This window comes from Danio rerio, chromosome 20 (assembly GCF_049306965.1).
Source record: "Danio rerio strain Tuebingen ecotype United States chromosome 20, GRCz12tu, whole genome shotgun sequence".
NCBI lineage: Eukaryota > Metazoa > Chordata > Actinopteri > Cypriniformes > Danionidae > Danio > Danio rerio.
Genome location: NC_133195.1, coordinates 41,423,233 through 41,495,321, shown reverse-complemented (window position 1 = coordinate 41,495,321; position 72,089 = coordinate 41,423,233). Strand labels below are relative to the sequence as shown.

The 72,089-nt window shown below is 36.4% G+C and overlaps 1 protein-coding gene and 1 long non-coding RNA gene across 4 annotated transcripts in view; both read right to left on the bottom strand.

Annotated features, from left to right (window-relative positions):
* Positions 1 to 14,042, bottom strand: part of ehd3 (EH-domain containing 3) — a 45,291-nt gene extending 31,249 nt beyond the window's left edge. For 2 of the 3 annotated variants that reach the window (XR_012395623.1, XM_068215509.2), the window contains exons 1-2: positions 13,383 to 14,042; positions 5,160 to 5,336 (exon numbers count right to left, since the gene is read on the bottom strand). Coding sequence is in view for 2 of the 3 variants with exons in the window: in XM_068215509.2 (XP_068071610.1) it covers positions 5,160 to 5,336; positions 13,383 to 13,609 (404 nt within the window). In the remaining variant the exon portion in view is untranslated. The remainder of the gene's footprint in view (positions 1 to 5,159; positions 5,337 to 13,382) is intronic. The other variant, NM_001045004.1, reaches the window with a different exon arrangement.
* Positions 14,043 to 25,750: 11,708 nt separating this feature from the next.
* LOC141379399 (uncharacterized) lies at positions 25,751 to 68,068 on the bottom strand. The gene is made up of 4 exons (XR_012395999.1): positions 67,927 to 68,068; positions 47,754 to 47,925; positions 36,274 to 38,486; positions 25,751 to 27,915 (listed from the first exon to the last, which is right to left on the bottom strand). It is a non-coding gene; the product is annotated as an uncharacterized lncRNA (long non-coding RNA).
* Positions 68,069 to 72,089: the final 4,021 nt, after the last annotated feature.

Sequence of the window (72,089 nt, the reverse complement as noted above, 5' to 3'; positions counted from 1 at the left end):
CTTATTCTAGCAGAAATAAAGACTTTCTCCAGTAGAAAAAATATTATCAGACTTACTGTAAAAAAATCCTCGATTGGTTAAATATCATTTGGGAAATATTTAAACAAAAGAAAAAAAAGAAAAAAATCAAAGGGGGGCTAATAATTCTGACTTCAACTGTACATTGTTATATTGTGATGGTCCCTATTATCTATTGTGTTGACTCCAAGTAAATTACACTTTAAATACTGCAAATTAAAGCATTATAGATTTCTACTGTAAGAGACAATAGGCTAATGTCAGTAGTCGAATAAAAGGTTCTTATAAACTTCAAACTAAATCAAGAATGAAGTGGAGAGGCATAATTTGAACAAATCAGGCCAAAACAAAGTTCATTTGGAGTTTGTTTTAGTAGTTCATAAAAGCTTTCCAAAGCAAACTTCCTGGAAAAGGTTGCTGCAGCTGGTAAAACTTGCTAGCAGTATAAAACTGCTCAGATATTTCAAATTTATTTTTACCTCTAGATAAAATAGAAAAAATATATCAATATGGTATATTAAGATATTGAATAGGTAGCCCCCCATGCCAATAAATAAATGAACACTTCTCGCTATTAACAAACCATGAACTATGACTTCTGCCTCAAACTCCTAATTTGTTGCTTATTAATAGTTAAGGTAGTAGTTAGGTTAAGATATTAGGTAAGGTTAGGGATCCAGATTAATGTCATCATGCAGAATATATACTTTAGAAGAAACAAATAAAACAGCTAATACCTTAAAAAAAATAGGCAGGTAAAAAAAAACTAATTAATTGTGAAAATTGATCCTTAACTTAAAGTCAAGCACTATTTTGGGGTTTCTGCCTGGATTTTGCCTACGCAAATTTAAAAGCTCCCAAATCCACATACAGAGGTGTAAATGCAAACGTTTGGTATTATTTTAAAGAAAACACAGTTAAAAGTGAATAAAATAATTGTATGTTTTTTGTTTTATAATAAACCCCTCCAAAAAAAGGAGCTTTTTTTCTTTTTTGTAAACTCAAATTTGGAAGTGTACCTTTGCCGTTCCGAGTGGTCTAGGTTGCTTAATTTTGTTGGTTCCTGCACATGTAAGTAATTATAGAAAAAAAAGTAAAATGTCGTTATCATAATCTATTCAAAAGTTATTTTATTCCAACTGATCAAAAAATGGAACCACTTATGGGGGTGTTGGGCCAGTACCAACCTTTAAAATTTAAAGAATGCGGAAGTAAATGATAAAAACAATATTTAAAAAGTCTTTTTTTCCTCTAAGTATGAAAGTCAATGGTTACTGATTTCCAACATTCTTCTAAATATCTTCTGCTGTGTTCTACAGAAAAATGAAACTCATAAATGTTTAAAAGAACTTGAGGGTGAGTAAATGAGTAATTTTAAATTGTTTGGATGAATTTTCCCTTAATGATTACTAGTCGACCTGCAGTGGCATAGTAACAGTCAAAAGAATCTCAGAATGGGCCATTACCTCAACACTGATCTAAGTGCAAAATACCCACATTGGTAGTTACTTTGCTTGCATTACCTATTTGATGTGTAATTCTCCGTAGTAGTTTACACCGTGCACACTGAGCTGTGCTATTTGTGCATTTATAAATGATATACATATCTAAAAATACACCTGGAAAACCAGGGCAGTAGTCTCAAGTATTTCCAATTACATAAACCCGCAGACGAAAAGGGTGCATGACAAATAATATCCCATGGGCATGTTTACTTTCTCCCTGTACATATATTTAGCTAAAAAGTGCAATCAGTCTTTGTTCTTCCAGTTTATAAAGAAATGTTCATTTCAGTCTGTAATTTAATTTCAGATCATTGTGTAAATTCCAGCGTGGAGATTGGCTGTCTGTACTGGCCGGTACAAAGTGACGTGTTTTCAGCATATCTGCTCATTAATTCATGAGAAAGACTTGGTTCAAACCAATCAGCGCGCTCTATTGTGAACTAGATGCAACTTAATTAATATTCATGATATGGCTTCAAAGACTCTTTTTACCTGTTACAATGTTCAGACGGCAGAGAGACGCCACGTTGTGATGCAAAACCGTGATTCAAACAAGCAATAGAAGAAGAATTGTATGGAGACATGGGTCGTCAGTGTTGCATTTATAAATGTGCCGCAACAAAGTGTTTGTTTTAATTTTTCTGCAATAAGAGCACAGCTCGCGATTGGACCCTAGCAGTTGGATTACAGTGGTCTGCTAACATGCAACAAAAAATATGTTTGTGAGGAGCATTTTTACGAGAGGTTTTCGAATCTGGAAATGGTGAAATCCAGATTTGCCACTCATCTTCTTTTTAAAAAAAAGACGTGATTCAAGTTGGTGTTGATTGTCCTGTCTCTACAGATTCGTTAAGTGTATGATCAGTGTTCGTTGTTTAGGTTTCTCCAGATGGCAAAAGTTAGTATCATAAGCAGTACTCTTTCAGTTTTTAGACATACTTTAGTCAAAATTACGTAGTTACTACGTTTACAGTAATATACTGTTACTAGCGCTGCTCGATTATGAGAAAAATCATTCACGATTATTTTGGTCATAATTGTAATCAAAAATATTCAAAACGATTACTGTTAAAGTCAAAAGCATTCGCCCTGCTGTGAATGTTTTAAAAATTCTGTTATAAAATGACTTGCCTAATTACCCTAATTACACCTTTTGAATCACACTTTAATCTAAATGCTTGTATTTAGAAAAATATCTAGTAAATAGTATGTACTGTCATCATAGCAAATATGAAAGAAATCAGTTATTAGAAATGAGTTATTAAAACTATGTTTACAAATGGGTTGAAAAAAAAAAACTTTCCATTAAACAGAAAATGGGGGGAAAAGGGTCGCTAAAAATTCAGGAGGGCTAAAAATTCTGACTTCAACTGTATTCATTTATTTTCCTCCCTGTAAATAAGGAAAGGGAAATAAATACAATAGAATAACAATATGAAACAAACTGTGCTTTAAGCATCTTCACTGTAAGACAAAACTTTAATTATAGCTACAAAAGTCCTTCAGTCGGTTGCAGGAATATTGCACGCGGTCACTTTAAGAGCAGCACCGTTTCGTTTATGGTTTCTTTTTCATGTCTTTTGATTCTCAACTTGTTTATTACACAAATGAGGGTTAATGTGAATAATTACTAAACAACATGTTTTGACACCTACAGTATTTGACCATTAAAGCGCTGACATTAAGGGCCTAATCACACTATGCCGTCCGTACCGTGCCCAGGCCCGTTTCCCGGATCGTTTGAGAAGTGTGAGTGCGCTGAATCGGGCTCAAGCACGGTTCACTTGGCCGGCCCTGGCCCGGTTGGAAGAGGTGGGCCTGAGCGCGGTTCACTTGGGCTTTGGCGCGGTACGCTTGTGAGTGCAAAATGCGCCAAAGCCCGAAACTGAAAGCGAGACATGACTTTTAAGGGGCTGTTTCATATGGATTTATTAATCATTCTTACCGTTCAGTGAACACAAACTGCCGTAGTTTATTAAAGACGAGAACTCCTCACAGCACGACAGCTGCGCAAACCTCCTCGTTCCTGCAGCACGAGGGCTTTATGATTGTTTATGAGCGGCAAAAGTGTCGGATCTGTTCGGCGAAATATCTGACTGTGTGTCACCGCATCCCTAAGGACTGTTTGGCGAAATATTTGACAGCATGTCACTGCATATCAAACGACTGAAACGATATAACTAGAGAAATCTCCACTGTGCTGCTGAGTGAGAGAGCGCTTCTCACTGAACAGCGCAGCAGCGATGACGTAAGCGTGCCGAGGCCCAAATTGTGGTGTGAGTCGGAGACGGGAGGGGGGACAAGCGTGCTTTGGCCTGGTTCGAGGCAACTGTACCTTGTGTGAGTATGGCCTAAGATGGCATTAAATGCATGTGCTTTGCTCGTCTTTGAGGCTAAGCGCACACACAACAGCATGCAATCTCATTCGCGCTTTTAAAAACATTAAAATGTACATCAATGAATAATGTGCATCCCGTGCTGCAAACGTTACATTACAGTACATGCTTTTAGTCATTTTACTGTGAAACTGAGCTTTGCAGAGCAACAAATATGTATAACTGGAAAGAGGCTGTATATGATGCAATAATCATTTTACCTCAATTATAGGTTTTTCATAATCGTTAGAAGCCAAAATCTAAATCAAAACCTGATCTTCGATTAATTGCACAGTATCATTGACTGAAAATCCCCCAGTTCCACACAGCTCACAGATCTGTAAATGTTGCTCTCCGAATCACAGTCTATCTCCCCTGCATCTGTGTTTGTGTTGCCGCTGTGAAAGTCAGCTGTAGTGCACGTAATGAAACTCCCCATTTTCAAGCAAACCCTTCCCTCTTTCACCACTCAACACTCCCACCTAAACAAAGCTGGACTCACCCACTTTTCTGAGGGTTGGGGTTGGGGGGGGGGTCATCTCCGAATGTCCTATTCAGCAACACTACAAACAATCTGCTGCCATCAGTTTAAAAATTAAAACCACTGCTCCAACCGCTGGGTCTGATTTCACAGATTTGACTCAGTTTGAACTTTAAAGTGTCGGTTGCTACTCCTCTGACAGAATTGCATAATAACTATTTAAAAGTGTGCAGACTTCTGTCATTGCAAAAGTCTAAAAAGACAATTTTCCCAACAGTTTCTGCTGACTTGCACAACAAGCACTACAGCCTGCCAAACCCTCAGACTTCGACGTGCAGCACAGACCACCTGCAAAAATAATCACATGCATGTGATCGCATCCTCAGGGACGCTTATTTTGTTGTTGCATTGAAGTTTACAGCCATATCAGCTTCACTGGCTCTTAAAAAAGGACCATTCATCATATAGCCACTTTGTTTGTGTAATTTTCAGACTGTGAATAACTGTTTAATACACTGGTGAGCTTGATGGGATGATAGTATCTTATCTGAAATGAGACAGGAGGTCAGTGGATCAGACAGCATGAGGAAACTCAATCAAGTGGAGGAATGTTGCCCCTGTGATGTCATCGTGACTCTGGAAGACCATGTTACATTTGGCAACCTCAGCTCTAAATGTGTTACTCCAAAGTGTGTTGACTTCAATGAACACAAGAACTAATGTAAAACAGTTTTTTTTATTATTTATGTAAAATGGTTTCTATTATTGTTTTAATCCTACCTGTTAAGGAAGGCATTGCCAAAGGCGTTGAGTTTCCGAAAGGGTTTTTTGGGATCTACGACCAGAGCGTTTCCTGGTATTAGTCCCTCCATGGTGCCATGCATCACTGCTATAAAGGAGTCCGTCGTGGGTTCTGGACCAATCCGCATACCAGGAAAATCTTGTTCCAGAAGATATCTATTAAAAAAAGAAGAAGATACATTTAGATTATATCACTTGAGATGTTTTTTGAAATCTGATCTGTCATGTTTACTCTTCTGCCTACAACTATGGGGACACCTATTCATTGTATAAATCGCTGTCAATTTTACATTATCGTTGTATTTTGCACTGTCGTTGTATTTGCATTGTCTGTATTTTGCACTGACGTTGTATTTGCCCTATCTGTATTTTGTACTGTCTGGAGGCAGCACCTAAGCTTTTCACTCATCATAGCAGACGTGCTGCTGATGATGTGACAATAAAAGTGATTTGATTTGAATATTTGTGAACGATTGGTTATTTGAGGCTGCACAGTGGCGCAGTGGGTAGCACGATCGTCTCACAGCAAGAAGATCACTGGTTCAAGCTTCGGCTGAGTCCGTTGGCGTTTCGGTGTGGAGTTTGCATGTCCTCTCTGTGTTGGCGTCCGGTGTCCCCCATAGTCCAAAGACATGTGGTATAGGTAAATTGGGTAAGCTAAATTGTCTGTAGTGTATGTTTGTGAATGAGTGTGTATGGACGTTTCCCAGAGATGGGTTGCAGCTAAAAGGGCATCGCTTCGAATAACATATGCTGGATAAACTGGCGGTTCATTCCACTGTGGCAACCCCAGATTAATAAAGGGACTAAGCCGAAAAGAAAATGAATGAATGATTATTTGAATTCCTTTTACTATGAATATATAATGACAAACAGTTAAAGTTGAGATGCCTTTTATATGATATCAGCATGACATTTAAAACTAATTTTATATACAGTACACAGAGAGCATGTTGAATACAAGTATACTTTCGAATAACTTCAGTTGTAATGTCAAATAATTGAAAAATGATTATCGATTTTTGCACAATATATTACTTCAGCATTGCTTATTTTCAATAGTCACTTCGCAAAATCTCCAATGACAAGTATGTATTATAATTTATCATGCATGTGTTTTTGATGCCAATGACCAATGAGTTTAACAGCATTCAGGCATGAGAAATTGTACCGTTTCTAACTTTACTAACAATTAATTGGACTAATTTATTTTTTAATACAATTACTTGATATTGTTGTACTCGAAAAACTCTAAATCTTTTATCTTTTTCTTTATTTTATTTATCTATGCTTGTATATTGCTTATTCGCATTATATATGTATATTCCTTATACTGCCTAAACCATGCAGATGCACTTCTCTAAAGAATCATCTGAGTCCGTCTAAAATTATAATTTTTGCAAACAGAGATATTAAGTAATTTTTACTTCATGCAGCCCTAAAATGTATGTAGCAAAGATACAGCATTACTCACTCTGACATGTACAGTTTGGTACGTAAAGCACTGTTATACCAAATAACATTTCAGTCATCTGTAAATCTGGTCAATCTTTTTTTCATATGATAAAAATTCATTTTGCTCCAAAAAAGGATTAAAATACAAAGTTTGATTGTTTTTCTATAGATAATGTGAAAGAAAGTGATAAATGTCTGTGAAACAACATGTTTTTTGACTTGTCTGACATTTCTTTTGCCCACGACATAAGCCTAAGAGTCATAATTGCATAACATGACATAGTGACAGTCATGACACAGACAAAACTATTCTGAACCCAGCATGCATTTAATTCCATGATGAAACAGACCAAATAAAAAAGGGCACTCAAACTTTTGCATGACAATAATGGTTGCCTCATTTAAGACCCCATACATTCTAATGATTCCGATTATTTCTGCTGCTCTGAACACTGCTAAGATCACACTCTGATGGGGAATGGGAGTTTGAAAGGTAATGTTTACTCTTCTCAGCATTTAGATCCTGCTCTGGACATGTGAGGCATGGAGACTGTTTGCAATATCAGAGCATGTTAAAATGACAGTCTGAGTAGCTACAGGACACTTGGCTTCAACTGAGAAGTAACTAGCTGCTGTTTACACCACTAACACAAGAGTGTAAATGAAACATTGGCATAGTTTATGGTAGGGATGTTTTCCCATGGTCAATAGATTTAATACTGGGGAAGTTCATAACTTCACTTTTACTGTTACACTATCATTCTGATGAAATCAATAAAATAGAAGCAAAACAAATTTGATCTGTCACCGACTCATGATAAACATTATGGGCCCTATCATACACCCGGCGCAATGCAAATGTTATTTGCTAGTTTCAGCTCGATGCAAGTGTAATTTTGACATTTTACACCACACCGTTGAAATAGCAAATGCATTTGCGCTCAGATGTGCGCCCATAGGAGTTCTGGTCTAATAAGGAGGTGTGTTAAAGCGCAATGCTATTACGAGGAACTAAAATAGACTGCGCAATAGACCCGCTGAGAGCAGGTCTAAAGTCCAGCACAGAGCGCGTTAGTTGTGCACCTCGTGTTGCTTAAAACATGTAGGATGTAGAGTAATACAGAAATCTCTCTACAAATGAAAAAGAATTAAAGGATTGAAATGTTACAAAAAATATTATTTTCTATAAATATAAAAACCAGTACCTCCATGCTTTCTTCACATCGGGGGCTTTTTTTTCAGTTTATTCATGACAAATTGCTTTTGTATAATGTTATTATTATCAATAGTATTATTTCTTATATGCATATTTATATTTGTTTTATTAAAAAACAAGCTTGGATTTGTCCACCTTTCACGCTTTAGCACTCTGCGCTTCAGACTTTGCGCCTAGACCATTAAAATAGATTCCTATTGCTCTAAAGTTTGAAATTGGTATTAATATCTTTACTTTAATGCAATATTTTAAGTGCTGTGAAATACTAAAGTGACTAAATTAAAGTCAAGTAAATAATACCAAAGAGCTTAGAATTACCAAGAGTCGACATTCAAGAGAACATTCCATTGCAACAGCAGTGCCCAGCAACAGCTCCGGATTCCACCATTTTGGGGTGAAAGCGGTTGGCTTTCCATTGGATCTTATTACTGTTGCGATGGCCAGCAACAGTTTTTTATTTATTCGTTTAAAAAGCGGATTGAAAGCTGAGATGCAACCTAAAAGATGGCAATATAACACTAACTATATTACAATCATCAGTACTTTTTATAGTTTATTTTACAGACTTATAATATGCTTTTGTTCTATTGGAATTTTCATTCCAAAATGGCTGCTGCGCCGTCTAGTGGCTGTTTCCCGAATCGCACTAGAGTGTCGCCTCTTGGTGATTCTAAGCTCTTTGATAACACTAAAGTTTGCAAATGTCAACCTCGCCAAGTTTCCACTAAAATAGCTAAATCGTTTCTGTGTTTTTTGCATAAGCATTTACAGTACTTTAAAAATAATCAAAAATGTCTCTGTCAATGTTTTTAAAGATTTATATTTAATGTAGCAAAGTCACACAAGTGCCAATTTCACATCTGTCACATGCATAACCAAGCGTTTTCCTCATGAATGCAAAAATGTTAAATAAAACAAATATTTTTCAGTTGTATAGTGAGCCAACTCTTATCCTTTTGATTCGCATAATTAATTTTGTGTTGTGCAGTTTAATTCACAGAATTACTACAAAATATGTTGTCTACTGCAAACTTGATAACATTTTTGGTCAAATCCATAACGCATGTTTATTTTCCTCATTTAAAATCTAAAAACTGTTTACAGGCTGCTATTTTTCTTATGCCGTAGCTCTGTGGTTAGTGGTGTTGTAAAATATAAACAGATGTTTCAATACAATGTTACACATTCGCTGTGAATTTATGTTTTAAGTTTTTACTCTAAATGTCACATCAATAAGGCTGGAATTGCTCATTTACAACGCATACAATTAAAATGGATTACCATTTTTAATAAATGGTGTTCTTCTCAACTTTGTAGGCATAAAATAACGTGTTGACAAAAATATTGAGCAGCACAAACGTTCCTCAGCATTTGATAATAAGAAATGTTTTCTAAGCAGCAAACAATTAGAATAATTTCTAAAGGATCATGTGAAGACTGAAAACTGGAGTAATAGTTATTTAGTAGTTTTTCCACAATAAGTTTAAATGCTGTTATTAAAGTTTAAAATTTAATTTGAAAAATGTGAAAATACTCAGCTAATCCAGGTCTACAGATCGAAATAGTATAATATGTTTGAGCACAACAACATAGCTAACACTGATTCAGCTGTTTTTTTTTTGACTGTTTTTTTTTTTAAAGAAAGTGATGCATGTGGAACAGAGCAGAGCTTATGTGTAATGTGAGCATGTTGAAAAGATTCAATGTTAAACTTCCCTACACATTATAATGAAGTGTTTCATGGGGTTACATTTAGAAAACATGTGGAGAAAGTTGAGCTTATTTTCATTCACAGTTATGTGTTCAGTCAGCAGAACAGGCAGCGTGTCCACTGAGGCTCTCATGACCCTTATGAATAATGCAAGGAGGAAAGAAAGCCAGAGCGAAAGATCAAGAGGCTCATTTGTTACCAGCGCTGGACAATATCACACTCGCACATATTTAAAACTCACCTTGAGTACACACGACTGAAAAATTATTTTAAAAAGTGAATTCAGAAGTTAATATACCGAAATATTTAAAAATATTCTTAATCAATAATTATTATTTTCTAATTTTTTTTTATTTGTGTACAATTATTTTTAATTTATGCTGATAATTTTTTCAAAACAAAATTCCAATTCGATTTGCAGCTTAATATTTTTGTGCAAAGCATGACATATTTTGGTGAGCAGGTTTAAAACATTGCAAATGATTTATTAAATTTAACAGCTTTGGTTAATAAAAGAATACATTTATTTTCTTTTTTTGTTAACTCCAAAGTTGACCAGTATGAGCATTATGTTAAAGGGCACCTATCATGAAAATCATCTTTTGTAAGCTGTTTGGACAGAACTGTGTGTAGGTATTGTGTGTCCACTGTCATATTGGGGTGATATAAAGACAATAAGTCTGTTTTTTGAATGTCCTGATGTTAAAACAGGACCCAAATCCCTCTCATTTTGAGATTAACCGCAACATGACGTAGAAGTGTGGTTTCCATGCCCACCGAACTGATTGACAGCCGGGTATAACATGTCTCTGTAGTAACGTGTATAATCATATCCACAAGACAGGATGTGTGCAAATCAACTGGGATTAAAAGTTCTGTTCAGCTCTCTGTGATCATCAGTCATCAAATGTGATCAAGAATGAGTTTTACAAGTTTAAAATGTTACATAGCGATTTTACATTTAGCGATTTTTACATTCTTTATCATCACAGCCAATGTCAGTACAATAGAAGACTCTTCAATCCCAGTTTGCGGACATTAAATCAGGTTTATTTTGTACATTAACATAACAGATATCCATACAGTAGCGGATATTAATGTGTATCCCGTCACATTTGCCGAGCAAACACTGTGCAAAGTTAAAAGTGCTGTGTGTGTGTGTGCGTGAACTTTGTAATGACATTTTGTGTGACTCATTGTTGCAAAAAGACTTGAATTAATTCCACAACAAATACATCAAATAATCATTGGTAAAGTTCTACTATACTGTAGTAATTCTCACAAACTTTACATGAGATCTGCCTCCTTCATGTATGTCACTGTGCTGTTTATCTGACGCAGCCAAGGTGGAGATTGAGGCACATTCTGACAGGTACATAGGAACAGTGAGCATGGCAAACTAGCATTAAAGGCACAGGCAACAAAAACATCTACAGAATATTTAGAGCAGAAAATCCCAACATTCTGAAATGTATAATAAATAATCCAATGGGTGTTGAGCTGAAACTTTAGACACATTCTGGAGAGACCAAAGACTTATCTTAAATCTTGAAAAATGGGTAAAATAGGTGCCTTTTAACGTAATGTTATGTTATTTTAAATAATATTATACAAAGTTGACCATTTATGAATATAAAAAGTGGGCTCTGGTCAAAATGTTGCATGATGAAAATAAAAGTTAAAAAGTTGCCAATTTGACTAATGATTTCACAATTCTTGAATAAAAAGTCTTACAAAAATAAATGTTTTAAACTAGACTTCAGGTTAGTCCTAAACGTTTTCTACATTAGAAGCCATTAATGACAAGTTACTATGGCAATGCTGGTGCAACTGGAAGTGTCTCTTGTTGCCTAGTGATTGTTAGTAGTTTGTTGCCTTTCCTTTTGGACCAAAGTAGCCCTAAATCCCCCAGCAGACGAGTCTCACACCACAGCAGCGACAGCGATTGTGTCATACAGACACATCTCAGAGGTGGAGCCAGCTCTGTTTACAAGGAAACCAGCTCTGTCTAAGCTGAAATTATAGTACCATGCTAAGAACTTTGTATAGCATGTAACATCAAGATCTGCATTCAGTGGACACAGAAATTAAGTTCTCGTGTAAACAGATGACGGATAAATCTGTATCGCCAGTCGTGGAGTTTTTTGTTTAAATGTTTTTTTTTTGTCTATTATGTGCTTCTTAAATTAACTAAAATGTGTCATTGACAATCCTATACGATTGTGGGGAATTTCACGACTTGTAAAACTGGTTGCTACAATTACAGTATAACTGATACCGTAATTCAAAAACATATACAAAAAATGAATGAGGTCACGTATTAAATCATAAAAGGGGGGTATTGTCAGATTTGACTGAAAGTTTGTTGCAAGCTTCTCCGTAATCCAATCTGATACAAAGCACTACATGTTTCCTGTTAAATGTCATCAATGTTAGAATTCATTCATTTTCTTTTCGGCTTAGTCCCTTTATTAATCTGGGGTCGCCACAGCGGAATGAACCGGCAACTTATCCAGCACATGTTTTACGCAGCAGATGCCATTCCTGCTGCAACGCATTACTGGGAAACATCCCCACACTCTCATTCACATACATACACTACGGACAAGTTAGCTAACCCAATTCACCTATAGCGCATGTCTTTGAACTGTGAAGAAAACCGGAGCATCTCGAGGAACCTCAAGCGAACACGGGAAAAACATGGAAACTCCGCACAGAAATGCCAACTGATCCAGTCGAGGCTCAAACCAGCGACCATATTCATAATGTGTATGCACATATCACTTCTTCATAACATTTATTTAAAGGTCCTTGATTATAAAGTTACCTGGCTTGCGAAAAGAAAACATATTAATATATTATATTTAAATGTAAAACTTAACGATAAATGACAAGAGATTTTATGATGTCCATGAATCAGTTAAGACATTATTTATTATTATTATTTATAAATCTTACTTAAAACACATATAATACCATTTGCTTTAAACTAATACAATTTAACTTATACATAAACTGTATATCCTATACATTCATACACATTTTTACTGCACTTTTATGTGTCCATTTCATAATGTTTAGGCGCCTATGAGTTCTTCATAGTATTTATTTAATGGTTCTTGATTAAAAAGTTACTTATATTTAAATTTAAAATTTAACTTAACAGTAAATGACAGGACATTTTATTATGGCCATAAATCAGTAAAAACAATATTATTACTACTACTACTACTATTATTAATACTATTTACAAATACTAATTAAAGCACAATATAATTTGCTTTAAACTAATACAATTAAACTTATACATAAACTGTATAACCTATGCATTCACACACATTGTTTACTGCACTTTTATGTCTTTATTTCATAATGTTTACGCACATATAACTTTTTTTATAATATTTATTTAAAGATGCGTGATTATAAAGTTACCTGGCTTGAGAAAAGAAAAAAAATCATATATTATATTTAAACTTAAAATTTATGTTAACAGTAAATGACAGGACATTTTATAACGGCCATGAATCAATAAAGACATGGAGACTATAAATACTACTTAAAACACCAAGTAATTTAATTAATACAATTAAATAATCCTATAACCAATACATTCATACACACGTCTACTGCTCGTTTATGTTCATTATTTTAATGCTTATGTATGTAAAACAATGTTACCTGGTTAACAGTGTCACTTACCAGTCAGCAAAGACAACAAATGTATAGGAAACAATATTCAAATACATCAACAAAATGCTAATACGTACTTCTCAGGACATTCGCACCTGTTATACAGGAGCAAAGACGTATATCTTACCTTATAAAGCTGGTTTTGCCGGTAGAATATTGACCCACAAGGAGAACCATGGGTTTATTGTCAAAATCTGCATCCTCCAGCGCGGGTGAGTGAAACTCGTGGAATTTGTAGTGTTCCTCAAGAGGAAGCAGTTTGGTTTTGTAGAGCTTCTTGAGTCCTTCACTGACAGTCTGGAAGACCTCTGGATCTTTCTTCCTCCTGTCATCGGTACCCAACCAGCTGAACATGATGCAACTCTAATATATACAGCCTTTCTACAATATTTCTTTATTTACTTGGACAATTTTTCCACAAATACGCACAAACTCGCCGACTGTAGTGTTTTCGAATGAATGGATCTTTTCTGACGTCGACGTATTTTAAATGTCCATTGAAAATGTTCCCCTGTCTGCAGGCCACTCACGACACAAAATGCACAAAAGACTAAATCATAATTACAAAATGAAACTTATTACATAATATAATGCTGATATTTCACGATCAAAACATGGCCAGAGCGGCAGCCTTTAATTGAGGCTATTGTTGGAATAAAAGCGCGCGCCGCAACACTCGACAATGCCTCATTCAGCGACCGCGACAAATGTTGCAGTTGTGAAAGAGAAAAGAAAACGAGCGGCAAATCCTCCAGCAGAGCAGATTCAGTCACGTTGACAGGCGTTCACAGGCTTCCCACTGCCGCAGATTTAAATGCCAGTGCGCTGGAGAAACCCGACACCAGAGGAAATGTCCCACTGGCAAAGCCCCACCCAGAACACAAGAGCTCCAGTCAGGGATGCAGCGCCGTTGTAGCGGACGGTGATGGCTGGTACTGCTGCTGCTTTTTCTCCAGGGAGGTTTTTGTTTACATCATCAACATAATGATAAATGCATAAAATACAGTCCAGGGATGTTCTTTTCTGTATAACATGATATAATAATATACTATGCTTTCCACAAGATTTTTTTTTACATTATTACAAAGATAACTGCATAAGAATATACAAGGATGTCATTCTTATAAACATAACATTATCAACATAACATAACATAACATAACATAACATAACATAACATATCCAAAGTGGAATCTGAGTTTACATCATTATAGTGACTGGACATAAATCATACTTTGAATGTTATTTTTATGCATGCATTACATTTTATGATGCATTGCATTTAAATATGTGTTTAAAAATAAGACGTTTTGATCAATAGCTCTATAAAGGTTGACAAAGGTTAATAAGTGTGGTTGGAAATGTCCACCTAGTGGTAAGCCATTGTAGAGCAACAAACTTATAAAATTAAATAAATAAATAAATAAATAAATAAAGCATCTACATTTTCATATACATTGACATTGGGTTCTAATAGGAAGGCCCTATCACTCTGAAGGGATTAGGCCAGAGGGATGACCCCTTCTGAATTTAAGACGGTGTGTGACACCAAAAAAACTTTTAAAAGGATCTCGGCTGTAATGTTGTATCCTTGAAAATCCTTCATAAAAAAAAGGCCTTTTAAAGAGGGTAGTTTGAGCACTGATATCACAGGCATGATTGTTTTCACTCTAAAGTGCCCTTCAAAAGGTGAAATTTCTACTTTGAAACAAGCTGAAAGTCAGAGCCACCCCCCCCCCCCCCAAAGGGCCTAACTATTGTTAAAACTAAATGAAAAACAGTAAAGTATACACTTTTCAGTAGTAAACTTCAAACATTTGCCGTTTCTAAAAAAAATGTTCAAGATTTTACAAAAGGTTAATTGGTTATGTGATATAGTACATTTATAAAATCAAGTTAATCTCAAATTGGTGTTGATTGTAATAGCCTATAGGTCAAGAAAAAAATATAAGCTGGGACAAAAGGCATGAAGCATAACACAATAAATTAAATATACTTAAGGGAAAAAAAAACCCTGCAGAAACATTCAACAAAGGGAGAGTAAGGTTACAGTCTGATAAACTGATTCAGTCAGGAGCTTTATGCTAAAATTATATTTCCATAATGAAGAAATCTTAAATAAATGTCATTTTTGGTTGCCAAGAAAACAACACAAGAAACAGAAAACAAGATACTTAACTGTCATGTTAACACCTAATCATGTTTTATTGCCAGTATGCAAATAACAGTGTAAACAGTATTAACAGAGTGTAAAGAAGGCAGAGACCACTAGATGGAGAAATAAGACAACAAAACACCAGACTAGGAAGCTCATTTAAAGGTAGCTTGTGTTAATGAATTGTTTTTTACATTTTTCTTTCTATTTTGCGTTTATTCTTTTTAGGTTTTTTTTTTTTTTTTTGTAAGAGTTGGGTGTGCCAAATTTTTATTTTGTTAAACAAAGACAAAACAGAAGTCACTGCATTTGAGAACAAAGATGAGATTCTCAACAAACAAAAAATTAAGTCAAGAATCTTGATGTGATTCTGGATTCAGATCTTTTAGTGGGCAGGTCAAAGCAGTAATTAAATCAGCATATTATCACCTCAAATACTTTGAGCATAAATATAAGAAATAAAATTTGAATTAGATGCTTGGAAAAATTAGAATGGGATGTAAAGAATTAGATGCTTTGTTTCCAGGAATTACTGTAGAGAAACGTATTAATGCTTTTATCACCAGCAGGGTGGATTACAGTAAAGGACTCCTCATTGGTCTTCCCAAAAAAGACAGTCAGACATTTGCAGCTCATTCAGAACAATGCTGAAAGGATTTTGACCAGAACCAGAAAATCAAAGTACACCACACATGTTCTCGGGTCTTTTCACTGGCTCCCAGTTACATTCAAAATAGATTTCAAAGTATTGTTACTTGTTTATAAAGCACTATTTAGCCTAGGACCTCAATGGATTAGGCAAGTTTTAAGGCACTGTGCTACGTCTGACAGACTGCACTATTTGTCTTTTCTTTTCTTTTTATATTATTAACCAGTATTTAAACAACTTTACTTATAAATAATATAACTGTTATTTCTTATACTTATTCTTTCTTTTATTGTTGTGTAAAGTACTTTAAAATACTATTGCAATTGAAATATGCTATATAAATAACCTTGCCTAAAAGACTTATACAAGAAATAAAAGGTATAGTTCACTAAAAACTGAAAAATCTGCCATCATTTACTTGACTTCAATACCAGTTTGACTTTATTTTTTCTGGTAAACACAAAAGAAGGTATTTTTAAAGAAAGCTTCAAACCCGTAACTACTGATTTCCATAGTATTTGTTTTTTCTATAATGGAGGTAAATGGTTACACGTTTGCAGCTTTCTTCAAAATACCTTTTTTCGTTTTCAACAGGAGAAATGAACTCAAATGTTTGGAATCACTTGAGTGTGAGTAAATAATTGATGCATTTTAATTTTTGTCTAAACTATCCCTTTCACACTGCTTAATATTAGACAATTTGACAACCATTGTCATTTCCAACTGGTTTTGCAGGTTGTATTCAGTAGTGTAAAGTAACAAACTGCAAATTCTCAAACCACCGAGAGTAGTTTTTCTCAGGAATTGTAATTTACTAAGTATTTAAGATAATTTAAGTAAATTTTTAGTGCAGTATACTTTCACTTTATTACTTTTCTTCAACCTGCTGTTAATATTTTTTCTTGTCTATGGGAATTAGAAAATGTCCAACCTAAATCCAACCAAATATCAACGTCTAATGATGTTACAGCTTGTAGTGGTGTGGACCTCACCACTATGACGCCTGTTAGATGTTGGATTTTGGTTGCCACAGTTGACAAATAAATATCAGTATTTCCTTTCAATATGACATTGGATTTTGGTCACTTTCTAACCTAAAATCAACCAAATATCAACATCAATTGACATTATTGGCAACACAATAACCTTGTCCTTTGATGCTGGCTATACACTGAATTTTGGTCATCTGACATCACAACCTAAATCTAATCTAATATTAACGTCTTAAGACTTTGTGTGCCTGCTGAGCAATATAATGCACTACAGAATGTTACATATGTAAATGCATCTACTTTTCACAGCGACAGCGTAATACTACTCTTGAGTACTTTTGAAAGGTCTACTTTTTACTCATACTTTGAGGAATATTTACAACAGATACTTTTACTCCACTTGCACTACATTTTAGGCAAGTAATGGTTCTAAGGAATAACTTTTCAGTACAATTTCCACCACTGGTTGTATTTGCCTCAATTCTCAAAGGACATTTTATAACACAGACACACACTAAGGAAATTGCCGAGCGTAAACTGTGACTCTCACCACAAGATGTCTCTCTCCCTCACACAATATGTTTTGATCTTTCATTTCAAAGTTAAACTTAAGTCGAGTGCAAAAAAAACGCAGGACTACCGGAGAAACAAATGAAAACAAGCTGCTGCTGTAATTAGATTACGTTATTATTCAATTCCAGCGAGTTTAAAGACAGAGTCAGATATTAGATATAATATGCTGTGAAGCAGCTTCGTAATGTAATGGATGAGAGAAACAAGTTCCTCTCCTTTGTATTTCTGATGAAAGGAACATGGAAGCAAACAACCATGACACGTTTTCCAAGACGAGGGGCTGAATTTTTATAATTGAAAAAGGAAGATAATTGAAACCGGGGTATTTAATATTCAGGAGCTGTATTGTTTCCCACTGTTGTTCTTGTTAGTGGCTGATGAAGCACAACAGATATGAAGACGCACTTCTGCTAAGCTCTGTTTCATGTGCATGAAGGCCTGAGGCTGTTCATATTGCTCTCTGAATCCCCATTACAGAAGCCAGCTGTACAACAGCGGTGCACAAAATGGATGATCAACGCACAATAACTAACCTGTTAGGTTATAAGGTAAATATATGGCCCTTTTAGTACTAATATGTCTCAATTGAACAGGAGCTTCTCTTTTTGTTGTTAGTTTTTCTCTTTTTTATTGTTTATGGTGATTGAACGTATGAGAGAGTAGGCTTTCAGTCCAAATTATTTTAAGTGTTTAAATGACAATGCTGACAAATCCTTACCCTGCTCTGATGTGAAATGGTGAGTAATTGCAGCTGCAGCATTGAAATACACTGTACTTCGCATACGTCTTTTGATGACCAGCATTTTTTGTGGACTTGAGGGTCACCCATTCGGTTTTCATCTGGACAACCTGGTGTTGGAGGGTTTTGGTCACTTTTAAACCTCACCAAGTAGCAAATTCAAGGGATAAGGGCTAAGGGGTAGAACTGGGATGGGGTCTAAGTGCTAGCTTGTACACTTTTAAAGATGGTGATATTTTATGTGGCACCTTAATCACCCCAAAGAATTATTGCTGATTATCAGTAACCTACTAAACCAGTAAAGAACTATCACTATTTAGCACTAAAATGAGTAAAAAAAAAATAGCATCTCAAGTACCACAGAAAAATGCTGAAGAATTTGTGTGCATTGCAAAAAAAAAAAAAAAAAATTAAATAAAAAATAAAAAAATATTTTAAAATATATATTTATTGCTGCATATTTTTTTTATTTTAAATCAAAGGAACTTTAAGTCATCCCAACTTATATCAAAAATATTCAATTAAACCTGATGAATGCATTGAAAGAAGTTAAAGTAAAATCAACAAAACCTTTGTTGTCATGACATTTGTCAAATCATGTGTATGTGTGTGTGTGTGTGTGTGGGGGGGGGTTGATTTTAGGTTAGAAAGTGCTATTTGTCAAGTATGGCAAACCAAAATGCAACATCTGGTAGACATCATAGTGGTAACATTATTTATTTTTTGTTAAGTTTTGTGTGCTTTAGTATATATGTAAAGATGCATATATTATAACAGCAAGGACTACGTCTCTGATTAAAACACAGCAAGGATTAATTTCTGGGTCTGCATTTTAAATGGAAGTAGACCAATCAACTATCCATAATGACTGCCATTTATACATTCCTCAGTGAATCAGCCAATTGAACTAATTAAATGAAAGATTAAATGACTGAAATGAACGCGACATTAAGATTCATTAAGATCATTAACCCTTTAACAGGCATCATAACCACCTGGTTGACCATTTATTCATAAGTTATCTTAATTATTTTAATTGCTTATTACTATTTATTGGAGTTGTGTCAGTATATTATTCAATACAAGATGGGGGCAAAAAAAATATTTTCAAGGAGTGCACCTTAAAGGGTTAATATTCATTCACTGAATCATAAATAATTCATACCGCCCCCTAGTGTCCATTTCGAGAATAGCATTCTATTAAAAATTGCATATCTTCATATTAATAAAAAAATGAACTAATAGCCAACTGCATTTTAATTAATTAAAAAGTCTAAAGAAACAAAAGTCTGATTTGATATGAATGTTTCAGCTGATCTATCATAATCGAGCACTCCAGCAGACATCATAATAATAAAGGCGCTATAACAGAATTATGTGCGTGTTTGTGTGTATGTGTGTGCGTGTGTGTGTGTGTGTAAACTCTTCCTTTAATGCAGCCATGAACTTTGCTGAAGCGATTGGAAAGCAGTCCTGACTGAAACTGCAGGAGGTGTTTGAGGACATTTTGAGGGAAGAATGAAAGAAGACAGTCCCATAAAGCAGCAGAGAGAGAGGTGGATACCTGGGGGGGGTGCAATGCTCCATCTGTTTTTATCATATTTAAGGACTAAATCTCTAGGGCAGCTCGTACAGGCTTGATTTATAATGTGTCATACACTCTGATGAGTTTGCCTGGCACAGCATCTATGAACATCAGCTTGATTTTGCGTGATTTTGTCAGTTAAGTGAAGCCCACGAGGTTACTCTGACCTGCTACCTGTTTGGACGGGAAAAGCTCTGCTTAACGTATCCTCAGAAATTGATGGTATTAAAGTTACAATTTAGGAATCTGTCATATTGCATGTGGCTACATGTGATTTTGTCAATTGTTCAATTTCCTAACAGTCTATTGTTATGAGTGTTGGAGGTAATTAGCTACAAAGTAAGTAGTTACTGTAATTAAATTTTTTTTTCACAGAAAAGTATGGGATGACTTTTAATTTTAGGGTAATTTGATTACAGTTAATTAAGTTACACCAATATATAGTTGAAGTCAGAATTATTCCCCCCCCCCCCAACCCCCCCTTGAATTTTTTTCTTTTTTTAATATTTCCCAAATGATGTTTAACAGAGTATGTCTCATAATATTTTTTCTTCTGGAGAAAATCATTGTTGTTTTATTTCGGCTACAATTAAAAGCAATTTTTTATTTTTTATGGACAAAATTATTAGCCCCTTTAGGCCTTTTTTTTCAATACTCTACAGAACAAACCATTATCTTGAAAAATATCTAGTCAAATATTATTTACTGACATCATAAATGACAGTATGCAAAGATAAAATAAATCAGTTATTAGAAATGAGTTATTAAAACTATTATGTTTAGAAATGTCTTGAACAAATCTGCTCTCTGTTAAACAGAAATTGTGAAAAAAATAAACGAGGGCTTATATTTCAGTGGGGCTAATAATTTTGATTTCAACTGTTTATTTTTTCCCTAATTTCTATTTAACGGAGAGCAGATTTTGTCAACACATTTCTAAAAATAATAGTTTTAATGTCTCATTTGTAATAACTGATTTATTTTTTCTTTGTCATGATGACAGTAATTAATATTTTTTAGTGAAATATTATGAAATATGATTTTCAAGACACTTTTACAGTATACAGCTTAAACTGACATTTAAAGGCTTAACTAGGTTAAGTAGGTTAACTAGGCAGGTTATGGTAATTAGGCAAGTTATTGTATAACCACAGTTTGTTCTGTAGACTAATTAAAAAAATTGCTTAAAGGGGCTAATAATTTTGACCTTTAAAATGTTTTTAAAAAAATAAACAACAGCTTTTATTCTAGCCAAAATGAAACAAATAAGACTTTCTTCAGAAGAAAAAATATGGTCAGACATACTGTGAAATGTCTGCTCATTTTCTTGCTCTGTTAAACATAATTTGAGAAATATTTAAAAAAGGAAAAAAAAAATCAAATGGGGGCTAAAAATTCTGACTTTAACTGTATATATTTATCAATAAATATATTTTGCTAAATAATTCTATTTTTAAACTAAAGAAGATGACATATACAGACAATTGAATATGCTTAAAAACATTTGAGAAATCAGTTCAATATATGATATAAATTAAAAGTAATTAAATATATTTGTAATAATAGTTTAGTAATAGTAGTAATCGTTTAGTCCACACTTTATTTTGATGATCAGTTTGTTACATTGCATCTACATGCCAACTAACTCTCATTAGATTATAAGTAGACTGTTAGGTTGGGGTTAGGGTTACTTGCAAAGTTCCTTATAGTCAGTTAAATGTCTGTTGAAGGAGCAGTATCAACAGATACTAAGCAGACCGTCTACTAATACTCAAACAGACCATCAAAATAAAGTGTTACCACTGTATATATTTTTAGTTATGTTGTATAATAATTCTTTAAAACAAAAATGGATAGATTTATCTGTTAATTGTACATGCTTATGGATAAATTAAATGTTTTAGAAAATTATTAATATCAATATATTTAAAAATTTTGTCATCCTTACTTTGACATGTTTTGAGCTTTAATACATAAAATGTAAATGTGGAGGCGACACGGTGGCTCAGTGGTTTTAACTGTCGCCACACAGCAAGAAGGTCACTGGTTCGAGTCCCGGCTGGGTCAATTGGCATTTCTGTGTGGAGTTTGCATGTTCTCCCCAAGTTTGCGTGGTTTTCTGCAGGTGTTCTGGTTTCCCCCACAGTTCAAAGGTGTGCTATAAGTGAATTGAATAAGGTAAATTGGCCGTAGTGTATGTGAATGCAAGAATGTATGGGTGTTTCCCTGTGTTGGGTTGCGGCTGGAAGGGCATCCGCTGCGTAAAACATATGTTGGATAAGTTGGTGGTTCATTCCGCTGTGGCGACTCCTGATTATTAAAGGGACTAAGCCGAAAATGAATGAATGAATGAATGAAATTGGCCATAGTGTATGTGTAAATTAGGTGTAAAAAGTGTATTGGTGTTTCTCCATACAAAAATATATATTTGAGAAATTCTTTTAGGACAATATATAGTATAAATAAAGTAATTGAATATGTATTTAATATAATTATTAAAAGTAGTTTAGTAGTAGTATGACTGCGGTAGTAATAAAAATAGTAATTGTATAATTTTTTTCGTTTTGTGATATTATCATAATTTATTTTTTAAAGATATGATAGATTAATCTGATTATTATATGCTTATTGTAAAGATAAATTAAATCCTTAATTTAAATAAGGATTAATCAGAATACATTAAATGATTTAGAAAAAGGAGAGTTCAGATACAAAAACCTCTGCAAGTGCCGTCTGAAATTTTCCTTTAAAATGTGTGTTTTTCTCAGACTCCTATGGTCAGGTTTAGGTATTTTACTTTAAAGGCAATGAAAATAACCTATTATTGGCAATAAGTGTGATTTTAACCGAAACTACACACAACAGCCTGATAAAAATGTTCATTTTAGATGAAAATTTCAGACGGCACTTAGAGGTTTTTGCATTTAAACTCTTCAAATTATTAATATCAATATATATATTCAAAATATGGTCTCATCGTTACTTTGAAACATTAAGTTTTCATAAATAGGTTGTTTAAAATGTAAATATTATTTTTAAACAAATCTAAAAGGGGTCCTGTCTGACTCAAATTTGAAGAATTAAGAGTTTAATTTCTATTGTCTATGCACTGGCTTACAATAATAGCTTTGTAGCATTACAGTGATGATATATGAAAAAAAAACATCTCTTTATTTGCCCACTCTCTCCTCTTGAGCTGAGATGTGGGCTGGCAGCTCATTCTGCGCATTTAACAGTTTGAGTGGCTCCACAAGGATCCAATTATATACACATATTAAGCCATACAGTGGAGTGTTTAATAGCATAAACGCTAAGGCATATTCTTCAATCCTGTTAAAATTATGTCTTACTTACCATATCAGATTTTGGGGGTTTTGCAACCAATTACACCCGGAGGAAATCCACGCGAACGCAGGGAGAACATGCAAACTCCACACAGAAATGCCAACTGACCCAGCTTGGGCTTGTACCAGGGACCTTTTTGTTGTGAGGTGACAGCACTACCGCTACCCACTGAGCCACCACACCACCAAATTGTAAATATTTTAACCCCTTCAGACCCTGCGTCCATTACAATGGACATCACATGACATCCCATTTTTCTGAATTTTGGAACATATTTCAGGTCTGAAGGGGTTAAACCAAATTATTTGTCCATTTTATCCTGAATTAATCTCAACATCAACATGATGTGGATTTATGATTATTTATCCAAAGGAGATTTTAGAAGAATCACAGTATCAGACATATAGACAAAAGGTACCATGAAATGTTAATTTCGTTTTAATGTAAAATATTTCCTAAATGCGGTTTAATGTAGACATTTAAACATTTTTAAATCGTTTCAAGAACTAATTTCCCTCGACTTTGCTATAAAGATAATATTTTACTATATTTAGCAAGATATTAGAATTCAAATTTAAAGACTTGATTGGGTTAACTAGTTCAACTAGAAAAGTTAGATTAATTAGGCAAGTAACTGGACAAAAAGCAATGTAAAAAAAAAAAAAAAACTCTTTAGGAGACTCATATATTGACCTTAAAAATAATTGTAAAAACTGCTTTTATTCCAGCCAAAGTAAAATAAATTTGCCTTTCTTCAGAAGAAAAAGTATTATAGAAAATACTGTGCACATTTTCTTGCTCTGTGAAATATACCTTGGGAAATATTTGAGAAAGAAAACGAATTGAAAATATTATAATTATAATATAAAAGAATTTTTTTGTGTATTAAAAAGACTTAGCATTTAACATATAGTGAATTTATATTGTTTTTCATCGTAATTTTAGTAACAATGTTAATTGTAATATTAGTTAATTTGAGTAAGTTTTACCAATTTACTATGTAAAGTTCAGACTTATTCAGATGATCTGTAATAAAGCAATCACACATTTAAATCGTTCTAAACCTGCCAAGTGAATATCTTACTTTTAAAAAGATGGGTCTGTCCACTTCGAATAACTCTGCTGTCCCACATGAAAAATACTTAATTTCTAGTAAATTCTATAGTTGTTTTGAATGTAAAGTACTTAAATGAATATGATGCATGGTAATTTGCTGTGATAATACAGCAACTAGTAAAATAATCAAATCATCCAGAACTGTACTAACAAGAGGACTGTTTGTAGTAAAATGTAAAAGTAAATCACATTATATTTTACAGTTTTTCAGTTCACTACTTTGCTGTTTCAATCATCACAACAGGGCCCAAATACTAAAATACCTACAGTATAATACTCTCGGTTAAAAATGCATGGTTCAAAAACATAATAGTATTTACTATAAATTACAAACTATGTGGGTGGTTCTACAAAAAATTTGACCAAAAAAATCAATAAGATATTAGAAATAAGTCTCCTTTTAGCAGATCCTTTAAATATTTTATAAGCTTTTCATGAGCTGAACACATATCTTTTTATTAATAACGTGTAAATGCTAAGTAAACCAGAACTAAAAGAAATCATTTTTATTTTTTGGGCCAGATCCAATGAATCTAGAGTACAAGCTAATACTGAACTCACCTTTAATTTTAGTTAAATTAAAAAGTCCTGATTTCTATAAATAATCAGTACTAACCACTGTCTTCCTAATCTTTCATCAAAATCTAAATTGCTCTGCTCTAAATTCGTATTCTTAATGATCTAATCAATTCCTATTGGATAAAATAGCACTACATTCTCCCCCCACTGATTTAATATTCTGTTCCCAGAAATATTCAACATTTACAAATGGTTCTTAATGCGATTTCATGTTGACTTTTAAACAAAACAGCTTTTGAGCAATGAAATAAACAACATTTCAGCAATAAAATTTTCTCGGCATGGGTGAAGACTAGTAGTTTTTCCATTCACGCTCTTTATCAGACAAAAAACAAATGAATCAAAATGAATGCAGAGTGAATAGTATTCAAAGGGATAAAATAAGATTGGCATTGAATGCATGCAATATTATGGTGCTGGAGGATTGTGAAGGAGGACAGAATGAGATGTGAAAGTCAGCCAGCCTGATCACTAATAGTGAGGAAACTAATGGACTGATGGACTAAACTGCAGGTGGGTCAGAAGCACAGGCAGATTAGAGGGTCAATCATAGCGCACTGCACAGCAGGATTAAACGGCACTGTAAATGCGGCCTGTATCAAATATTACTGCCCTGAGCTAATAGCTGAACATTATTGTGGCCATTAAGGCAATTCAGCGTTCTCACAATGTCCAGAATCACTTGCTGCTGCTGCATGATGTGCGCCTCTGATTTCCCCCCGACTTCAGAAGATTAATGGAAGAAATAACAGTGATTTTATTACGCTAAACCCTTTATTGCCTTTTAGATGGTTACATTATGATCTGATTGTGCTTTTTGATGAGATTTCAGTTTCATATGAAGGCATTTTTCATTCTACTATCAGTCCTAATAACTGCACAAATGAATAATTGTGTTTTGTGTGTAGATTCACATGCAGTTATTTTGAAATGCATTTAACCATTTGAGGTGGTATAAGATAACAGTTCATGGCTATATAAAGTGTGGTGTTTTTTGTCATTCACAAACATGTTTAAAGAAAATTTTGTTCATGTTCTTATTATTTTTGATGGATGGTTAAGAATTTTCACAAACATCTCAATTGCATATGATTTTCATTCATTCATTCTCTTTTCGGCTTAGTCCCTTTAATCAGGGAATAAACAGCAGAATAAACCATCAACTTATCCATCATATGTTTTTAGCAGTGGATGCCCTTCTAGCTGCAACCAATCACTGGGAAACACCCATACACACTCATTTACACACATACACTACAGACAATTTAGCCTACCCAATTCACCTATAACACATGTCTTTGGACTTGTGGGGGAAACCAGACAACATGGAGGAAACCCAAGCCAACAAGTGGAGAACATGCAAACTCCACACAGAAATGGCAACTGACCCAGCCGGGGCTCGAACCAGCGACGTTCTTGCTGTGAGGCGATCGTACCCACTGCACCACCGTGACACCATAAACTTATAATATTTCATATAAAAAGAACACTCTGGTTTTATTCTGACAGGTAAACATTTGTACAGGTTATTAGAATGCATTTTGTTTATAAACAGTTCAGAGTGACAGTTTTATTGTTTTGGTGCATAAAAATGTGTGATTCATTATTTTGGTCATTATTTTATTTATTTTTTCAGTTTTTGTTCAAGCATGCATTACAAATTTAAAGGAATTCAATTCACACAATTCCAATGGGTTTAATAATTATATAGAAAAAAATCTCTTAAATACTAAACATTTTGTTTTCTGAAGTTTGATCCACCTGTAATTTAAAAATATATTCAATTCTTTTTTGAGCTTAATCCCTTTATTAATCAGGGGTTGCCTGATAACTTAATGTAAAAAAAAAAAAAACATTATTTTACAGGTAATTGTATTTTTTTACAGAATTTTCCAGTAATAATTGGTAAAATGGCTGTATATATGTCTACGCAAATATAGTCTACACATGACTTTACAGAGAGACCTACTAACTACGGTTTGCCTTAAGAACATGTGGTGCAACCGAAGTAAGGACAAACTGTTACAAACAAGCTATTAGTTACTAAGCCCCTCGTGTGGACTTTACGTTCCAGTTTAAGAAAGAACTTACAAACAGCTATACAACTCTACCCAGGTGAATTGGATGAACTACATTGGCCGTAGTGTGCCTGTTTGTGTGTGAATGCGAGAGTGTATGGGTGTTTCCCAGCACTGGGTTGCATCTGGAAGTCTATCCACTGTGTAAAACATATGTTAGAATAGTTGGCGGTTCATTCCGCTGTGGCAGCCCCTGATAAATAAGGGACTAGCCAAAGGAAAATGAATGAACGAAAAGAATGTTACTTCCCTAAACATTCTAAAAGTTTTGAGCATTTGAAAAATCGTTTAAATTGTTTCTGTGCTGACACTGTCAGAATATTAAAGACACTAACATTGAAAAAAACATTCTATTAATGTTACTGGAAGAACATTTGCTCATAACTTTGAGAGAACCTTTCCAGAACATTACCCAAAGTTCTGTGAATGTTCTCTGTTAGATGGCTTGTTACTAATGTCTGCAATACCACTGCTTTTAAGGACACTGGGAATGAGGGATTGAACGAAGCATGAATGACACATTAATTCTTCTAACACTGAACAAGACGGCTTCATCTGAAAACAGAATTTACACCTGTAAATAATGGATAAGCTAAATCAGCATTCGCTGCGGAATACACACCGTCTTTACGTAAACAATTTTAACTCTCAACAACAAAGCCGGTTCGTTTTTTTAAAGCCACAGGATGTAAATGAGCTGTTGTTGTAGAGCTGAGGGTGACGTTCTGCCAGTCAGGTGCACTCATGCGGAGTGATTCCCTCTGTCAGACACTCGTCCCACAGTTCAGCTCTCTGTCACCACTCTGACTGGAGTGGAAATTTGCTGCTACAGTCGTGATGGATGACATTCTAATTGAGGATAAAGAAGGTGATCAGTGGGCCGCAGGAAAAAGTAAATAAAAAAATCTGAACAGGCCAGAAATGTGGGCAATATGAAGCAGATTTTTGGTTCAAAAAAGGGTTGATATGTTTCCAGTATTTATTGTTTTTGTAAATATCCCAAAGCTATATTTAAAATCTAATTAAGCAATGACCTTATGGATGAAATGTATAACTAATTTTTACAACAAGTTTCCATTAAATATTATTAGTTAATGCAATTACTAACATGAACAAATAATGAACAAGACATTCATTTCAGTATATATTAATCTTTGTTAATGTTAAAGGGGTGGTCCACTACGATCTCATATTTTAAACTTTAGTTGATGTGTAATGTAGCTGTGTGAACAAACAACATCTCTGAATGTAAAAAGTTCTAAGTTCCATGCAAAGGGAGACCTTGGTTTTTACAGAGTTAGCTTAGCAAAGCCTACAATGAACGAATTTTGGGGACTACAAAAAAATACTTCCGCCCCCTGTGACATCACAAGTTCGTTTACTGCACATCCCACACTGCGCATGCAGGTAAGGGCCGTGGCCAGAAGCACTGTAACGTTATAGCAGAGATGAAGCTAAAAATGCGTCTAAACACGGCTGTTTCTACAGAGCTTCGTCTGTTTCTGTATTTGGGCTTCCAAAGGACACGACACAAAGACAGAAGTGCCTTCAGTTCAATATTAATTATCTTCCAGAGAATTATAAAATACTCAGCAAGCATGATTTGACAAAACAGCTCCAGAATCTCTCCCAGTTCAGTGCTGGATTCGGCTAAAATCTCCTCAAAGCAAAAGTTGTAAGCTACAAGTAAGTGTTTTTATTTGTTAAAATTGATCATGACATGTACAGTGTCTAGCGTTAACTGTATGCTGTAGCAATGATGTAAACAATGCGAAATGCTGCTTTGCGGGCAAACGATTTAGCTACAAATTCATATTTATCAGCCAAACTGCTGTAAACACACACACACACACTCCACCAGCACGGCCTCTTATGTGTGTGCGCATGGGACTGCACTTATTGTCTTCAGGCAGCTTTTCCATGTGTTTCACATCTTAGATAATGAAGTCGCAAAAGATATGGATGATTCATATTACTTACACCTGCATATTCCAGATACTTGTAAAAGACGTCATAAAGCATAGTTAAAAAAAATACAGATTAGCTTACCTGACCAGTGGTCGCAGCAGAATAATAAATCAAGCTCAACAGGTAGCATCTCACATCTTGTGCTTTATTCTTCTGTCACGATATATTACAGAAAATGACTTAATCCGAGCATCAGAGAAAAAGAAAGTCCCGTGCACATTCGCTTGCTAAAGAAAGTTCACACATTCACACACACATAGACGCACACACAGACACTGTTAAAGGAGCCGCACCCCATTTTCACTTCTTAGTTACAGACACTTGTCAGATTTTATTTTAGAGAGCGGGCGCGAGGTTGACTGCATGTTTACACAGCAGAAAAGCGCATGCTTTTACGGGCGTGACGTGGAGCCGAATTGCCAATAGCAGCACATTATGACGATGACCAATCAGAGTCACTTAAGGGCGGGCCTTTTAGAGGAACTAGGAAATATGACAGTCGTTTTCATGTTAGCTGAGCATAGATATATACACTAGATGTCGCCTGGCCTATTGTTGTCTATTGGACGGAATGCGTCAATAGCGCCGCCATCTTGCTACAGGGTAGCGCTCCTTTGAAATGAATGCAGGACCAAGGTACAGTGGAGGACTGTGGCCATCCAAAGCCAGAGATATACACATATGCACATATATCTATGATCGGGAGTTTTCTTGGATGTTAGTGTGTAATTTTTTTTTCTAATTACGAAAATTATAATTTTACATCACTTTTCTACATTGATGGATCAGTGACCGCACGGGTATTCCTGACAAAAAGTTTGTGTTTGTGTGTACACAAATGTACTATTCACCCTCCCTGTAAAATTTAATATAATCCGTGTCCTGAAACACACCTCCTCTTCTGCTTTCACTTCTCATACTGACGGAGGGAGCGATTCGTTCGTGAATGAATCCCAGACTCTTTCACGACTCTTTCACTAACGTTAGCCGACAATAATACAAGTTTCTGGCAGTGCAGCATCTCGTTGTCATATCTCTTTTGCATTGTTTGCTGATTTTATTCAACAAAACTAGCATAAGCCGAGTGTTTAGTGCGAGTTGGAGCTGCTTTGCCGTATGGTGAATGGAGTAAGTGACTGTCATCATCAATAACGTTACCTGATTAGCACAAAAGTTCAGAACATACAAAAACAGAAAAAAACTTAATATTACCTATGAAATGTTCTGCCTTTGTGCTTTGTTTTCTTTGTTTGCTCGTTACTACACCTGTAGACAGCGCTAAAGTCCCGCATCTTCATGTAATAACACTGTCTTGACTAGTGCGGTTGAATGACATTTGTCCTGGGAGCACTGTACCAATGTGGCGGCGCTATTGACGCATGCTCAGGGTCCCTATGCAATATCTAGTGTATATATCTATGTTAGCTGAGTAGCTGTGTATAATCAAAGTGAGATATATGAAAAAATTACGCCATTTCCTTCAATTGAAACATAAGCACACATTGCTTTGCATCTTATAAACACAACCAAGCCTTAAAATTACATTCTGGACCACGTGCCCCTTCAATAAAAATAAAGCAATTTAATGTTAGTTCTTGTTAACTCAGTGCATTACCCAAAGTTAACAAAGACAATTGTGGATTTTGTTAATAAATTAGAAAATGTTGAATTATAATTATTAAATGCTGTAAATCTGTAATCTGAATTTGTTTTGTTGCCTGAAAAGCCATCTCAGTGTGACCAAAACAAAAGGAAAATTATGGCATTAAACAAAAATGTCTTAGTGTGGACATGGCAAAAGCCCGTTCACCCTTTTAGTTGCTATATTTACCAGTGATTGTTGCTTTATAAATAATCCCAAAATCATCATTTTGTTTAACATATGCTACGGACAGAAGCTCAAAATAATAAAGCTGCACAGCACAGATGGGCGCAGGTCTCTTTCTTTCGCTCTACCCTCTGTAAAAGCATCTACAATAAAAGAAAGAGAGAGAGTAAGAGTGAGTTTCTACCTGGCTGATTCAATATTGTGAGCATGAATGTGTCACTCCTTGCTATTATTGCCTGCAGTAACTGCTTTTCCGCCATGATAGGCTTGCAAATGTGAATTTAAAACTGCAGTAGCGCTAGCATAGGATGTAATATACACAGGTCCTAATAACTCACTCTGACAGAGTTGCTATATGCAGGAGCTTTCTTTAAAAGTTTCTCCAAGTGGGCTGCGCAGGATAATGCTTCAGAATTCATGCATAGATTTATCAAGTATAGAGCCAAAGGATGTCTTTCTGTTGTGAAGCGGCCCATTGTGAGCTCAGGAGAATGCATGCGCGTGTTTGAGGCTATTTTGAGAGGCATAATAAGGCAATCAAAGCCAATCATTTGGCCTGCATTACGAGAATAATGAACAGCCAAGTCCAAAAAAATAAAAAATAAAAAAATCCATTCTCACACTTTCTATGTATCACACCAGTCCCAAAACGCATGAAAAAAAGTCAGATGGAGTGTGTAACTTCATACTGACGCATTAAAGCACATTCAAGATGTAAAAATAGGTAGAAAGCGGCGGTCTCGCACAATAATATTTGTGCTGCAGTCAGCAGCTAAGAAGCTCAGCGGATCAATGAAGCTCTATTGACACCACATCTTTTTCATGTCATGAGCTATAGCTGCATGAATAATTAAACTGATCAATCTAAGCTAGGCAAGAGCTATTATCCCTATTGACATTTCTTTACGGGCACCGTTGAGCTTCTGAATAGCTGCTGAAATTGTCTCTTTCAGACTGTATAAAGAGCAGGGGTTTTGAGACATGCACTTGTATTAATTGTGTCAGGGGAAGACTGCATGCAGTGCAGAATATTGGACATAAAAAGTTACAGCTATTCTCTAAGTATCAAACTAAAAAAAATTTAAATGTAAATTACATTAGGTATTTTTACAGGGTAAACCCTCAATTTGTAAACCAGTTATCAATTAATCTTCATCCATCCCTACCAACTTAGCGAACAAAGTGTGGATGCAATTGCAGGCATGAAGTGTGATTTTTCTTGTTTAGAAAGCATATTTTGTTTAATTTTTATAATGTTTTCCTACAATGTAAAAATAAACGTTATTTTACAGGTAATTGTCATTTTACAGAATTTGTAATAAAAAAAAATCAAACATTAAATTTACAGTTATTGCTTGATATTTGGTATTACGATATTTTCCTGCTTTTTAAAGGACATTTTATGTATTTTAAGAGAGTAACATGTAATTTTACGTTAATATTTACAAATTATTTCTGTAAAAATAGGGAAACAAATTCAGTCAAATTGTTTTTGTTGTCTAATTTTGTATCTAAAACTTTTTGCTTTTCCATTTTGGCCAGGTCCCCCTGGTAGAAAAGATGCATATCTCAATTGGAACTTCCTAGTAAAATAAAAGATAAATTAATAAAATAATTTTTTTTTTAATTCTGGTTGATTTTTTGTTGTTTTATAATTGTATCACCTAAATTCATTCATTTCATCAGTACATTTAATTTACTAAGTTTCTTCTACATATTTCTTAAATTAAAAACAAAGTAACTTGCTATTTCATGAATAACCCAGTTAATTCAGCTCAAAATATCTCACCTTTGGGTTTTTTTGTTGGAAAAAATCTTGTGAAAAAAAAAAGATGTAGCATGATATTTTATAATTCTGATCATTTCATGGCCTTATACTGTATTTCTATAAGTAGCAAACAAAAAAACAAATTTTAAAGCAAATTTTGACATGCCTGTTTTTAAATGTTTCTAAAACCACATACTTGTACCTAGAAGCCTAAAAATGTCTAATTTTACAGAAAACACCCTATATTTTAATCACAAGAGTGTAATAATTAATATTTCATACAGTATTTTAACAAAATTTTATGATAAACCCATATGGGTCAAAGTGTCCTTGTGGGTCAATTTGACCCCCATGGGTTTATAGTTTTTATGGGTTTATAGTTTTTAATTACACAAAAGGTCATGATCCGCACTCAGAGTAATAGCATTTATTTTTTATTTCACTTTCTTCAGGAAGTATGACCACAAACGTTTCGGCACAACATCTTCCTTAGTGTGCCTTCCTTTTTAAATACACCCTTATGGAATAAACGTTTTGTATCTAATCATTTTTTTGTGCTTTCCAATTCACTAATGTGAAAGTGCAGGGACAGAATAGGGTTAAAGATGAATAAAAGTGATCTTAAGCATAAATTTCTCTTAAAACTATAACTTTGCTATAAATTAAGTCAAATATCTGAACCCATTCCCCCTTTCCCCTCAAATTAATTTACATTTTAATTATTAATAAAATAATAAAAGAACAAGAACAAAAACTGAGGCTGCCGGGAATACTCAAAAGGCCTTGAGTTTGCATAAATTAAATATAGGAGCTTATAGGTGCATGTATTAATGTTCATGAAAAATATATGTTGGTTTGAGCCATTTGGACTGTTAGATACAGATACAGTACTGTTGTGTAAAAGGTTAAAAAAAATTATTATTCAAGTTTTGTTATTTTACATTCATTAGAAAGTATACAAACAACACTGCACTTTGTTCTTATTTTAAGCTCAATTTAAAAGATTTTAGTTCAAGAGAATTACTTTAGATTGTTGCTGTTTTTAATTGCATCTAATTAAGCTAAAGCGATTTTGGTCGCTGAATTAGATCTGACTCATTTGACCTCACAGTGACTCTGAAGTCACACAGTAATCTTGGTTATTCTGGGCTGGTCAGATCAGCCAAGGTCTGTTCAGCTTGATTTCACAATTAAAAAAGTAAACAAAAAATAAATAAGACCAATGAGAGCTAGGATGATCCTTGTGGGTGAACAAGATGAACATGAGTCTGCATTCTTTACAGAGCTCATTCATCTTCTTTCTAATCTTATTTTCTTTATGCACCTTTAAAGCGGGCACCTTGATGTCAGAACAACATCATATCAATATGCACTTTTTTGACAAGTTTTGATGTCAAAACCTTGACAATTATTTGACAGCCATACATTGATGTTCTTTTGAACACCAAAACAACGTCCCAAAAAGTATTATAATAAAAGAAAAAAGTTTTATTCATCTGACTGCTTCAATTCCAAATGACTAAACTACAATAGATGTTGTATCCCTACAAAGATGTAAATTAACTGGATTAATTAAAATTAACAATGTTACTTTGTCAATTTTATGTTTTCACATCAAGATAGTCAATTGACATCAAGTCGATTTGCATTTCTGACGTGGTTTTTGATGCTGTTATTAATATCTTGGTTGTGCAAGGATTTTGGTTTCATCCACATTTTTTTTTGTACAAAAACTGCCATGTTGTTTGATAATAGAAATTATTTAAAATTAATTATTTTAATTAATCATTATAATCAAAAACCGAGGCTTGAAGCCAAAATAGCATAACTAACAACTGCATTTTCTGATTCTTCCATTTACAGTAAATATAGCAGAGAATAAATCAGAAGTCTCACACATTCTAAGAAAAAAGCTTTTTGACACATTGAAAAATAAGGTAAAGAATATAAATAATATGGAAAATATGACTCATGATAACTCCAATAATTCCATACTCATCATCACACTACACCTTTGTATGTTGTGAATGTGGCAAAAATTACATATTACACTGAGTATTGTTGCTAACCATGTCTATTCCTTTTATGAACACAGTGCACCCATCTTATGACGGCTACTTACAGCAGGATAACGTACCATATCATACAGCGTAAATCATCTCAGACTGGTTTCTTAAACCTGACAATGAGTTCATGGTACTCAAATGGCCTCCACAGTCACCATATCTCAATCCAATAGAGCACCTTTGGGATGTGGTGGACCGGGAGATTCACATCATGGATGTGCAGCTGACAAATTTGCAGCAACTGTGTGATGCTATCATGTCAATATGGACCAAAATCTCTGAGCAATATTTCCAGTACCTTGTTGAATCTGTGCCACAAAGGATTAAGGCAGTTCTGAATGCAAAAGGGGGCCCAACCCAGTACTAGTAACATATATTAGGCATTGAATCAAAAAGTTACGAATTGCTGAGAGATTGCGTTGGGTATGACTATAATGTAAAACTAAATATCAAATTAGGCTCCTGCTCACCATTGTGCCTTTGATATGAGATTAGTGCTTTATGCAATGTTGTTGTAATATGTATGTCACAGTGGTTGAAGTTGTCAGCTGAATAACAAATCAGCCATTAGAAAATTTGGAAATTTTTAGCATGGTGATAAAGGCATTATAAAAGCATTTTTGCCCTATTAAGGCATTTAACAGCTGAAGGGCGTACGTTTGGGCTGAGCGGTGTCTGCAACAGGGCTTGACAGAGGACGTGGTGTCATTGTGAGAGTGCACAACCATTGTTAAAGTTCCACATGGCACTTCTGACTCCAGCTAATTAAAATTCCCATTTCACCCTCAATAACACTTTATTATTTGGTTGGGTGGTTTCCCCTTCCACTATGACTTTGTGTGGCAGTACATGCTCTGCTGTATCAGATGGGGTTTAAGAGGTGTAATCTGGCCAGACTGATCCTCCTACTGTGAGAAAAACACATCAAAAGAGCACAAATGACTGTGTTACGTGCCCACTGACTGCCACTCAATACAACCACTAATTTACTTAGCAGAGCCAGACACTGTCTGAAGCATCCAGGCTTTTATTTTTAGAGTTGGTGAAGTCAAGTTGACTATAGGAAGGTATACACATTACCATGTTTTTTGATTGATATGTAAAACTTGAGCAATTATTGATTTATTAATATATTGATTTCAGTGTGAGGCGTCATGTTGGCGCAGTGGGTAGCACGATCACTTGACAGCCAAAGTTGCTGGTTTGAGCCATGGCTGGGTCAGTTGGCATTTCTGTGAGGTGAGCTTTTTACATTCAGAGATGTTGCTTGTGTTCACACAGCTACATTACACATCAACTAATGTTTAAAATATGATATCGTAGTGGACCACCCCTGTAAATGTGTTAACTTAATCGATTTATGTTGGGGCTACATGAATGAGTTGTGTGGAAGCCTGCATTTTTTAGTGTATATACTTTTCTCTTTATATTTTATTTCTGTTTATTTTTCTATCAATAAATTAAAAATAATATATATATTTTTACATTTTTTGTTTCAGGTTTAGTTGAATATAACAACCCTAATTAGAATATCATGAATGTGTTCATAACGCTCTAATAAAATGAGTCATAATAACCTCATCAGTTTTCCCCAGTGTGTTCTGCTGGTCTCACTGCTCAGGCACAATACAGAGTTATTTTCCTCCTTCCTCACTCAGTGAAGCAGAAGGTTGTGTGAAGTTCATCTGATTAATTCTGCTGGTGAGCTCTGCAGGAATCTTCAAAGACTTTTAATGGACACCTCTACATACAGCAATCTACATACTCATTAAGACCTAATTCTGCTGGATTGCACAGGAGGCAGACACTATCACCACAGACAGCTGCCTCCGTGTTTTAATGAGATCTTCTCCATCTTTCACTGACCATTGCAGAAGTATTGCTCCAACTATATTTATAGAACACACTTTAGTTTAGGTCACAATTCATGCTATTAGCTACTGGCTTATTACCTGCCTATTATAAAGATAGTAACTGTTCATTAGTAGTTAAAAAGTATGATGTTAATCTGCATCCCCAATACCTAAACCAAACTTCTATCTGACTAACTATTAATTAACAGCTGATTAGTAGTTTATTGAGCTGGTAGTGTTGGTTAGTGGTTTGTTAATATGGTAAATTGTGACTTAAGTGTTACAAAATATTTGTACGAAGGTCTTCTGAGGGACACTGGATAAATATGTTTCAGACGGATGTGAAATGTTACAATATTACAATTTAACCTTTGTGTTTCATTTCAAATCCTGCCGCTTCTTTGTGTTTCTCAGTTGAAAATAACCAACCAAGTAACTGCCTATTACTTCCCCTTCATGCTATATTCTCTCTAAATATATAATTTGAAATTTTAAGCCCAACGGGACAACATTAACTCATCACTCATCAACCGTGACCATGTCTTTTTGTTATTTCAGAAAGCTCTAAAAGTGTTGGTGTTGGTTTTGTGTGAAAAATTCCAACTTTTAAATGAAGAAATGTATAGTTTTGATATAAATCAATGTTCCTTTGAAGGAAAGTATGTTCACCCTGTAGCCATATTTGCAACACCTTCGGGAAGTTTATCCAAGAGCAAAGACTTATCTAAATGAATGAAGGAATCCTGAAATCTCTGAAACTGTACTCACATTTAAATGACTTTATTCAAATCAGGATGTGAAGTGACCTCACCCATTACTGTTGCTGCTTAAACGCCAAATGAGCAATATCACACAAGTAGCAGTGCGATATAGCTGTAAATCAGCACTGGTGGGAGGCGTGTGTTGGCATGAGGCTGTAGGCCGAGTGTCTTAGTGTCCCAACAGAGAGACAGAGAGTCTAAATACCCTTTTGTATTAGGAACTACTTTCTTCCACTATTCATTCACATCTTCAAGCTGACGTCAGAACGTCACTTCAGAGCTAGCATTTGAATGATTCTCTAGCATAATTTCTAAAGTGATGACAAAACAGCTGGTTTTGCTGACATTAAGATTATAAGACTTAACGACATGAAATGCCAACCGTCTACAGAGATATCGCCTAACAGTATTGCAGTCTATTACAGTCTACATTATTTCTCTGTTGCAATCGGGATATCGCAAAAGTAACCCAGAAAAAAACAGCGCAAACATTGCCAGATTGCTGTGTTTGTGATAAGGAAAAACACTAAACGCATGTGGGCATTTCTTCTTTTTTTTCTGCCAACACAACACACATTCCTGATGAATCCCATCTCACCCTCAATACACTACAATTATATGGTATAAATACAGCACTACAGTGGCCGCTTAGCCGCCATTGGCACAATACAGACAGTATACTGTATCACTATTAAAAATAAAGGAAATATTAAGTTTACTGAATGCAATTTATGGCACAAATAAACCAAAAAAGATTTGCATATAAAAAGAAAAAAAATATTTATGGCTATTATTTACAATGATTTAGGCCATGCTAGAGAATTTATGAGTTGAAGCAACTGAATGAGTATGTGTCACGTGATAATGTTAAAGGGTAGATGTAGGTCTGAATTCAACATATACAGTAGGCTCATTCTGAATACATACCCTTATATACATTTCTGGAGATTGCGACTTATGTAGCCAGAAGTACGTATAGCTATATTTCCTCTTTAAAATGAATGCTACAGGGCGGTATGATGCCGTTCCTTTTCGTGTTAACAGCGGACCACTTACCTCCATATGAACGGCTTTCCCGCGGTTTCCAGTTTGTCTAGTAGCCATATATGCTGGCAGACTTTAGACGCAGAGGAGTTGACCACGACAACAAGGTTCGAGTCCGGTGAAGAACGGTTCCTGAAAGCAGGAAAGACAAAAACAGAATCTAAAAAAATAGAATAAAGAGTAAATAACAGGGTGAAAATGTGTTAAAATCTGAAAACGTGGTAACAAAATCAGACAATAGCTTTTCTTTTTCAGGATTGCTTTCGAAAACTGTCAGTTAAGTTAAGGGAAGTGGGTGAGCGAGTCAGTCTGTACTTTTTAAAACACTATTGGTTGGGTTTAGGGAAGGAAGAGGGTGGTTCATTCGATCAGTAAGTCAGTCAGTCAGTCGACAGCACTCATGGCACTCACGAGAGCAATTTGAGATCTCAAAAAGTGTATACAGCAGCCTCTCTTTGATTTGTGGAAAACATATTAAAATTTTTTTTTAAAAAGCGTTTCTTCGAGGACACATTTGGCGCTTTGAAATGTATAGAGACACATTTTCAGAAGGAGCCCGGGTTGTCTGAAATCCTTAATTTCTACATTATTCATCACATTCATACTATGTAAAATAACATAGATTTATAATCTATGGCTCAAATTAAAAGAAAAAAAATAGGCATTTAAAGTAATAGTTGACTCAAAGCTGAAAGCTGTCATCATTTACTCAGCCTTCTGATATTTTGAAAAATGATGAAAACCTGTAACAATTGACTTCCATAGCATTTGATATTTTATTAGTATCAAACTGTGGATGTCAATAGTTACAGTTTAATAAACATTTTTTTTAAATATCATCTATCAAGAAAAATGAAACTCAAGGTTTGCAACCACCTGAAGGTAAGTAAACCATGAGTAAATCACATTTTTGGGTGAACTCTCTCTATAAGCAGGAAAAAAAAAGAAAAAAAAAGTCAAAGTCTGTCCTCTGAAACATTCTTCGTCTCTCCAGAAGATTTAATGTATGTTGTGAATACACAAGACTGACAGTATCTTCTGCCAACTCACCGCCGTCATCATCACAAACTGTTGTTATCTCTCCAAAAACCAAATCCAACCTGCTGTTCGATCACTTCACGAGCTAGCAGCTGCTTTGGAGAACCATAACTGCATTACAAGGCGGCGCAGTGCCAGACCCTGGTTGGAAATGGTAGAAGCCAGCAGATTGCATATTTCATTGGAGCTACAGTACAAGGATAAGAACATTCTTTCCTCAAGAATGTAAGGTTATTATTAGATTATTCCTCTGTCCTGGAAGCCATTAATCTTTTCAAGCTGTGACCACAGACCATGCAGATTGCATTTTCTTTCCTCTCTGTTGTATATTTAATTAAATTAATGGGAAAATTCGCAGTGGCCCCCAAAGCAGAATAACCATGTTTGAATTTGACAATGACTCAGTGTTTTAATATTCGAGATGGAGGGAGGTCAAACAAAGTTAGCAATACATGCATGGGCAGTCTGTTTAAATATATGACTGTCATGCATTTTTACATATTACAGCTTTACAATAAAACACTCTCTGAGATATTCTTCACTGTAACAAGTTTAGAAGAATCAGGGCAAGCATATTCAGAAAACAACTGATGACAAATTAAAGAGCCCATATTATGGGTTTTTGAAAATTCCCCTCCATGTAGTGTGTAACACAGCTCTAAGTGAAGTGGAGTATCCAGCTAAGGCTTAAATCTGTTAGTGTACAGTGTTAAAAACGGTTGATTCATCTAAAAAAGAGTCGACTCATAGTGCTTCAAACGAGTCGCCTTGATACGGATTCATTAGGTGTTTCGCCATGACGTACGAACGAAACCAAGTTATTCACTTGCACGCGCAAACCCGGGAGATTTCAAACCTGAGGCCCCGCCCTCTGACGCAGAAACCGAGACAAACACACACACACACAAACATGCCGGTCGATTGAAGTCACACTGCAGATGGATATATTGAGTCTCTACCCAAAGATGAAACCTCAGCATTATAGCCAAGCAGTTGGAAACTACTGGAAACTTCTGGAAGCTACATGCTACAAAGAATACTTCATCAGCGTTTGTTAAAGGAAGGATCAGTAACTTACTGATAGACGTCAGGATGGGTTTCTTCCTCCATTTCTCAAGTGTAAGTACGTGCGATTAAAGTTGCCTCGTTTACTCTAGCTTGCAAATGTATTTAGTTGTGATTTGTTACTTGTAACCGCGTGTACTGTATGAGGTTAACTGGCTATATTCTCTTATCGTGTGCAAAGTCACGTTAAAAACGCGACGCGTGCTGCGTTAACGGAGCTCCGTGGACGGGGAGTAAAGCCTGGTTTATACTTCTGCGTCAAGTGACCGGCGCAACTCACGGCGCAGGCAACGCGCGTGGCTGTGCATTTATACTTCTGCGCGCTGTCTCCGTTGGTCTGCATTAACACTTTCGAAACGCTAGTGGGCAGTGAGGTGTAAATGTTCCTCTGTGTCGAGTTTCTTCGCTTCTGTTTTGCTATTCTGAACACTTCCTGGATGTACAAGTGACTCAAACTTGCTCATTTTGAGGCAGGAACCGGCGGACGTGCAACAACTTTAACTATGAGGTAAACACAGAACAAAACTTTCCATCCGGAGCTCCTTCACGGGACTCCACACTTGTAAACAATCGCTCGCGCCGTTCGCGCGGCTCTCGGTCCCGCCCAGACTCGTCGCCGCTAGCAAGCCGACCAATCACAGAGCTTGCGCTACGCGTTGTTGCGACGTGTAGTTACAATTTTTGAGAGGTGCACGTCAGTGACGGCGACGGCCATGGCGATGGGCTATGCGTCAGCGCCGTAGCATACGCCGGTGTTTGACGCAGAAGTATAAATCAGCCTTAACGTTAGTGTGTGTGTCTGTGTGTGCGTGCGCGCGCTGTCGTCCGGAGGTGTGTGTGTTTGTGTGTGTGTGTGTGTGTGTGTGTGTGCGCGCGCGTTGTCGTCCGGAGCAGGGTTAAGTGCGTATGTGTGTGTGTGTGTGTGTGTGTGTGTCTGTGAAAAGAGCAGAATGAGAAGCTAGGAGATCTCCTCAACTGTTTTTGGAGTTTTTGTTCAATAAAATAGTCAGTCGTCTGTATTTTCAAGTCCATAGTCTGTATTTACATTGACCCACTGGCAGCTAAAATCCACGCCTACACTATGGAGCGTGTATGAACTGTGATTACTTTTATATTGCTGATTAGCTGTTTGGCATTTCATTCTCTGACTGAAGGCAGTCGACCAATCGCAACAGACTGTCATCGGTCCAATCAGCGCAGATTAGCTTCGCGCTAAGGAGGGGTTTGGGAACAAATGAATCCCTGAACGATTCATACAGGAGTCGCAGGGATAATTAGGTAAAAATAAATGCAGATTATAAGACCATGAAAGTGTTTTTTGACCTTGCATGCATATTAAACTGTTGTTGGAGACCCTTACAACCAAGATATGACCCTATTTCATGTATAATATGGGCTCTTTAAGACTATTTAAGGATCACATTGCAGTCCCACAATACTAATAAATGGTCATTTTAAGTCTTGATACCATACAATATAATCCTAACCAGTTAGTTTTTTTTTACCAAAATGCTTTTAATCATTTAAAATCCAGAAACTGGTCAGAGTGTTTTGTTTTATCTTCTATAAATACAGATATTTCACCCCCATTTAATTTTGTTAAACTTACAGTAAGTAAATGACAGAAATTTTTTAACAATATTTTTGTTTTAACTTTACAAAAGCTAGAAAAAAAGGAGACTCTTTACTTACATTTAACTATTTACTCGTTCTCCGTGTCCTCAATGTATGTACAGTTTAAGTCAGAATTATTGGCCCCCCTGAATTCGCCGCCGTTTATTTTATTTTTTCCCAATTTCTGTTTAAATGGAGAGAAGATTTTTTTCAACACATTTCTAAACATAATAGTTTTAATAACTCATTTCTAATAACTGATTTATTTTATCTTGACCATGATGACATTAAATAATATTTTACTAGATATTTTTAAGACACTTCTATACAGCTTAAAGTGACATTAAAAGGCTTAATTAGGTGAACTAGGCAGGTTAAAGTAATTAGGCAAGTTGTTGTATAACAATGTTTATTCTGTAGACTATCAGGAAAAAGAAAGCTTAATGGGCTAATAATTTTGACCTTCAAATGGTTTAAAAAAAATGTAAAAAACTGCTTTTATTCTAGCCTAAATGTTCTCCGTACGTTCGCGTGGGTTTCCTCCAGGTTCTCTGGTTTCCCCCACAGTCCAAAGACAGGTGAATTGGGTAAGTTATCCGTAGTGTATGGTTGTGAATGAGTGTTTATGGATGTTATGGAAAAATATTTTTTAAAAAAATTGAAAGGGAGTTTAATAGTTCTGTATAAAACTGTATAACCGATGCAAACGCTGAAATTAGTATTATTATCGTTTATTTTTTTTATTTATTATTATTTTTAACATTTCATTCAGTGCGTCACAGCATAAAATTAAAGGATGAAACTTTGAGAAAAAAGTATTCAGAAATCTTGGTCCAATCAGATTCCAGTATTCCAGGCAGCCTCATAATAAGCCTGAGACAGTCAAAGCTAATAGTCAGACAGCTTGTGAGTGCAGCACAATCAGTGTGGGTGGAAGCATAATGTCTCCGAACCCCTCTGAAGCACTCGACTGAAGAATGCCATGTTTTTTGTAGCACACTTTGCCAACTGGATGTCATTTTGGTCCATCCCTTTAGCCTTCACAGGCAACAGAAAACAAGAAAGATGATCATAGCCTTAAATATGATAAAGACAGCCACAGAGGAAACAATTAGTCTTTTTGTTTTCTTTCTGTCGGTTTTAAAATGTGGGTGTACTGTCAAGAGCTTCGTATACTTTTACACATTCATAAACAGAGAAGGATGTGCACATGATTACTGTCTTTACCTCCATACATGCAATAACAAGGAATAAAAATCACAACAACCTGAATTAAAATTAACTGGTTACTGAACTTCAGTGTATAATTGAATACAGAAACCGTAATGTTTACGTGCAACAACAATAAATAAATAAAATAAAATTGAATATTAATCGGATTGGCGGCTCAATCTGACTTAAACACTTTAAGGTAAACAGTTTGATTGATCTGATTGAGTTCAATCTCAATAAAATTGATTTGCTTGTAAGTGCTGGTGTAGATCTCATGTGCTCGTGTCTTCTAATTAGTACCCAGAATAGGAAAATATTAAGTCTGCTATTCAAAACAAAGAAAATAAGCAGTGCTAGCACAATAGCATGTGCAAAAAAGTGGGATACTCTATATGTTGAAAGATGTAATTTAATCTTAAGATTATAACACGCACAACCATCTCAAAAGGTCATGATCTGCAACCACTGAGTAATTGCCCTATATTTTTTATTTCACATTCTTTGGAAAATATAACCTCAGTCTGTGTGATAAACACATCGCAAACATCAACACTTTATAGCATTTATGTAAAGCATTAACCATTTACAAATGCTTTTTAAGAATAATTACATGCATCACATGTCATATTGCAATTATTTTGGGGGTATACAAAAGGGGTTGTTAAAAAACAAACTGAAATTTTATGTATTTATTGTTAAATTTGGACCATTTACACATCAATGAGACTGTTAGTGCCACGCTTATTGAAATTATCCAGCCAGTTAGTCCAGAGAACTCAATTTTTTTACTATCAATTCTGAATTGATGTAAAGTAAACCAGCAGAATTCAATATCAATTGATCCACAATTTTTAATTTTACTACACATCATTATCATTGTGTTTTATAATACAAGCAGTCAGATATACAAACTGAACCTTTATTTTTACCTGCTTATTTAGGGGCACAGAAGACAACAGAAGCATTTACATAAAATGCACTAAAGCTAATAACATAACAAAAACAACATGGTTATGATCCATTATTGAACTGATACCGAATTGTCCACATCTGCATTGTGGTGATTCGAAGAAAAAACTCATTTTTACACTTCTAGTATTGGCGGATACTGGTCTTTTGGTAGCCATTGAGCCAATAGCCTACTATTTTAACACACAATCAACAGCAATGAGAACTAAACCAAGTTGTAAACCTTGTATTTAGTATTCTTGTGTTCTAAAACTATAAATAAATTGGCTTTTCAATTTCAGCCTTCAATTTACTTCATTTTCATTGTCCTCTACTGGATCTGTACCCAGCAGCAGTTTGACGCCATCATAAAGAGTGTACCAACACTACGTGAATCCTCTCGCACCTCTTCACCATGTAGCAATAGTTACTGTCAAGACTTACACCCATCAAACAGAGCCCACGGCCCGCTCTTCAAATCCCTCCATCCAATTTAAGGTGCACTGTTTTTCAATGTGTTCGCAGTTACTGGAGAACTCAGGTTGAGATATGCTGTCATGGCGGAGAAAACTTTGGACCCTCAATGTTGAGATGGTGGCCAAGACAGCTAGACAACCTTATTAATGTTCCAGTCCTCCGCATGCTGCTGTCAACATGTTTTAGATGTTGTGTACGCTCATATTCTCAAAAACAACAGCTCCAGCGGCGGCGGAGTTTAATTAAAATCCAGTTGCATGGAGGCATTCATGAATCACCTGCCAAAAGGTGCAAAACAGAGGAAAATCTGTTCCATAGACATATGTTATAAAGAGATTATTTATTTTTATTTTCACCAAAGAAATGTATTAAAAATAACGCAATGGAGCTGGAAAATGCGAGCTCTTTGAATCCACGCACCACAGAGAAGTATAGATGTTATCCAGGAAAATACTTTGACTAATCTTTAATATGTTGGTGGGAGGTAAATAGCTCAGTACAATTTAGAGACTAAAATAGCAAATCCTTCACATATCCTGCAGTACCTTGTTTTATTCAATGGATGCCTTCAGTGTGCTTATAAAAAGCAATCTTCAGCGTGTGTTTGCTGCCGCTGTGAGCTGCAAAGGAGCTTAAATTAGCTTTTTTTTCTCCCTACAAAATTTCAGTATGGATTCCACTTTAGAGGCTATATGGAACATTTGTAGGGTAAAATCAATTTGTCACACTGCATGGTATTTTCACATAATTTACTGTAGTGAGGGCAAAAATGGTGGGATTTACAGGAAGCATAATGTATTACTTCCCATGTTTAGGTTTGTAAATGATAGCTTAAAGTCTTAATGCTGGTCTACAACAGATACCCCAATAGGGTGACAGTAAATTTTTGATGATGAACTGTAAATCCAATAGTTTATGTCTTCACGTTTGAATGACTTTTACCGTTAATAGTCAATATGATAGTCAGACTAAATGTTTTACAATGCTTTAGCCTATAACGGTTCATGTTAAAAACATATGCAGTGGAACTTGTTGTCATTTTATCTAATTTTCAAACTAACTGCAAAATTATTAGAGTGGCATATTACAAGCTAATATGCAAGAGTCTGCAAGATAAATAAATCTAAAAAAGTATCAAAGATCATTTATTTATGCATTTTCCCTTGACTTAGTCTCTACTGCAGAGGTCACCACAGCGGAATGAACCTCCAACTATTCCAGCATTTGTTTTACACGGTGGATGTCCTTCCAGTCACAACTCAGTATTGGGAAACACTAACCCAGTACTGAGTCGCTTACATTCACAGACACACACACTTATACACTATGGCCATCCATCCATCCATCCATCCATCCATCCATCCATCCATCCATCCATCCATCCATCCATCCATCCAACCATCCATCCATCTAACCATCCATCCATCCAACCATCCATCCATCCATGCATCCATCTATTTTCTTTTCAGCCAAGTCCAATTATTAATCTAGGGTCACACTTATCCAGCATATGATTTATGCAGCGGATGCCCTTCCAGCTGCTACCCATCACTGGAAAACATCCATACACACTTATACACTACGTACAATTTTAGCATACCCAATTCACCTATACCACATATCTTTCGGCCAGAGGCCCGAAGGAAACCCACTCGAACACAGGGAAACCAGCCAGGACTCGAACTAATGACGTTTTTGGTGTGAGATGACAGTGCTAACCTCTGAGCCACCGTGCCGCCCCATGATCAATCAAACATAATTCATTTGTTTTTTTTACATTTAACTGATGATGAGGAGATACAGCACAATTTAGCACAAAAACTGAGATGCAATTAGTGTCAGCCTACAATACAGCACTCATTCCCTAAATATATGTTGCATAAATTATCATAATCTCATGAATAATGAAGAGCTATATTTAGTCATCTCTATGGTGCTATCCCCCACTTTTAACTTAATTTTCAGCGCAATATAATTATCACAATTTTCTCATCAGAGGCCTATTTTTCAAGAAAAGAATCTGCTTTTGAGTTCACAGTTTGTGATGAGGAGAATGTGATTGTTCTTTAATGTTGTGAGGCAATAAAAATGAAATTATACCTATATTTTTACAAATAATTTTGTATATTATATACTGTACACACACACACACACACATATGACCCAGTAGCATAAAACCTTCAGTTGCACTGGAATATTTTTGTCAGAATAGCTAAAAAATACATTGCATGAAAATTTAAGGGGGCATCACGGTGGTGCAGTGGGTAACACGATTAACTCACAACAAGAAGGTTGGTGGTTTGAGCCCCGGCTGGGTCAGTTGGCATTTCTGTTTGGAGTTTGCTTGTTCTCCCAGTGTTTGTGTGGATTTCCTCTTGGTACGCTGGTTTCCACCTACAGTCCAAAGACATGCGGTACAGGTGAATTGAATAAGCTAAGTTGGCCGTAGTATATGTGTGTGAAAGAGTGTGTATGGGTGGGAAGGGCATCCGCTGCATTAAACATATGCTGGATAAGTAGGCGGTTCATTTCGCTGTGGCGACTGGAGGGACTAATAAAGGGACTAAGCTGAAAAGAAAAAAAATTAATTAATAAAATTTTAAGGGTGATTTTCTTATTATTAAGTTTTTTTTAACCCTTAGAAATTCAGGATTTTCAAATAGTTACATCTCGACTAAATATTTTATTAATCAAACAAAGCAACCATCTTCCGTATTATAAGCATATCTCCCATGTCACAAAAACCACCTTCTTTCATCTGAGAAATATCGCTTAGTTAGGAAGTATGCTATCCATCTCAGATGCAGAAAAGCTAGTCCATGCTTTCATGAATTCTAGGCTGGATTACTGTAATGCACTGTTCGCTGGTTGCCCAGCATCCTCTATTAACAAACTTCAGCTAGTACAAAATACAGCTGCCAGAGTTCTCAACATACCAGGTCTAGAAAATGTGATTATATCACCCCAATTTTATCCTCCTTACACTGAGGAGTTTCGCATTAAGCTTGTTAAGTTTCGTATTAATTTTAAAATATTGCTTCTTACCTATAAAGCTTTAAATAACTTGGCTCCGGCGAAGCAGTGGCGCAGTAGGTAGTGCTGTCGCCCTCACAGCAAGAAGGTCGCTGGTTTGAGCCTCGGCTCAGTTGGCGTTTCTGTGTGGAGTTTGCATGTTCTCCCTGCGTTCGCGTGGGTTTCCTCCAGGTGCTCCGGTTTCCTGCACAGTCCAAAGACATGTGGTACAGGTGAATTGGGTAGGCGTAATTGTCCATATTGAATGAGTGTGTGTATGAATGTTTGTGTGGATGTTTCCCAGAGATGGGTTGTGGCTAGAAGGGCATTTGTGCGATAAAAAACTTGCTGGATAAGTTGGCGGTTCATTCCACTGTGGTGACCCCGGATTAATAAAGGGACTAAGCCGACAAGAAATTGAATGAATGAATAATCTAGCTCGTGTTTTTCTAACCAACCTGTCTCACTACAATCCAGCCCACTATTTAAGATCTCAAAACTCACGGCTTCTGGTAGTACCTAGAATAACAGGTCAAGTGGTAGTACCTGGAATAAGTCGAGTAAAGGAGGTCGAGCCTCCTCATTTATGGCTCCTAAACTCTGGAAAAGCCTTCCTGATAATGTCCAAGGCTAAGACACACTCTCCTAGTTCAAAACTTGATTAAGGACCTATCTTTTTAGTAAAGCATACACACAATGCATCACATAACGGTATGATGCATGAACATGCTCCACACAAGCGAGTTGGCTTGACAACCACCTGCAGGACACACTCCTCCTTCATACACCAGACAGAAACTCTCATATGCCCTCATATGTGTTAGAAACTCTCATATGCTTTACATGTTTGTTTCTATTTTTATTTAGATAACTGCTATTTTCATTTATAACATTTCATTTTGCATCTTGCTTAATACATTATGAAAAGCAGCTACGCTAAATAATTTACTATATTCTCTATTTCCCCAAGGGGATACTCATTCTGAGGTCCCTAGAGACTATGCAGCACCGTTGATGCAATCTAAGACCTGTGAAGAGATGATCCCAAGATAATCCATAATCCTGGACCAGGCAGTATCCCGAGCTCATTCTGTGGTCGTCATTGAGGAATGGAGTGCATGAGACTGATTCCTGTAAGACCCCCGTGACAGATAATTCCCTGCATTGATCCTTTGGGCCAGCCTGACCCACCACTGGTGACCTACTCTTACCTGCACCATTTCCATGATGGACGTCCAACTTCTCCAGCCTCCTTTTTTTACTTCATCAACTTCATCAACAATTCCTCTCCACCGTCACCACCGGCTTGCTTGGATCGGGACTTTTGGAGTTATGCTTCAGTGGATTTGCTCTTCAGTGTTTGAACTTTCAGCAGTGAAACTTTAACACCACTGAACTGAAATAAACTTCTTTTATGAAATCTGGACTTTACTAGAACTATGTTAAGCTGCTTTGACACAATCTATATTGGCGAAAAGCGCTATATAAACAAACATGAATTGAATCTTTCAGGTGATGTATGAATCCAAATGATAAAAAAAATAACACTCAATGTAAAGTAATAAAATAATAAAAAATAATAATGAATAAAAAAAATACATTTGACATTTACTCTAATAATATTTAAATATGATTTCCAGTCTCCTTTATAATAACATCATATTGCAATTATTTAAATTATTAGAATTAAAATGCATAATAAAATCAAAAGTCATTTTATTTATAATAAGCATTTATTATATGGTTACTGTTCATTCATTTATTTTCCTTCGGCTTAGTCCCTTTTCCATCAGGGTTCACCACAGCGGAATGAACCCCCTACTGTTCTGGCATACGTTTTACACATCGGATACCTTTCCAGCTGCAACCCAGTACTGGGAAACACCCATACACTCTTGCATTCAAACACACTCATTCACTATGGCCAATTTTGTTTTACTCAGTTCACCTATAGCGCATATCTTTAGACTGTGGGGGAAACTTGAGCACTCAAAGCAAACCCACAGAAATGCCAACTGGCCCAGCTGGGACTCGAACCAGCGACCTTCTTGCTGTGAAATGACAGTGCCAACCACTGAGCCCATGAACCCATGGTAATTTTTGTTAATAATGTTTTTATCTGAGCACTGTATTTAACTTTTTTATACTGTATATGATTGTGTTTGAACCAAATATGACGCCATAAACACTGAATACAGATGAAGCAAAAAGAAGTTAGAAACAGATGTCTATCAGATCAAACACACATACTGACTGACGGCAAACAGCAAAGTGCAGAAAGATGATGTCAGATCCTGGCATACAAGACAAAAACCCAGGAGACACTACAAACAACAGTGTAGTGCTGGTGCCACTGGTGGGCTTTTTTGGAGAAACACACATCCTATTTACCATAAGGGTGGAGTGAAGGAACGCATCCTCTCCTCTACTGATCTGATAGAGAGCTTTTTTCCACACGCACGACTGGAAGTCGCTTGAGATTTTCCAAAAAACCCATGGGAGATACATTGCATGAGGCGCTCTACACCAAATCTTTCTGGATTTCTCATGCGGCTCACATTCTCTGGTGCTTTACTTTAAGCGTGTGCTATTAAAAGATCACAGGTGAGCACTGCGAGGGAATGTGAGGGAAATTCAGGTCACAAAATCTCAGTGGAGGCGCTTAAAGCTAAAAGTCTTCATAATGGAATCACGACATCTCATTAAAATCTGAAGCCGAGTTTCATATTATGGAGGAATAAACAAGCAGTAAGAAGTGGAAAATAGATTATACTGTATACATTTAAAGACGGCCTGCTTAAAATCGGACAAAGAGATAAAGCACAGTGGTGAGATTACACACATTTGAATGAATTATAGGATTAAATTAGAGAATTAATCATTGAATAAATTGTGCATGTGTGAAATATCTTCATCTTCAGCATCTCTCTCTCTAATCATGAAGCTGCAAGTTCCTAAATAATCTAAAATTGCACTGCTGCCTTTTTGTTGCTGGAAGCAATTAAATAAAAGCAATTCAGTAGTGAATTTTATTACTACATCACATGGCAGCATTGACAGCTTATGCGTTTCTGAATGTTTCTTTGTGTGCGTAAGAGATTGTAACCAAAGATGAACATATACAAAAGACAGTACATTTAAATGATTAGGAATGGGGGAAAGTGCAGCCTGCAGGGTGTGTTCCAGTCCTTCACACCTCAAACAGATGCCATGACTTACTGACATTGTTGTGTTGTGCCTTAAGTTAAAGGTCCCGTGAAGTGCCATTAAAAAAGCAAATGTATTCAATTAATGTGCTGACATGATTTGCATTAAACATTATGCTTATTTAAAAAAATAGCCAATACCCAGATATCGAAAATTCGGGCCCAGATTTAACATAAATCTGGCACAGCAGGCATTCATCCGGCACTCGCATACAGCGTGTGTGGGCCAAATATAGCCCTTGTTTAGCAGAGCTGGCACCGTCTTTGAGGCGGCACACAATACTTGGGCCAGATGTCAAATGTAGTATTTGGCCCAGATGTTAATAATTGATATGTGGGCCATGTAAGTTTGGCTTTCTTGACACAGATTTAAAATACATATTTATTGAATTCAAATAAATAGAAGAAAATAAATTCTACCAAAGAGGTCGCTTTGAGAAAAAGCACACTCATAGCACGCCTAAAGCGCAATGATTCATGAGTTTATTAATTTTATTGCAGTCGTGACACACTAATATCTGGCCCAGCTCAGGCTCAGTTATGGGTTATTAACTTGGCTGAGACTTTCCCAGAAATGGTTCATGTTTGGCCCTTGTCAGGAAGCCAGACTTGGTCCAGTCATGTACAGTAATTCACTGTGGCATGTGGGCCAAGCAAAAGCTGACTGTGTGGGCCAGGCATAATTTGCTAAGTGGGTAATTTTTTGTTTACTGTATATAATAACTCGAGTTAAATTTCAGCCACAGATTCTAAAAAGCATATTTTAAAAAAAATCTGGTGGCAAGCCAAGTGATGCCATCAAAAGAGTTGATCAATTTTGACTGTAGTGAGAGACTGAAAGTTTTTAATACAAATTTTTCCTAAAGGGGCCATAGAATTTAAATCAGAATATACCTTAGTCTTACATAGCTAGACCTCAGACTTATGGCTTAAAGTTGCAGTAGGTGATTGTGTTCAAAAACAATTTTTTGTTGTGCTGGTTGAAAGTCTCTTCACATTCCAATAGTAATGATTAAAGTAAATGATCAAAATGTATTTAAATGTATTTTTATATTCTGGGCATAAAACTAAAAAAATGTTCATCCAATTAATTATTGTCGGGCTGATAATTCCCATAATTCTGATAAAGTAGCCCAAACTGTCAGTCAATAACTGTAGATTTGTACATCTGCGCATCTGAGGTCATGCATATCCACGTTCATGTGCACACGAGAGAGACCAGTAAAAACAAATGCTGAATCAAAACTTCAAAATCCTGAATCAATATTGGAGTTACTTTTGCACACTGGAGGACGGATGACACCATTGCTGAAGTGTTTCTTTTCGACAGGTAATGTTATGCTTTAAAAGTATTTTAGTCACGCAAAACTTATGTAGATTTTGTTGTTACAAATGGGATAACTTATATGCACATAAGTGTTGTTCAGCGTCTTCCGGCGAATGATTGGTGTGACTATTTTCAGCTTCCTAAGGCGCCTTTGACAGCACTAATAATGTAGATTTTTATTTCGTTTAACAACAAAACTTCAGTCAATAGCGCTATTCCGCCTAGCCTGCTTTACTGAGCTGAAGTTGCTTTTATATTCACATTGGTCCATTTTTGAACAATGACAACCTGTGATGCGTCCCTATATCGTTTACCATGCTACTCTGAATACTCAGTCTGAAATAGCATGCAAGTATGGCTTCGTAATAAGTGTAATTCCTGCAGCCCACCGGCCAACCACTAAGCATACAGTAGTTGCTTTAGGACAGGGATGGCCAACTCTGTTCCTGGAGAGCCACCTTCCTGCAGATTTCAGTTGCTACCCATATCAAACACACCTGAACCAATTAATTAGGACCTGAACATCACATGATAATTGCAGGCAGGTGTGTTTGATATGGGTTGCAACTAAAATCTGCAGGAAGGTGGCTCTCCAGGAACAGGGTTGGCCACCACTGCTTTAGGACAAAGCATGTGAGACTGATGAGAGAGTAATGACAGATTTTGCTTGCTAACTACACAAATAAAAATGTATATTTATTTCTCAGTACATGATGCTGCATTAGCATTGGAGACATGAGACAAGAAGTCATTATTTTTCATGAGCCTTCCAAATAAGGTAAAAGCTGAGATTTTCATTCTAGGGCCAATGTCTAAGGATATAATCCATTTGGGAGATTTTGGGTTACTTGTATGTAGATATCAGAAAACTCTATACCCCTCTTAATGCAAATTTGATGACTGTTTTGGAGCACAGTAGCTAAAAAATAACCTTTAGAGATTTTAAAAGTAAGTTTCGAAGGAAAATGAAGAACCATAAAAAGAGCCAGTTTACAAGAGCAAATATGGTGGTCAAATGAAGAGACTTTCCTAGAAACCGACTTTAATTAAATTAAACGACTGCAATTTAAAGCAGCACATTATAATAGAAATGTGATTAAACTGACTGAAACTACTGTCTATTGGCCTTATTTTAAAATGTGGAAGTGCGCCTGTTTTCGCGATTGTCTTAGAACTTCGGATTCAGTCGCCTATGGGAGAAATGACTAGGAATAATAATCGGCAGAAAACGGTCAAACAACTTGCTCTACAAATAAATGTTTGCATGACTATACAGACCAAGTAGAATAATATAATAAGAAAATATCAAATTGCATCAAGCAGCGTCACGAGCAGTTTTTAACGTCAAAAAATGAATGGAAGTGAATGAGACCGGAAGTCTCAAGCCAAAAAGATTCAATGGCAGCGCCCACTCGTTGGCAGAGAATAAGGTGAATATTCCAGCTTCCAGAATATAATATTTACATAGACCATGGGAATTTTTTTTATTGACAATGCCAATTAAATAATAATAATAACAATAACAACAACAATAATAATAATTATTATTATTGATTTATATATTCTTCAATGAAAAGCTTTGTTATTTTGCACAGTATGGAAGAGTGTGGAACTCAGAGTCAGCACTCATGGCGCAGGTCTAAATAATGCAGGAGTAAAGTGATGTGATGGAGCTGACAGACCAGGGTAAATGAAAGTACAGTCCTCAATGTCAAACAGACAGTGGTTAGGCAGACAGTGTTTATTCAGCCATTGTGTCTCAGCTCATTGTGCACTGTGAAAGGTGACAAATGTTTTTAAGATTGCCTAGTTTAATTCCAACTCAACTCGGGTCTTATCGTTAGCGAGATCTTAAAAGGAGCCTTTGGGCAGAGTATAGATTTCAAATATAAGGTTTTACAGGGGCCGTGAAGGACGTTTGGATGTCATTAAATGGATGAGATATAATTTATGGCCTAATTAAATTGCAGAACACTTTCAGCAACAATACAACAGTACAGAACTGGATCAGCATTCATGAAGAAGGTGAAGACCTGCGGTTAATGATGCGCACAGTTTTAAATCACATACAGTACATAACAATAGCAAGACTGCTTTAATAGGGTGTACAGTATGTGTACTTTTCCTCAAATATTAGACAACATAAATAAATGTACATTTAAATACTTGTCTAAAGTTCCAAATTTTGTTTTTTCTTTCTAAAAGAAATGTTAAGCTCAACAATGGTGCATTTATTAATTAAAAAATACAGCCAATTAATAAAATATTATTACAATTTACAATTGTATATTTTAACATATTTCAAAATGTTATTTATTTCTGTAATTTTCAGCATCATACTTCAGTCTTCAATGTCACATTATTCTTCAAAAATTACTCAAAGATTCTGATTTAATATTTAATTTCTTATTACTATTGCTGAAAACATTCTAACAGCTTAATATTCAACTCAAGTACTTACTTAAGCTGCATTCCAAAAAAGCACACTATACACTATGTACCTATGCACTTACACTCTCAGCAGCATAGCATATGTATGTAGTGTTGTCAGAACACTGATGGGTTTTTTCTAAACAGAAAATCAACCATTTCCCAGATGACGTTTGACCATTGCCAAATTGGTGAAAAAAAATGACCCAACTACCAAATAGTACATGCCATGAGAATAACTCCACCATTGGAAGGTGGTATAATCACTCTTGTAGGAGAATTTTGCTTTCACAGTCCAAAATAAATAGTGGAATCCAACATCAGTGTGTGAAAGCTCCACCCCTTCACTACCTGATCAAAGTAGCTGCTTTTGAGTGTATGGTGTCCAACATTACACACTTAGGGTGCTTTCACACCTGTGAATCGATTCAGTTGTTCCGAAACAGAGATTAAAATTGTTACATAGTTGCTCTTTGCTCTTGGAGCGGTTCGCTTTCACACTGCAAAGTCTCTAATCGGAACAAAAGAGCTAAAACAAGTTACGTGCGAGTAAACTCTCCTTACATTGGTCAGAGTGTCAGGGTTTATTTTGCAGCGTTCCGCTCAGCTGTCAGGAGGTGGTGGTTTGGTTGTGATTGACAGGGTGCGCGCGCGTGACGTGTCTGAGGAGAGACACGGTGGGGAGGGGTGAGAAGGGTGCGGGACGATGCCTATTTGAGAACTGGGAGAGAGACGCGAGATTGCCGGGAGATCATCACTCGTTTGCGGGCATCTGGAGACTCGCGAAACTTCCCGCCCTACTCATAATTCTCTCTTCATGTAGCCGTAAGCCTATTACATATCCATAAAACACTGTAATATAACCGCGCTCGGATCGGATCGCTTTCTCACTGCAATCGAACCGCTCCAGGGATCGTTTCAATCGAGCCGAGACCACCTCACTCAAGCGATCTCGGAGCGATTACTTTGTAACCTGTTCACATATGCCAATCGAACCGCGCTAACTGGGCAAACGAGATACGTTCCGAAACAAAAGTGTAGGTGTGAAAGCACCCTTAGGGTGCTTTCACACCTGTGAAACGATTCATTTGTTCCGAAACAGGAATTAAAATTGTGACATTGTTGCTCTTTGTTCTTAGTGCCATTCGCTTTCACACGGCAAAGTTTCTAAACAGACCAAAAGAGCTAAAACAAGTCACATGCGAGTAAACTCTCCTCACATTGGTCAGAGTTTCACAGTTTATTTTGCATAGTCCCGCTCAGCTGTCAGGGAGGGTGGTTTGGTGGTGATTATCACTCATTTGTGGGCATCCTGGAGTCTCTGTACATTTGCGGGAGACTCTCGGAACTTCCAAGAGACTCAGGATGTCTGGAATGACCTCCCCCCCTACTCATAATTCTCTCTTCATATAGCCTTATGCCTATTACATATCCATAAAACACTGTGATATAGCCGGGCTCGAATCATATCGCATTCTCACTACAATCGATCCGCTTCAGAGTTCTTTTCAATCGAGTAGAGACCACCTCATTCAGGCGATCTTAGACAGATTGTTTTGGCGCTGATCCGAGCGCGATTGCTGGATTCACATATGCCAAACGAACTATGCTAAATGGGCGAACAGGACAGGTTTCAAAACAAATGTGTAGGTGTAAAAGCACCCTTCATTTTAACGGTTGAATAATTGCATTATCTGGGTATTTAAAGTGCACTTATTCTGTTTAAAATTTCAGTGTGAATGCACTACTAACACTATTTATACTACAAAATGGCTTAGAATAGTTCATAACTATGCAATTTGGGATGCACCTTTACGTACTTATTCCCAGGGCCATTTATATCAAGGTTGACACCACATCGATGTTTCGTAACATCTAGTTTTTATAAGATGGGTCGTTACTCAACAGCCCAATACTCAACACCCAAACTGGAGGACCAGGGCATACACTACAGACACTTTAGCTTAGCCAATTCACCTACAACACATGAATTTGGACTGTTGGGGAAACCGGAACACTCAGAGGTAGCTCATGCCAACAGTGGAAGAACATGCAAACTCCACACATAAATGCCAACTGAACCAACTGAAGCTCTAACCAGCGACCTTCTTGCCGTGAGGTGACAGCACTACCCACTCTGCCACAATTTAATTCAATAAAATCTGCCATGGTGAGAAGAAGAATCTAAATGTAGTCATAATGTATTCAAAATCACTTCACGTCCTAGGATGAATCAGGGTTTCTGCAGATATCATAATGTCAAATTTAAGACCTTTTAAGACCTTTTTAAGACCATTAAGTATTAAATTTAAGACCTATAATCGCAATATCAAAAACACGCGAGAGAAAATGTAAAAGCACAAAATTAGGGGTAAAATAAAGTTATTTAAATTTCGCTCTCTCGCATTACAACGCTCCCAACTTATAAAACTGCGCTTGCGACATTTGTCAGTGAAATAACGGCATACTCTGCCAGCTGAAATCATGTCGCGCACACTCAAAGTGAACTTCCGCAAACACAGCGATGACTTCACATTCGCTGCGCGCACTAAGTTTAAAAACAGAAAGCTGATTGGCTATTGCAAGTTGACTTTTTTGTAGTTGTAATACCGCAAATTACAATTGGACTTGTGAAATAATGAACTACAACACCTAAAAAACCTAGCAACAACAACAAAAATAATTTAAATGAGCATTAGATGTAGCGTTACATGGACATCGCAAAAATAAGACCTGTGCAAATATATTTAAGACCTAGAACAGCAAATTTAAGACTTTTTAAAGCCATAAATTTTGATTTTTTAATTTAAGACTTTTTAATACTTTTTAAGACCCCGCGGGAACCCTGTGAATTTCAGATCCAACTTCATTTATTAATTTTCTCTCCGCTTAGTCCTTTATTTATCAGGGGTCAACACAGCAGAATGAACCGACAACTGTTCTAGCATTAGTTTTACACAGCGGATACCCTCCCATTCACAAGCCAGTACTGGGAAACACCCATACACTCACGTTTACATGTACTCATACGCCATCCAATTCACCTATACTGCAACCAAAGGAAACCCACATGATCACAGGGAGAACATGCTAACTCCACACAGAAATGCCAACTAGCCCAGCTGGTGTCCTGACATTTTATCCAACCCATAAGATTATATTACCAACACTGTATTTGAATGGTTCTGAGGTTGGGGTTAGGGATTAGGTAGGTTAGGGTGATATTACAGCTTCTTATCACACTACTCCACAATAAAATTTACACTGGTAAAGTGAAATCGTAGTATATTGATGGGGAGCATATTGCGTCATCAAAATGTGCAATACCTAATTTTTGAATGGGAGGTAGGGCAATCTGACAACATAGGACAAATCAACAGAACACAGGGTGACCTTCTTGATGTGAGGCAACAGTGCTAACCACTGAGCCAACGTGCCACCCCAGATCCAACTTGAGCACCTCAAATGACATAAATTTAAGAAAGGTTGAAAGTCATGCGAAAAATTTCATATGGTTGAAAGCTTCTGAGCATCTCATGTGATGAGCAGAAGCTTCAGAGAAGGTGGATGTGTCGTTTGACACATATAGTGCTGAAGAGCAGCTGTGATCTCAATGCTTGTACAGTTCACAATGCATGTTTGCTCTGAACACAAAGCACCAAAGCAGAAAAAAGAGCTTTCATGTCTGACAGGTCAGTGTCTCCTGTTTTCTGGCAGGCAAGCAGAAGTAAATACCCCAGCTCATATTGTCTAGCGGTGGTATTAGAAAAGAGTTCATGTTACAGAACATTCCTGTGCGGATTATTCTGGAGCTTCATTTGTTTGAGGACTGGAAAAAGGTTCATGCAACCAACCAGTTGGCAGAGCTCTGCTATATCCTTAAAGGTGTAGATCACTCAAAAAAGAAATTAAAAAGTAAATTTAGCTGGTTAAAGTAAATGCAGCTGTGGTGCAGTGAGGGGTTTGCGTCTTTAATAATCTACGTAGGGATACGAAGATTAATCGATATGTATCGATACGCGGTCATGCGCGTGCACGATGCGAGTGCATCGGTAGAGCAGCAGAGGATGAATGAAATTTGGAAGCAAATCGAGATGCATCGGTTTTTGCGAGATGCATCGGTTTTTCCAAGATACAGCTTATATTTTTAACATAGAATGTATTTTTTATTTATTAGCAAGTGTTGTTAACCTGTTTTTGACGCATAATTTAATCGACCTACATGAAGTATGCCTTAGCAACGGATTTGCGGATGTGTACACTTACACTACAACTCAGTGTATCAGGTGTGCGGATGAAGCTAGTGGTGCGCCCTCAGAAAGCGCGAGAAGCAAAGCAAACGTTTTATTCCCCACTGAGTTTTAAATCTAAAGTATGGCAACATTATGGATTTAAGGATGGACGACATGACAGGGCAGATGCAATTTGCAAAATGTGCCGCGCATCTGTAAATACGCGGGCAGTACGACTAATCTGAAATCTCACTTGAAGCGGCGCCACAGTGTTGTTGTGAAAGCATCTTCCAGTGTTCCTACATCCCCGGCTTCCTGCACTGCTTCAACTGTAGCTACCAGCTCCAAAAGTGGTGAGAACAGCATTGCAAGTTTTTTTCCATGCGCAACAGTTTTGTGCGCTCTACGCCAATAACGGATATTAATGCATTGTTCATCTGCAAAGATATTCAGCCTAGTGTCACGGAAAACGAAGGTTTTAAACACCTCCTCCTGTTAATTTTTATTTAATTTTAATAATAATATTAATAATAATAATGATAAAAATAATGGGTGTCACGGTGGCACAGTGGGTAGTATGACCACCTCACAGCAAGAAGATTGCTGGTTTGTTATATTTTTATCAGCCTGTTGTTTACAGTGACAGTGATGTTTCAAAGCAGCATAACACTGCTAGTTCACGACCTTAAGTTTTGAAAATTCAGTGGCAAAATATCTTTGTAAAACTTGTTTTCATAGTTGAAAAGTTAAATCACAATTCTTGTTGTGCAATGATAAACCATTATGTTGAAAGAGTGCAAATATATATATTTTAATATATATTGCACTTATACATTCTGTTTATCTTGAAAATACTTAAATAATATGTGCTATATGTTCTAAAATGGCCCTCTACTGTAAACTGACACTCTGGCTCTGAGAGAAATGCCAGTTTGTAAAAAAAGTCTTGGTTTTGCTTGGTTAATAAATAATCAAACTCATTCAATGGCACAGCATCCTCTTTCACATAATCTCATAAACTTGATCTAATTAGTTAGTGCTGAATTATCGCATTGTATCGTGATATGGGTGTGAATCGTATCGTGTTGCATCGCAATATGTCACAAATGTATCGCTAATATATCGGATCGTATTCTTTGTATCGAGATGTGTATCGGATCGGCATTATAGCTTAGATGCCCAACCCTAAATCTACGACAGTTTACATTTATCAAACAGTAAGAATGATTACAAGTAAGCGCATATGAAACAGTCCCTTAAAAGTCACGTCTCGCCCTCAGTTTTGGGCTCAGGCGCGCTTTGCACTCACACTACAAGTGAACCACATTCTGGCACACCTCTTTCAACCGGGCCAGGGCCAGCCAAGTGAACCGTGCCTGAGCCCGACTCAGAGCACTCACACTTCTCAAACTATCCGGGAAATGGGCCCGGGCACTGTTCGCATATCATAGTGCGAGTAGGCCCTAAAAGACGATGAACTGGCTTATTTTATCATTTCTCAATTAAAAAAAAAATTTATAAACAATCCTCCCCTTTGTATTCGCGTCCTATCAGAAGGTCTCTACTGAACGAGCAAATTTTCATTGTGTAGGTCTTATCTCATAATGCAATTATGAAATGATTTCTTTGTTTGACTTGGTTCCTAAGCAGTTAAACATCGGCCTGCGTGAGAAGCGCATTAGTCGGAGGGACCCAGGAGGCATCAAAGCGCAATCAACTCATTTAGTGCCCCTGTGCTTGCTGTGTAATTACTAAACCACAGCAGCCAAATGGAGATCGATGGCTGACCGAGAGGCAGAGCGATGAAAACACAGAGCAAGAGAGAAAAGCCGTACGCTCAGCTGCACATCTGAAATACCATGTCTGTGCAATAAAATGTCACAACACGCCGCGGCTGCCGCAAAACAAGATTACCTGATGTCAAAAGCGCGAGATACATATACAGCCAGTCACGCAAGGGGAAAAAAACTTCAAGCATGGAGGATTCACTGCGGCTCGCACATCAAGCAAAGTCAAATTTGGTGGCGAGAGCTGCAAAGGAGGGAAAACGAGAGAGAGAGAGGTAATGCAAGGGGGAATCAAGACAGTATTAATTTCACTCTAGAAGGAGCACTGATGGGGAATGGAGAAGGTTGGTTGGGGTCTTGTGCTGTTAACTAATTTATTTTAAGCAGCTACAGGAAAAAGAAGCTGGTGCAAATCAGTAAATTACACCTTTTTCATTCTCATTAGGTTGAACGTATAGAATTAATCTAGATCTAAGGGTGTTGCAGAGCACGGTTTATCATCTCTAATTTTGTTACAAAACAAAACAGATCTGCCATCTTTTTGCACTAATCAGACAAAACTGCAGTATAACAAAAGCCAAAACTGGATACAGTATATTAGACCATGTCCACACATATACAGGTATTTTTATGAATGGAGTTTTCTCCATTTTTTATTTATTTATTTAATTTTTTTTTTAACCTCTGTCCACATAAAAACACAGAAACACTGTGATGCATGTTAAAGGGTCACGAAACACCAAAACACATTTGTTGAGCTGTTGACAGTCGTATCCGTGTCCCACACTGCTAAAAACACTAGTAGGACACCTATATTTCACTAAAAAGTGTAAATTGGTTGTTTTTTCGTTATTTCAAGCAAACTTCCGGTTTGAAACTAATTTTTGAAGCTGCGTCACAGCCATGAGATAATAGCGTTGTATTCCAGCGTGCAGACTGGACGTCTGTACCAGAGTGTGCCTTATTACGTCTCAGAGTGTGCTGCATTAATGCATGAGATCAGCGCTCTCTATTGTGCAACTTTATTAATATTCATTACTGTCACAGTGTTTTCACGACAGAGACGCCACGTTGTATTGGCAAAACAAGCGTGAAGTGTTGCTTTTACAGTTTGCTGCAGTTAAGTTTTGTTTTCCTTTTCTCTCTGTAAGAGCTCATCTGGAGTCACGTGTGGATTAACAGTGTACGCGACGCTCGACAACAATAACTTACGTGTCTAAGGAGGATTATTGTTTACCTGAGAGCTGTTCTCATCTGCAAACGCTGAGATCCGGATTCGCAGGTAGTCTCCTCCTAATAAAGACGCGGCTCTAGTTGCTGGTGATTGTCCTGTCTCTACAGATTTGGTAAGTGAGCGACCAGTGCTCTTTGTTTTTCAGTTTGTTTGTATCAAACTAACTATTGCACCGAGTGTAAACATGTTAGCACCACAACCAAACTTTAACCTCGTGTAGGATTTTCACAGCATTTTGTGACCAGAATAACACACGCGGCTTTCTGACACTACCTGCCGAGTGCATCTAAGTTTCCGGGAAACGCTGAGGGTTTTTTTCTCTCATTCGCCGTGCGGTATCAAACATTGCATGAAAAATACACGCTTAGAGCAGTTCCTCGAATCAAATATCTCGTTTGTCGCGAGGGGCATGAATGAATTCCCTGAATGAAAGAACTGCAGTTAAAGTCCACCATTTATTAATTTGGCAAATAATTCGACTACAGATGTCCATGTAAACACAGTCACTTTCTCCTGTGCGTATGTGTGTGTGTGTGTGTGTGTTTTGACTCTGAAACTCAGCGCGTGCCTAAATACACTCCCACACCATTCCTCTTTTGTTCCTCCGACACTCCCCCTAAACAGAGCTGGACACGCCCACTTTTCTGACTTTTTCCAAAGTAGAGGTGTGAAAACACCCTGCTGAAACGAGGGGGTTTCATGGCCTTTAAGGGCATGCTGAACCAACAGGTGGAACTAATGACACTTTTATGCTGGGTTCACATCAAACAGGGAATTAAACATTTGTGCGAGTAAATTGCATACAAGTCAATGCAAAAGTGAGAACAGAGGGGATTTACCGTCCTACGGTCAAACGATGCAAAATATGTGCTACATTTTCCACAAACGTACCAATTTACCTCATTTGCGTCTGTGTTTAATGTGAACCCAGCCATGTTGGCCAATAAGAAAGGAGAAAACACTGCGCATGCCAATGTCATGAGGTGAAAAACACAGTTGTAGTGTCCACAGTCCACACATTAGTGTAGTGTCCAAAAAGTTTTGTTTCAGACACCTGATACTGCATTTTCGTGTGGACAAACCAGCCTGATCTCACAAGAAAATGTAAGTGTTCAGCGTTTTGTCAGTTAAGTGGCTAATTCGCACGAGTTCAGTTGTACGAAAATGTACGATTTTAAAAACCTCAATCCTAAACCCAACAGTCATTGGGGCATGAGCAAATCATACTAAATGGTACAAATTAGATTGTACACATTAGCCACTAATTAGCCATACGAATTGCTGAGAGATTAAGTTGACAAACAGCGAAACCGCATGGAAAAAATGTGGTTTTGACCACCTGGCAGGGCCTTAAATGCTATTTATTAGCTCTCTGGAATACTTGGAAATCTGATTGGTCAATCAGGACATTCCAAGGTCTGTAATCTCCATTTAGTACATGGCTGTCTAAAATACTTGATTCTGATTGGTCAGTCACAACATTCCAATATGTTATTCCCAAATTTAATTTAATAAATTTGTATTTTTGGAGCTTTAGTGTTGCCGCATTCAATGAATATTTATTCCCAGATAACCACTGAAATTAATAAAACTGCCTCATCCGGGTACTTCAAATAATCTTGACTGTTAAAATCCATATAGTGTCTGTAACTACTGTTTTTGACTGTTTGGCACCATATTATAACCTAACCTATATGTAGGTTAGTGTATTCTCCATCCAGCAATTTCCATTTCTATCAGCCTTGACCTTTAAGAATTAATACTTAACTTTTATGGCTTAGAACAATTTTCTTTATTTTTTTATGTTTTGTGGCAAGTACCTAGGCCTGTAACGATACACCAAACCCACGATTCGGTTCATATCACGATTTTTGACCCACGATTCAGTTCGTATCACGATTTTTTATTTATTTTCTTTGTGGGGGGTGGGAAAAAAAGATTTGTAAAACTTTTTTTTTTATTAAATAACATTTGAAAAATCTTTATAAACTGAACAAAGAACAATATTAACTATGCAAATTATTAACAATATAAATAGCCATATCTAAAATAAATAAATAGCCAAAGCTATATCACTTCTGTTTTCTTTGTAACAAAATACTGTCGAATATCTGTCAGAATATCTGACTTCAGCATTATTTTTCAGATAAACAAGAATGTTCACTTGGCATGTTTCTTAAATATCTGCAAACATATTATGGTATTTTTATGCTTAAGAAGAGTCAAAAACTTACATACAGCACCTTTAACATAAAATCTAATGTGAATTATAAACTTTAAAATCCACAATCCACTTTGCCATTAATCTTCAAGCTCCTGGTCAACAATAACCCATACTTGACATGAAGATTATGCGATGGACTATTCCAGATGTGCGGTATTGATGCTGAAGCGACATATTGTGCAGCCCTAAATTATAATGTCAGTCAATTTTTTTGGTCTAACTATCTTTTTAAAGTAGATAATTGCCAACCTCTCCAGATCAACTGACAGTTTGAGGCGAATCAATGAAGGGGAAACACGAGAGGAGTGATCAGCAAGAAGGGGTCGAAGAACAAAGGCTGAGAAATTACTGCCAAATCCTCCATTCTTCATTTCCTGACAGCAATTCATCTCCGCTCGTCTCAGCCTTTTTGGCAGGATCTCACATTTTCTCGCGGCAGTAATTTCCTTGACCTTTGTCTCTGGCAGCACAATTTCATCGTCCTCCCTCCAATATCACAGAGAAACATCAGCGGGGTTATGCAGTTGACAAAGGGGCCAGAACATAACAAGCACTGCCAAACTCCTAGACATGAACTCAGCAGTAAGAGAGAAAAATCGATAGTGGTCCCAGTGTTGCTGATCTTTTAAACGATGTGGGCTGATGGGGGATGTGGGTGCTGAAGGGGAACTGTGGATCCTCCGTTGTTGACCTCATGAGCGACTAGCATTGAGGAGTCAGTGGGGTTACGCTAACACAGAAACACAGCAGAGCCGCTTTTAATGTGTCCTCCTTCGGTGCACAAGGCCCTGCTTCGAAGGCATTGGCAGGGGAGGCGTTATAATACAAACTGTTCTTCACTGACTAAAATAAGAACTCAATGAACCTGCTGAGGATTTCTGGAGAGGCAAATCAAGCGTTTAACCGTGTAAAGAAGACTACAGCATCTTATTTTACACACAAAACTAAGACCTTTCACAAAGGCCTCAATTACACTAAACATCCCTTCATTCATTTATTTTCTTTTCGGCTTAGTCCCTTTATTGATCTAGGGTCGACACAGCGGAATGAACTGCCCACTTATCCAGCCCTTTGTTTTACGCAGCGGATACCCTTCCAGCTGCAACGTATCTCTGGGAAACATCCATACACACACATTTACAGACAACACTACGGACAATTTAGCCAACCCAATTCACCTGTAGTGCATATTTTTGGACTTGTGGGGGAAACCGACGCAAACACAGGGAGAACATGCAAACTACACACAGAAATGCCAACTGTCCCAGCCGGGGCTCAAACCAGCGATCTTCTTGCAGTAAGGCAATTGTGCTACCCACTGTGCCACCATGCTGTCACTAAACATTACTAATTAAAACTAATTAAAAATTTCACAGGAGGGTTAAGAATTTTGCCTTCAACTGAACTGATTACGGATTCTAAACAGGAAGCAGTCAGGTATGTCACTTTTTGGGGTCCCTAGATTAATTTCCATTGTCTGTTTTATTAGCAGCATAATTCTGTTTATGCATGTGCATGCTTTCAAATTGATTAAGATGTTTGCTAAATGTGTTAGTGTTTTCTACTTGCATGCCTTTTCTAATGTCGTAGTGTGTTTGAGCTCTCTCTGCCTCTGAACATTACAGGTGACCTTTAAATGTGAAAAAAAAAAGTTTCTTATACAGTTTTGCTAAATATTTCTTTTTCAAATTGCCTGAAATCCACCTCATGTGAGTGTTGCAACGTTTGGGAGTTTTTGCTAAATATTTTTCATTAAATTCTAATAGACGCTATTTTCAATAGATATTTTCAAGTCAGAATCTCTATTTGCAAAATTTGAAGGGTTCAACGATCATAAAAAAAAATCCCTCATCACAAATTGTGTCAGTGTTCATCTTGTTGCAGATTTTTTGTATAATTTTTTTTCTTAGCAGGCCACAATGGCTAAACCTTCCCTTCTCGGTACGTGGATTACTCAGTTAGCTGGACTTTGTTATTGACAATTTGAAATGTAAAACTAAATAAATTGCTAAATACTGTTGACAGATGAAAGTGTAAAGCCTCCAGAACACAACAAAGGTGGAAAGTTATTGCGTATCATATCTAAAACAGGGTTTACTACGAATGTTATATAATTTCGCTCACATAATTGAATATTAATCAGATGATGTCATTACGCTGCTGTGCCTTCAGCCAATTGTTGCATTGCTGATCATGATTTCGAAGATCAATAGATCTGTCCTTCACGCAGAGATCTCATATCAGTTCATCCAGACATTTTAATCTGATTTTAAGCTTGTTTGAAGAACCAAATTAGCCAGAAATCAGTTATCAAGATGAACAGATCCAGGTTCTGTCAAATCATCTTAGATCATTTAAGCAAGGAAGATCCTGCGATGTGACTTTTCCAGATGTGCGATATCAATGTTGAAACTATATATTGTACAGCCCTACATCATAAAAAAATCATAAATAATTATAATTATATTCATTTGACTTTGATATTTGTTTCAGTGTTCATTTTGTTGCAGGTTTTTTTTCGATAATTTTTTTTCTTAGCAGGCCACATAATACAAAGAAAAATTATCTTTGCTCAAATGAATATTTGATACAGAACGGTGCACTGCCTTTTAAATATGCAAGCCAAAAAATAGTTTGAAATCATATAACAATGTTTTTTTAAATAGTTGTTATTTAAGGAGTACGGCTGAAATAATCTTCCGAATGGCCAACAACTACTTTAGTGTTGTTTGAAATAGCAGTGTGTCCAGAGACTCAGCTCTTCAGCTGAGTGTGCTGTTACTGTTATCCTTTAACTTGGGGTTTTTCTCCATGATTGACGGAGGGCACACCGACTGGAAGGGTCTCAACCCGGCCTCCATTTCTGACTGACAAGCTATGTTTTCTCTCGCTAATCTGCCAAGGGATCATCCCAGTGTTTGCTCTAGTAAATACAGATGACTTTGGAAATGGTTTTCCTTCTGTCAGCACTGAAATACAAGTCCCCAAACAGGTATGTAAACAGTAGCATACTTCATTTTTGTGTCCATCCTAAATTTGAATATAGTTTTGAAATGTGTATATTGTATTGTGAAGTGCTTTTAAGTTTGACAAAGTTGGGATGAGAAGAAAATAAGGAGAGAAAATAAGAAAGGACTTGTATCATCACAAACGTATTAGCCAGAAAAAAAGTGTGGGCATATAGCTTAATATAGTATGGGAATATATCGCTTAAGATATCTTTGTTTTAATCATAAACAAAAGGTTGTTTCCTAGGCATTTATAAAATATACGAAGTTAAAAGCTGGAGATTTTATTTTGACCCAGGAATCATAGATTTACACAAAATCACGTTAAACTAAAAATTGAAATGTTACATTACTGCTTTAATACAACAACAAAAAATTAATTATATGTTAGTGTTAGGCAACAATTAAAATAAATAAATAAATAACAAAACAAAAACAAAACAACAGTGGCATACAAATAACTACAGGTTGTATATGTGCAGGCTTGTAGCATTTCTTTGGAAACCATGTACATCCCCGGCATGCATAAATTACAGCCGTTTTAATAACTGAAGGTATTAGTTAAATATAAAAAAAACACTTTAAAATATTTACAGACCCATTCTTAACCTCATAAAGTGGTCTAATCTGAAATAACATTTTTCACTTACAAATCCAGATCAGGATTGTGTCTAAATTATGCTTAAAAAAACTACATTGTGATCGTTAGTCCAGTAACTTATTTACGTTCATAATTTTTACACTATCTTGAGACTTACGGAGTCAGTTGCGTCGTCATTCACAAATCCTTTCATGGCTTCATTGGATAGTAAACTTATGATCCTGGATCTGTCACCATCTGTTTTAAGAATACGGTGAGATCTGACATGTTACTGTTTCACACGTGTATGCCTATTTCACAAAATGACGATCGAGACCGGAATTAGGGAAAACTTTTTTCCGGTCGCGCCCACATGCGAGCAGCTTTTTCTTGCACAGCAGCAAGCAATGATTATGCTAATTGCTATTGGAGCAGAGCGAAAGCCAACCCTGTAAAGACTGACGCATAGCCTAATAAAAGTATGACATTTACGATCATTTGTTGACTCTTCTTTGACAAAATTTAAATAAATAAAATAATAATTATGAAACGTATTAAATAAAAATGTATAAAAACAAACCAAAAAAAGTTGGCATTTTAAGAGTTTAACATATACCCAAATTTATGTTACAGAAAAATATTAAATCCAAATTAAAAATAGAGGACAAATCAAGAGAAGCAAATATTGATTATTTATTTATTTATTTATTTATTTGCAAAACTTTGCTTGAATTTAATTGTATTATCTTTTAATTTCACAATATGTTTGGTGACTAAAATATAATTTTAATAAATATATCTGTTTGTGGTTGGCCAAACTGTACCATTCAACATTTGTGTTTGCTCTTATCATCCAGTACAGTAAGTCAAATATTAGGGAAATTTTTTGATACTTTTTATATAATTTGCTCTGAATTCAGTGTCAAATATTGCACCCATTTCTGCTTACTAAATCCTTCTCTGTATGATTTAGCAGCTTCTAAACAATGTTTCTGTGATTTAAGACAGCATAACAAGATATTCAGAAGTATTTAGATCTAGCGATTACATTTGATTAAAAAATCTTGATGTAAGTGCAAAGTGTAGAACAGGTTCTTCTTCAAGGTTTTGATCATTCCCAGGTAGCAGGAAATTCTGGCTCATACTTGGCATTAACCTGGCACAGCAGGCATTCATCCAGCACTGTCATACAGCATGCGGGCCAAACATGGCCCGGGTTTGGCAGAGATGGCACCGTTTTTAAGGCAGAGCACAAGACATGGGCCGGATGTAAAATGTTGTATATAGGCCAGATGTTAAAAATCGATATGTGGGCTACATAAGTTTGTCTTTCTTGACCCACATTTAAAAATACATTTAAATTATTTTTGAGTAAAGAAAAAATTATACCAATCAGGTCACTACAAGGAAGAACATGCGTATAATGTGCAAAAAGTTCAATGCTTCTTGGGTTTATCAACTGCATTGCAGCCGTGACACACCAACCTATCTAGCCCAGTTTAGGCCCAGTTAGGGGTTATTAACTTGGCTGTGACTTGACCCAGATATGGTCCATGTTTGGCACTTGTCTGGAAGCCAGACTTGCTCCACTCATGTACCGTAATTCACTGCGGCATGTGGGCCAAGCAAAAGCAGATTGTATCAGCCAGAGCTGGGCTGGATCAATTTTGCTATGTGGGTTTTGATAATTTAGAGGGCTTAGAACTTTAAATATTACATTTTTTAAAAAGTACTAGAGGTTGCAGTCAATCAAACCCTCACAATTGCCATAATCATACACAAGAACCATCCAGAATCAGACTACTTAGTACTTACTCGTTAAAACATTGAGGTAAAAAATTTAAATCGATATATTAAAGGGATAGATCACCCAAAAGTGAACATTAACTCATTGTTTACTCACCCTCAAGTGGTTCAAACCTTCCCATATTTTTTTTCTTTTCTGAAGAACACAAAAGAAGATATTTTAAAGAATGCTGAAACCCTGTTACCACTGACTTCCATAGTAGGAAAAACAAATACTATGGAAGTCAGTGGTTACAGGTTTTCAACATTTTTCAAAATATCTTCTTGTGTTCATCAGAAGAAACTCAGTGGCAAGCAATTATTCATTCATTTTCTTTTTGGCTAAATCCCTTTATTAATCAGGGGTCGCCACGGCGGAATGAACCGCCAACTTATCCAGCATATATTTTACGCAGCGGATGCCCTTTCAGCCGCAACCATCACTGGGAAACACCCATACAGTCTTTCATTCACACATACACTACGGCCAATTTAGCTTATTTAATTCACCTATAGTGCTTGTATTTTGACTGTGGGGGAAACCAGAGAGCCCAGAGGAAACCCACATGAACACGAGGAAAACATGCAAACTCCACACAGAAATGTCAACTGACCCAGCCGGGGCTCAAACCAGTGACCTTCTTGCTGTAAGATGAAAGTGCTACCCACTGTGCAACCGTGACACCCCGGCGAGCAATTAAAAAACAAATTTTCTTTGTTTGTCAATTACCCCTTTAAATACAGGCATTTGTTTTTTACTAGATTTTTATCATTCATCTTCTCCTTTGCATCACGATTCATCAAGCTCTTTCATTATTCCTCCGGGTTGTGTGTAATGTGAAGCGCTCAGCAATGTTAGTGCTGCAGGTCTGAGTTATTCAGCCGCTGGCTCTGATAACCCGCAGTGACAGCCTGCTAGTGCCCCCTGATAACCATAGAGAGAGCTGGATAATGATGACCCACACACCATGCATCTCGGAGACAGCAAAATCTCCCTGAGACAGAGAGACAAAGGCCTTTCTGTCGATTGCAGTGAACTTACAAGAGGAACGAGACACCTGCTGCTGCCATTCAGTGATTACATTTAATTTTCATACGATGCCAACGCTGAAGTAATTGTTGTCCGGTGAGACACAATAAAGCTGGTTAATATGTTTCTCTATCTGGCCTCCAGGCCCCTTTCCTTCAATGCAGCAGAAGTTAATCCACCTTGGTTGAATGATGTTGAAGGTCGCGGCAGGAGCTTCTCTCTCTATTTAGCATCAGAGAGACACTGAATTCGTCTTTATCAGGCTAATGCAGAGCTGCAGTTTCCAGGCCTCCGGTGATGCAGTGTTTCCTTCCTGTCATGAAAAGTTTACAATCATTGTAAGCTTAACACATTGGGAGTTTTGAAAGATAAAATGTGTAATCTTATAGATTTTTAGAAGATAAATATATGAGCAACATCACACAAGCAGCAGTGCGATATGGCTGTATATCGGCACTGGTAAAAGACGTGCTTTGGCACAAGACCGCAGGCAGAGTGTCTTACTGCCCCACCAGTGACATTATACAGCCATATTGGACTCCTACTGGTGTGACATTGCGTTAATACAGTTTGATAGGATAATTTTGTGTGTGTGTATAAGTGTGTGTGTTTGTGTGTGTGTGTTTGTGTGTGTGTGTGTATATATATATATATATATATATATATATATATATATATATATATATATATATATATATATATATATATATATATGTGTGTGTGTGTGTATGTATGTATGTATATATGTATATGTGTATATATGTACATATATATGTGTGTCTGTGTGTGTGTGTGTGTGTGTGTATATATATATATATATATATATATATATATATATATAATCACACACAGTCTCAAAAACCCTTTTGTATGCGGAACTACTTTCTACCGCCATTCATTCACATCTGCAGCTGACGTCAGAACAGCAGAAACCTCTTTTACCAACATCATTTTAACGCTAGTATTTGAATGACTCTCTAGCGTCATGTCTAAAGTGATGACAAAAAAGGTGATTTTGCGCACATTTTAAGATTATAGGGCTGAACGGCGTGAAATGCCGTCAGTCTACAGAGATTTCAATATTTTTCTGTTGCAATCGGAATATCACCATAATTAATCCAGAAAAAGCAAAAGAAAAGCAAACACTACCAGCTTATTGTTGTGTCTGCGATAAGGAAAAACACTAAAGACATTTCGCTAACCATTTCTTCTTTCTTTCTTTTTACTGAGCTCTGCAGGAACGAAAACAGGATACTCATTAGAAATAGATGGCCAACAAAAAGTAACTCAATACAAACACAAAATACATACATTCCTGATATGCGAGTCCCATCTCACACTACTAATTACTACTTATTATAAATACAGCAGTGCAACATACAAGAGAGATAGAGATCGACTTAGAATGTCACTTACCAGTTTTATAATGATTTGATCAGCTGTAGTTTAAATTTTACGCTGGGTATTTCCTCCTCTCACGAGTGGCTTCTGTCGCCATCTTGTAGATGATGCTGTAACTCTAAATA